Here is a 72,089-nt window from a genome sequence, read left to right as displayed (position 1 = left end):
AGTCGCAGCTTTTTAAAAACATTACTGCACGTAATTTCCCTGTAAGAACACATTAATGTATATAACACTAACCCAGTAGGGGGCAGGTGTTCAGATCAGCACAGATCCTCCCATAACTCTGCAGCTCAATGATGATTTATTAGGATTAATGTTTTGGAGCAACTAAGGGTAAAATTGACCAAAACAAACACAAAGTCTTTGGTTCCCTGAATGATTCCTTTGTCATATTGTTTTTAACATGTTATTTTTTAATATATTATTATTTTGGGCCAATTCTTAATAAAGCAGATATTCAGCCAAAGGTGGCTGACAAAATGTTGGTCCGAATTGATAAGAAGGACAGTTGAGAAAATAGGATCTTTCTGAATTGTATGTAGGTTCAGCCTGCGGCCAAGGAACTTGCAGTAAATGACCCGCTATAACACGACTTCTATAGATGACGGCTACATGTGCCTGAGGAACAGATGAAAGGGGGATGATGGAGATGTTAGAGGTGACAAGAGACAGAAATGAAATGTAGAAGATGAGAAGAGTCTGGTAAATAAGGGCAGTAAATGGGATGAAAGAGTGAAGCATGCCGGCGTCAGGATTAAAACTCAAAAACTAGACAGTCTTGGCTGAGATAGGTTCGGACTCAAAGATTAAGCCAGGAGCTTTAGTGTGGTTTCAGGGACAGAATCACAATAACTTTAGGGCACAATATTCAGCTACTCATCGCAGGGCTGTGCACGTTTTATTGGTTTCTTGCTCCACTCATTTGGAGAAGTTTTCACCCAAACAGGTAAATGTCATCTGAGGACAACTGTTGTCCTCCAAATGTTACAAAGAAGTAGATAGAGGGTCCAGTCACCTTGTATAAAGAAAGCTACTAAGATATTCACCGATTTTCAATATGTTTGTCTTAATCTATGAATTTGTGCAAAGCCATTATCCAGCAGCGCACTAGAGACGGTGTGCAATACCAAACTTATTTAGGCAATCGGGAAGAGGCTCTTACCATTATTTTGTATGCACATTTCTGCCTACAGTAACAAGGGCAACCTGTAACCAGCAAATCATCATAGGTGACATTTATATTACCTGAATTTTTTGTAGGAGAATTGTCTTTTCTGTCAAAAGAGTGCATCGTATACGTATTTGTTGCATTTTCATGTTCGAAGGTGATCTGCAGAGCTGGAGATGGTGTAGATGAAAATAAGTGTTTCCATAGTCACTCCAATGTGATGGGATTGGCTTGGGTCTTCATTTCTCCAACGAGGACCCTTCTAAATTTGGGCCCAAACCTACCTGTTGTTAAGTTAACCTAAGTGTTAAATGGCGTCAAAACAAGGTGGTGCCAGCGCGAGCAGCCGCCTTTCCATTGGCTCTGTCTATTCTTTCCCTATTTATCAATCTGGCTGACTAATCTATCAAAACGACCTAAAGGTGCAGCCGTCTCACCCAGATTTAACGTAGCCTCCTTGGATTTTGAGTCAGTGCTTCATTTGCTACAATACCATGATCTTTCTCTTTGTCAGTCAAACTTCTCCACAATCCCCACATCGTATTGTCAACATGGCAAACTCAAGTCCCACATTGCCAACACATCAGTACGTTCCAGCTGCCATTTATTCTTGCATATCTGATATCTGCTTCTACAAATTATGTTCCCTCCTTCACTTCAAGTCATCTGCAATCTGCCTCCTGCTTCCTTCCGAACCAGCTACTCTTAGTGTGACAACTAAAGATGTGTTAATGTGCTGCAATAAAAAAAAAAATTGTCAAAAACAATTAGAGTCCTCTCAGACAGTCCGTGACAATCCTCAGCATGGTAATTATCTCTCGCTGAGGCCTAAACTGTATAGTATCTAGTCATAATTCCTTTCAGGATATTACTTATTAAAATAAAGAGATGGCACAAATAAATAAATAAATCGAGGCAAAGAGTGGAAGGATACTGTAAAGGTGGTTTTAACACTTGACAAGATTGATGATTAAAATGCTGTAAATTATTGACACTGACTGATGGATGGCTTAACAATGTTTCCGTTGAAGTAACACAGGGAATTGAACCCCTAACTCGGGCTGTGTGTTGCCGTGTTACATCGTTGTCAATCACCACATCACATTGGGGTGAATATTTCAGATTTCTGCCCTCCAGAATCGGTTGCTAATGCAAATGGAAATTTTATTCTCTCTGCAACGCGCCAGCGGTTCATCCGTATACAGTATGGACGAAGAGATGGAGAAGTCGTCGCAGCACTAAAGCCCAGATTTAGTGGTTCATTCATGTCAAGGTTCCATTGAAGTTCCAGTGGATGAATATGCATTTGCACAACATCTCTGCTGAAACTCTGCTGTTAATCAAGGTGACATAAAATCTACACTTTTAGAAAAAGTTCTCGTGTCACTATGGTAATCTGTGGGTTCAGGTTTGAAATTTGCCTTGAAAGATATTTAATTAGTTTTTGCTTATGACGATATGACTGTGGGGAGGACAGTTTTAGGGGTAGTATATGTAGTAAATCCATCCTTCAGGACCTAAAAAATATCATAAATTAAGAAATCATTAGCTTCTGCTTTGATGGGAAGTTGTAGTGTGTCCTTAAAGTAACACGGTTAATAGAATCAATTCATTTTTCTTATTTTGGTGTATTTTTGAAATAGAGATGTTTGCCATATTAAACTCATTTTACCCTAAGATATTTACCCTATTTATCAGCTACAACCTGTGTTAGTCAAAAATCTGGATTTTATATCTGCTTCCTCAAATCGATAATTGTTTGTCACTTTGTTTGCCTGGATGTGTTCAGTAGTCATGGAAGCCAAGACGCCATTTTTCATCCTTTGAACATCAAACCGCACTTTAAGAGCGAGGATTGACGCGTAACCCATAAAAAAAGCAACTATGCGCTGAAACTATAGATCGAAGGCTTGATGAATTGCAGGCGCGTCACGTCATCCCAGAGAAATAATGCATGTTTTGACCAATCGGGGGACATTACCAGTCTAAACAACGCCAAACACAATGAGAATCTGACGGCCTCCACGAAGTAGCTGATTGCATTACGGGCTTGGAATGCAGCTGGCAGCTGTTTCCTGACAATATGATGATGGAAAACTCTTGTCGCTCCACTTCAAAATAGTCAATTAAAGGAAATGAAATTGTGTGATGCCGGTTGTGGCACAGATGCTGTCTGCGAAGACGGCAAACTGGGACTGCAGCAGCAAATTCTATTGCTGTTTAAGATTTGGCTAGTGCCTTTATGTTTATCTGACTTGGCTGGATCTCAGACAGCAGAGCACATTCAACAGTTAATAGTGACCACACTGAGTCCTGCTTCAGTTCTGCTATCCATTACATATATAATGCATATAATGGAGAAAAAAAAAGGGAAAACACATGTCTCTAAAACCACACACACTTACTCAAAAGCTATCTTTTCTATTAATTATTAACGATGCTTGTTCTTTCCTGTCTGCAACTGGCTTTTTTTTTTATCTCTGAGCTTTATGAGTAAATGTAACTTTTTTCCCATTTGGTATATGGTATGTAACATATCAAAAATGCCAACGTTGCTGCATGCTCATGGAGGCACACATGATCTCACACAAATGCACACCGTCCTCCGAGTGTGGCCCTTGACTGCAGCCTTCCTCTACAGCAGGAAGCAAAAAAAAAAGATGTAATTGGCTGCACTGCCTGCTCCAACATTTTCTGTCATTCAAGCGATCTTGCACCATGAAGGATAAGGGGTATAGAGCTGTACTACATGTACAGAGAGAGACAGGCAGAAGGCAAACAGACAAAAAAAAAATCATATCAGGGCAAGTCAATTCCATGTCGCTGGAATAGGAATCTGTGTGACATAACAAAATTTGCTCAGTAAGAATCAGAGCTATATCTAACTTTTAAAGCAATGAATCTGTCCGTCTGTCTTTTGCATAAAGCCAGAACAGTTCATCTTACATTATTCACACTTGACATGCGTATTGTACAAGAAGTGCAGTGTTGATTTTGGTGCAATTTGGACACGTGGAAAGTTTAATAATAGTAGGGGAGATGCTGCGTGCCTTAACTGACAGTCTGCGGATGGAGTTGAACATGGCTTCTTCTACATCCGCTGTGTGCCTTCATCCACAGCCCGACGCTCATTTGCAGAAGTTCACTAAAACGTTACAAACGTTTACAGGCTACAACTAAACGATTTTTCACCGTCAAATGCTCAAATCTATAATCGCGGTGGTTATGTCACATTAAGAAAGCACAGTGGCAAGTATGAAGTTGTTTGTATGAACACTGGGCCGCCAGGAACAAGAGCTCTTGTGGAATTCTGATAAGACTCCAGTGAACTGTTTTGTTTCTTTCTGGACTTTATTCTTTATGATTTCTTTGACTTCCCTTCCTCGTGTGCATCTCTGTTAATGTGAAGTTACTGTCTTGTGATCCCCTTGCATCTGGGTCCTGCTCCAAAAAAAACTAACAAAATTGTCCCACTTTTTCCGACAAAATTGACATCTTTGGAAGTAAAAAAAAAGCTCCAACATAAGTATTTTTTTTATGATGACACAGATACTTAGAAGTTCAGGTAATATATTATAGTTAGAAATAGAATTTGCAAATGTAACAAAAAATATTTCATATCCAATCAGTTTTCCTAATTCAAATTTGTCCATAACCCAAATGTTGGTGCCAAAATCTCTTAAGAGCCTCCTTAGAGATCCAAAAGGGCCAACTTGTTGTTTTGTTTTCATCAGTGTGAATAGTTTCACTTGAATTGGACCAGCATGTAAATTATGACTGAAAGCAATTCCTGCTGTCATTTCCTTTCATTGCTGTGTTCGTCTGAAGTGATTTTAGATTTTGCTCCATTAAACTAATTGCTGACTAAAAACACAGAGTGCTCCTGTCTGCCAAAGGCCCCATGAATCCCAGGGGCCCTCTTCAACAGTGCAGCTGACACCGAGTGGGTCTAGGGCTCCATCTGTCCCAGCTTCTCCCACTGGATGCCTTGTGCCCAGCCGCCCGCCCCCGACCCGGATTGCTGTATGTCTGTATTCCCCCCGACAGCCCGTTACGCTGAGGAAACATGTCGATGGTGTGCTCAGGAACGTGAACACAGATGCACATATATACATACACAGACATATGGACTTCATGTGTTGCACCGTTACCAGGTCACACTGTCAACGCAGTTTCACTCTTCATGTGTTTCAATCTAAAAATACCAACCTGAAGTTACTTAGAACATAAACTGTTGAAACTACAGATTAATAGTTTGATATTAGATAAAGCATGGGTTGAATTTAAATATCAATGGTCTTGTAGAACTTGTAGACTCAGACTTGAAGATTACTTATTGTCAGAGAAGTCCAGTCAGCATGGTTCTCAAAAATAAAAACAACACATATTCTATGTTAGACATTTCTGTTATGAGGTCAGACTTTTTGCCTTTTTCGTTTCTGGAAAGAGTTGGCAGACAAAGATGAGGCTGGACAGGAACAGGTACACTGTTATTGCTACTGGGGCAAAGAAACAAGCAAGAGTGCAAATAATCAAATAATAATCAATTAATCCAGATCAAAACTGGCGAACATGGCTGTTATGGGACTGAACAATCTGGAAAAAGACTGCAGGGACCAGGGCTGAAATACTTTAGGCGGGTGAGTGGTTGGTCAGCGGAACCGACAGGTAACACACGCACGCACGTACACTTAGCCTGTTAGATTTGGGAACAGTGCCACCGGAGTCTCTGATTAAAATTGGCATGACTGCTGACTCCTTGGGAGTCCAATGGACTGTATTTATATATCGCTTTTCTATTCATATAGACCACTCACAGCGCTTTGCAGGAAAGTCACATTCACCCATATTCATACAGCGCTGCTATTTACCACGCATTTTTCTGTCACGTTCATACAAATTCATACACTGTCAGAATAGCCGTCAGAGGTAAGTCAGGGTTAAGTGTCTTGCCCAAGGACACAACAGCATGTGTACTGGCACAAGCTGTGATCGAACGACTCTACGTCCTGAGCCACAGCCGAGCGATATTTCCCATTCTTTTTATGACTAGCTCCAACCTCTTTATGGTTGGTTACTCTTTAACTGAAACACTTTTTTTAAAACAGTGACATCTCCAACAGAGTTGAAACAATGGCGTTTGCCAAACGAGCCAGATGTTCATGTTAAAACAAGGACTTACATAAGAGGCACCCCTCGATGGCAGCTGTGGGAGAGAGACGGAGAGAGAGAAGAGGGGGGGTGTGAAGATATACACAAAATAAAAGTTAGAAACCAGAGAAGCAACAGTGTGGGGGGGACTGCTCTGTGTCAAATGTGGCAAAAATATCAAAAAGGTTAAATAGGAGACTACAAGTGAAAACGATTTCCAAATGAGAAGCAGTCAGGTATGAAAGAAAATGTAAGCGGTGACACGAAAAGCAAACCTCTGCTTACAGTAAGCAACAGGTAGGACTAAACTTTTAACAGATTCTTGGTTCTTTAAATTAATAAAAATACAATAGAAGTAAGTTCAATAGAATCAAACTGTACCATGGCAGAGAAATACCATAAGTTAATGTAGGAATAATTTAAATAATGTGGCTGCTCTTTCCACAATAATATATTGTAAGTGTTTAATGTTGGTCATCTGGACACCATTTATCAATACAAATTCCAAAGCTTGGTTTTATTTCAAGAGTCTTATCGTTGAGAACAGCTTCTGGCACAAAGCCTTCTGTCAAACACTTGTGTTATCCGCGGTGTGATCGGAATTGACCCTGACAGGATTGATAGTGTTCTGCAAACCAACTCTTCATAAATACAGTGAGAAATGAGGGCAGTCTTTACAGGGCATGAAGATCCACCTCCAGAAAGTCATTCCTACACGGTATCGCTCTTTGGCACACTGGAGGTCGACGGAGCAGCTGGGTAACACTGACAGCTGGGAACCTCCTCGGTCTCCAACGGACCCCAGATGTTCCCCCGTCCCCCCCTTTCCCGCCATCTCTTTCACTTGTCGCGTTTCTTGTTCACCGTCTCTGTCTCTGTTCCCAATGTGGGGGAAATTTAAAAAAAAACAAAACTGGCAAAGCCGAGTTCCAGTTGTGAAACGTTGTTTTTTTTTCTCTGCCAATTATTCATCTCCCCTTCTCCCCCTTATCCCAGATGTAGCCAATCTTGTGTGAAGATGTCAGAGTTATGCAAATGTTATTAGCAAGAAGGGCAGTAGGACTATATCATTGTTGTAGTTACCTTTAAATGTTTTTTGACATCTTCATTTTGGATGCATGACAACACAAGATCCATAAATTTGAAGGTTATAAATTATATTATTATATAACCCAAGAGGAGAAGAAAAAAAATCAATCACTGCTGTCTTGTTAAATTATCCTGTAATGAAGAGTTTCCATTGAGATGTGGAAGTGACAACGGAACTGATTGCGGTGTCATTTTTGCTTTGCCCTCACCTTTAACTAATTGCAGACAACTATTCAAACTGCAGATGAGTAATAACGATTAAATTATTGATTACAATCTGGGTAGTGGATCAAAGTTTGTGTAACGATGCAAAACAGATCTGTTCTTACAACCTAACAAGTTACATTTGTGTGTACAGGGAAGATGTGAATCTTTGTAGTAAAAACAAACGAGGTTTGAAGCGTTGTGAAAATTTCCTGAAGGAAAATCATTGCTACATGTAAATCTGTAACATGTAATGTAAGAAGATGATAATTATACTTTACATGATTCATGTTCTGTCCTAAAACTATCTGATTTATACAGCTCTGCATCTAAAATGTCTTCATTTTACAGCAATCTGCATATGGTTTATCTCACAGCTCTATGGTTTTCTCAAGGTCACAGTTGTTGTGAATACAGTTTTTGCATGACACCATAAAGCAGACAACCTTTCCCTGACTGCTACACAGCATGTCCCTGTTGCCCTGGTGTCAGTTAACTCAGAAACATTGAGGGAGACAATTATGCTTTATTTCAGCTTTGGGATCCCCCCCTCCCTCCCAGGATTCACGTCTAATCAAGTGACATTTAAATATCAGATTTTTATTGATCTGACCTTGATGTCCTGACAGAAACTACCTCTTTGGGCCTCTGCACAATAAAAATTTAAAAAAAAGATTAATCACACAGCCCATGGCTGTGACTGTTTGATGAACAACATGTAGGTTACTGACACAGTCTCAGAAGGTCAAAATCTTGTTAAGTCTGAAACATAAGCAACCAAAATCACTAATGAACTGAATATGGCTCAGTTAAGCAGTGGTGGCTGAGAAACAGAGCACGCTCCTTCCCAATTACAGCTGTGCACAATAAACACAGCAGTGGATATATAGTATAGTGCATTCATTAGACTCTTTGACAACACAACAAAAGAAAAAAGAATGAATCCTATGAGTATATGGATGTAAAATAATGTCTATAATTTGGTTTATTGTTGGGGAAAATGTGTATTCCCAGGTATCTGTTCTAAAGAACACCAAAGCCAAACCCTCATCACTGAAGAATAAGATTTGCTTTGGAGGATGGCTGTCGGCTTGCTTTTGTATACTGCTGGATCTCGGTTATCAAAGACAGGTAGCACTGTAATCATTAAATTCTTAATTTTCAAATTTCAAATTTGTATGCAGACCAAGAAGAAGAGGAGGGAGACTCGGGCATTTGTGTCGTACAACAACAAGAATTTCAACTAGGTGATGCCGTGATGAGCCCAGAGAAATATCTTTCTCTTTTGTGTTTTGAATAAATATGTGTGGAGGGGTAAAAAAAAGAAAAGTGGTTGGATTTGAGATAAGGAACCCAAAACCATCTGCAGGATGTCTGGTGTGTAGTTCTAGATCAACTGAGGTGACGGGGAGCCAATCCCAGCTAACATTGGGCGAGAGGCGGGGCTCACCCTGGACAGGTCGCCAGCCTATCGCAGGGCCACATACAGAGAGAAACAACCATTGACTCTCACATTCACACCTACGGTCAATTTAGAGTCTCCAATTTACCTAACCCCATTCTGCATGTCTTTGGACTGTGGGAGGAAGCCGGAGAACCCGGAGAGAACCCACGCATACACGGGGAGAACATACAAACTCCACACAGAAAGGCCCTGGTTGGTTTGAACCGGGATTACACCAACGTGCAGCCCACCACTTATGTCACGGGCCTTAAAAATGAAACATTGAGCTGAAAGACTCCAAAGAGCTGAGGAAAAACTGCAGCGTCTGAAGGTTCTTCGCTACCATAGTATCGTGATCCATTTATTTATTGATCAATTTCAGTATTTACACGTCACTCACGACTCGTGAAGTTTTGAGACTAAATAAACATGTGTGACCTCCTCCGCAGAAGTGGATCTATAAGGAGGAATGGTGCAAGAACACGGAGGAAGAAGACATAGAGGGAGGGAGCAGTGAGTGTGGTATCAGTGTTAATCACGCTAAAGCTGTACCCTCCCTCAATCTGTAGATCCATCTGCCTCCCCTCGCCTGCACCATCCCTCCCTCTGTCTGTCTCTCCATTCTTCTCTGCTCTCAGTTCATCTTTCCTTCTCACTCACTAGTCTCTCTCTCTTTTTCACCCTTTGTTGATCCGTCACTTCCAACCTGCTGCGGAAAAGTGTGGTATTCCTCTGCGCTCTGCCACTTCACATTAACCACACACCAACATCCCAGTCCTCTTTGCATTTGCAGTGGCACACCCCAACACAGCTCATTCATCATGTCCACTTTGCAGCTTTTTTTCCCCCTGACGCAAATCCTTCACACTCACGGTATGTTTTTACTACGCTCATATCACACATCCAGAGTATATACTTATAGATGACCACATGTTCAGGAAATCGCCTCAATATGATTAATGTGGTGCACTCTTAAAGTTCCTCTTCACCTCGCCTGTCCTCGCCTAACCTTTCATCTCTGTCCATCCTTTATCCTTTGCTTCACCAATACCTATGCGGATCGCCCACTGAGACTTTATCCATCCATCGCTTCTTCCCAGCTTTATCCAGCCCGTGACCGCTGGATCTCCACAGCGGGAAGCTGTCAGAGCCAATCAGCTCTTGGAGGGTGGCGGTGATGACGGGATAGGCAGAACAAAATCAAGTTCATTTACCTGGAGCTGGAGAAATTACTGTGTGTTTGTGTACTCGGGGATGGGGCCGAAGATTAAAATTTCAGTTTTGCAGATGCAATGGACACATTACTTGGCAGACCTATGTCATAGTGACTGAATGTACATAATTTAAAGACAGGATTTTTAAAGGTTAATCAGATTTTTTAGATATTTTGAGGCTTGTTATTATGGACACAATTCAGTTTAAGTTGTTACATCTTCTCTCATGGTATTGAGAGAGATGTGTTGTTTGCATGTGTGTGTAGGGTGGGCAATAATGATATTTCTGTTTTATGTGCATGTCTCAGTCTGTGCAAATACTCCTCACTGATATAAAGACTATTAACACCTACATTTAGAGGGGTTAAGGACTGTAGCAGCCACTCCCTTATGAGGCAGTTTCCAATAGCAACCAAACCGCCTTGCTTCACACTCTTGGATGATATCATATTGGTATTATTCATATCACTACACTTTTATTGGACCCACAAGGGCATTTGCAGTGTTCCATTATTTGTTTAATCTCTTTGTTATATTTCAATTGATCGTGTTCCACTGTAATGTGGGAGGCGTTAACCTGAAAGGCTCATACTCAAGGAACTACAGTAGGTGAACAGTTAAAGCTCCTGTCTAAATTATTTACTGCCATGACGATTGTGGCTGTGATCTTTCCGTAACACCACAACGTCGTTGACTCGCACATTTTTCGTATCCTTCGCTTTTTGGACAATTTCATGTCACGTTCACATGCATATAGAAGTGGGAGCGCCATGCAATCAAGATGTTTTTAAAGGGAACAAGCTGCAACTTGTACAGTCATCACGCTGTATTAACACCACAACGCTTTAGACTTGTTCGCAGAGACAAGCAGTATTTATTTTTGCTATATGTTGAGATCTAGCAGACCTCAGTACAAATGAATTTCATCTCTTTAGATATGATCAAGCTGCATATCATGTAACTGGTGTTTGTATGGTGTCACTGGTGAACAGCCAGTGTTGTCTTAATTAATGTATTGTTGTGTGCATATGAGCATAAGCAGCAAGATTACATAATACAAGGACTCCTTCATTCAACCACTCAAAACTTTTTAGTTTGGCTATATGATTGTTTAATTGCTATAACTTCTTTGCCTCCATACTTATATTGGAGCAGATGTTATTTTCACGCAGGAAAAAAGACTGAACAGTAAAACACTCAAACCCATACTTTGTGTTCTGCAGCAATCAAACGTACACTCAATCTTTTCTTTTCTATCTGGCATTTTGGTGGAGGAAGAAAAATACTGAAAAACAAAAGATTGGAGTAATTTTTTTTCTTTCTCCTCCTCTGAAGTAACTACAATGCCCCCCTGCCTTGTTCTATCCCGAGATCGTCCTGAAACCCAATAAATAACACCAGGATATTTTTCAACCCACGCACCCAAGCCACAGAGTACAAAACCAGAAAAAAAAGGGCCCCCGTTTCATCTTTGTTGGAGAAATGACATTTGTTATTCAGTTTTTTTTACTCCTAATTTCACCGTATATTTCGTTTTATGTTCTTCTGGCTTTTTGTGAGGTCTATCAAGCTTCCAGTCTGAAGGCATGGGGCTCCTGTGGTGTCCCTGCACGAACCTCTTCAAACTAATTGAAACCACATCACACCCATGACACAATTAATTAATATGTTGACACATGAAATGCATCTGCAGGGTGAGTTTTAACAACTTTGACTACAGGTTTGTAATAAAAAACACTTATGGTTGTCTACACAAAAATAAAATATATACGCAAAATATATATGTGAGGTCAACAATGACTGACATTATGGTCACATATGGGTCAGTAAATTGGATAACATGGCTTCAAGCTAACAGCAATGTTTGTCGTCAGCATACTATTTTTCCCTCCCATCTAAAGTGTAATGCTTCTATGACATAAACAATTTTACTTCCAATAAATAAAGTACCTTTCCATGTACATGTCTCTCTTGTCAATGGTTGTATGGGAATACATATTCACAGCCAAGAGGAACAGAGGAAGAATGTATATATAGACGTATATATGATTGATTTTTTAATGTTTTCATTAGAGACAATTTTAGGCTGATGGTTTAGAAAATAAACAACACTCCATACAGGCCAAACAAATGTTTTGTAAGATGTGAATACATTTTTTCTTTTTTTGTTGTTGTGATGAATCAATTTGTAATTGTGCAGGCTGCATCGAGTAACACCTTACTTAATCACCTCGGAGAGATAAAGAGAGGGATAATAAAAGAAGCAGTAAGGAACATGGCACAGCAAGCGACTGATGCTAAGTATCCAATGATAAATGTGCGATACCTAGATTAAATGCACATTAAATACATAAAAAAGACACTGTTTCTCTCTAAATATATTCCTAAAGACTCAAAAGAAATAGTGGAATTGCAACAACATTGTATATGCTCCCCAATATCTACTGCTTTGTCCAAAAATATTGTATCTTCCGTAATTAGTCGGCGTGTCACGTGATTCATGCATGTTGTGTCAATCCCTCACTATGACTGTGATGGGAATCCCACAAAGTCCCTGGGACATCAGTTTTTTAAGCTAGTGCACCCTGACAGTAGACAGATTTAGACAGTCTCTCCTTTATTATGAAAGGGAGAACTGTGTGTACAAATGGAATTGTTCAATTATTTGAGCAGCTAAAGGGAAAACTATGAGATACATTCATAGCACAAGCATACCACGCACTCTGTGGGAAGACAAACTAGGTGTTGTGCAGGAGAGCAACAGTGGGGAGGTGTCGAGGAAGAAGAGGCTGAGGAGTGTGAGTCCGTAGGATGATCAGACACAGACAGGCAGACATACTGTAGAAAATGGGCGTGTGGTGGTGTACGTCTGGGTTGTGTGAGAATGTGCAACAAATGGACAAATGTGAAGCGTGTGAAGGTGGAGTGGGTTGACACAGATGGGTGACTAAAGGGAAGCAACAGAAAAGAAGGTGGTGGATGGAGGTGGGTCAGAAGTGGAATGGAAGACTGGGCAGGAATGGATGGCTGGATAGGAAAAGTAAAAAAATAAAAAATAAAAATGTCCAGTTGTCTGAGAATTTAAAAATATATATATATTTTTTTTTTTTACAGGATCCAGATTTTTTTGAAAGGAGCCAATTGCAAATATGACAGTGAGATCAAAACCATTTAAAGGAAGATCTCTGAATGTGACCAAGTTGAGCCCAAAACAATGGCAGAGCCACGCTTTGCAGCTGCACAAATTAAGATTTTATGTCGAAATTTTTCCTGCAGCGTAAATGACAAAGTGGGGCTGAGGCAGACAAGGACACCCATTAAATCCACTAAATGACAAGATGACACCCCATAGATTAGCCAAATGTGCCGGTGCCTTTCAGGGGTCTGGGCGTCCCTGCTAAAAAGAAGTAAAAGTCATCATTTCACCTGATGTACTGTATGCACAGCAGATGCTACGATGAAGTAAAAGAACTGATTTTACACTTTGTCCGATAATATAACTCATTAACACTTCTGGGACGCCTGTGCATATGGTCTGTGCAGATGTGACCACGGGAAACATCTGGCACGTAAACATTATATGCGCAGGGAGGAATAGGATCAGAAGATAACTGGTGTATGTAGGAGTCAACGTAATTTTCTCAAACCCACAGCAGCATGATACTGTATATAAATAAAGGATTTTAGAAATGTTGTCATAATCTGACAATTGACATTGGTGCTTCATAAAGAAGACTCGCTACTGTAACAAGCCACTAAATTGAATATTCTTCATTTCAAACACACAAATAATCCTTTAAATATTCATCAAACGCAAAATATCAATCACTGTGAAATACAATGTCCATCTAGTCAATTACATTCTGCTTCAAACTTCATGATTGAATGACATTTGACATTTGCCGTCTGCAACAACCATGAAAATGAAGGGAATAGCCACTGGACTTTGATGTAAAAGTACTCGCTGCCCTTTTTTCATTCGCTCACAACAGAGACTCAGTGGAACGAGCCTGTCGGCTCTTCTGCCCACCTTGGTGTGGACCGACTATGACAGGTGAGAGCAGTTATATTATTACTCCTTCTCCTCAATACACAGGCATTCACCCTGACCTCTTCCCTGAGACTTCTTGTGGCAAGGTCATCCACCAGGAAAAAAAGAAAGAAAGCTGTGAAAAATTGTTTACCAACTTGAAAAAATAACAACACACAAATGAATTAAGTTTGTTCAACTTGAAGTTAACAGGTCGTGAATTGAATAAGTTAACACATTGATAACTTTGACTTGAAAAGACTAAATTAATTGTCAGTAAAGTAGAACATCTTTCTTTCCCCAGTGTGTTCCTCACATGCCTGTACATTATTGACGGTATGGACATTAACGGAGCATCTTTCTAACAGAATAACGCAGTTATTGTTGTTGTTGTTACAGTACAGGAACAGGAAACTAAACACTGTAGGTTTTTTTCAAACGAGCAGGCGCACAGATGATGTTACACTGGTGTTTCATATTCACAATTTGAACTTGCACAATCTCCTTCCGTACTTCCGTACTCTAACTCATAACGTAATGCTCACCTGGCGGAAAATATTCTGTATTAGTATGTTATAGATTTAAATCTAATCAAAGCAGGCAGATATTCAGTGTGTCAAGAGCTGTTCTCATGTTCGTTGTTAAGTTTATTACTTAAAAAAAGAGATAGGTTATTTTTCCCGTCATCTCCGGAAAAAATCAGCACGATGTATTCTGTCAAAGATACACTCGTACGGGGACAAAAGGACTTTTGCGTTCACCTAATACAGTTTTGCGATGTTGCACGTGAAGCTACGGACGTCTCCCCTGTCCTCGCACTTTGTGCGAATATTAGATTATGTTAAATGTAGATTCTCAGGCAGCGGTGGCTTCGAGAAAGTCCTAAGTGAATATTCACAGTCACAAGGAGGTGAGGAGCTCTTCAGCGCGTGCCTTGTCTACTGTGATATCTGTCAACACGCGGAAGGGGCCACTACAATGTTTCCTCTGGGATCCTTCAGGTGGAGAATGCCAAACTCTCCCTGTCAGGCAGCCATAAATATTTCCTTTGTGGTTACTGTCCATTATGCAAGGGCTGTAACATGTGTTCTGCTGTTGTTTTGTTGTGTTTTGCTGCTTCCGTCTGTCTGGCTAGGGCGATAGTGTGTAGTCCCTGCGCCTGTCTGGTCTGGTTTCACTTCGGTGAGAAGATGAAAAACTGTTTCACATGCAGCGCAATTCCTCCTTGCTCTGCAGGAGCGTGTCAGGGTCTCTCGGAAAGCAGAGCGCCATCCTTAAAAATATACCAAAACATACAAATTTCATTTGATTCAAGACAGTCATTTTAGCTCGAATGCTGAAGGAGAGTTTTGACGGGTGATATTTTAGATAATTTTACACACACACAGACAAACACATGCAGTTTATAGCATGTCACAGCAAAGGTAATTGGTTTTCTGGGGTTTCAGAGTGAATTAATTAGTCATGCATTGGTTTGGGATTCACGCCATATAAAGTGTCGTGATTGTTCTCACTGTGCACAGCACCGTGCGGGCCAGACACTGATATGATGACCTGTGTGAGCAAACAAACATGCTTGGCTGCACAGAGTATTGGGACGCCTGTCTCGGGGTCTGAGTACACATGATAGGACCTGGCATTTGGACCTTGCCAGTGCCCCTTGGCCTGTGCTACCTGCTGTGCTCCGCCGGCCACCTCGTGCTTAGAAAACAAGATGATTCTGTGTTTTGATATCGCAAGACACGGCGTTATTTTGTGTTGCCGAAAAAAGAAACTGACCGTTGTCATCGGGCTTCTCTGCAGGAGGAACTGAGGCATTCTGCGGATGGGGTAAAGAGCGATATAAGCAAACCTGCATTCATGCCCAGACACCTGAATATGTGTAGTGATGAAACAAACTGGATACAAATATGGAAATACAATATTAACTGCTACACTTTCTGCAGATTACTCCTCATCTTAGTTATAAAATGACCCCTTACCAGAACTAAAGGAGGGTTACACTGGTGCGGACATCTAAACGCGATCATCGTCTGCCAAATCCTGATTATTGACCAGTTTACGCCGGTCAGCCACAACTGTCTCCGGAGGAGGTGGCAATCACCATGGTGACATGACAAATTGACGGATACAGGTTTGTTTTGAGAATCTGGAAGACTAAGTCGAAGTCGTGAGACACTGCTCCTCCTAAAGGTTCTGGTCAGATGCGTATGAGTTTACAGCATGAAATGAGAATAAACAAAGTCAGTGCCATCTGTGTTCTCACACAACTTCATCGCTATATATTTAGTTTCAGCAGTAGGAGTTAAACCCTTGGAAAAATAAGAGCCTGGACATTGACGAAGCAGTCGTGCTGTGTGCAAGATTGTTACCAGCGCAAGGTTGAAAATTGTCCAACTCTGGTCTCTTGGTTTCTGCTGCTGTGGCAAGAGCTCCTTTTTAAACTATGACACATTTGAACTATGACAAACTGTGCAAACTCAGCATCTGTCCCGTCTATCTGATACTCTCCTCTTCTTCACCTGTCCGGCAGCCCTCTCTCTTTCTCTTTTGGTGTCTCATCTGTCGGTCACACTCCTCATCTCCTCTGCTCCCTATACTCCTGTTCCATTCTCCTCTCTCCTGTCCTAGTCACGAAAGAGATGCAGTCAGCCAAGTGCCTACCAAAATCTATCAAAATCTATTTTTATATATATATATAATGTATTTTGTGCATCAACACTTGTTTGAAAACGCCAACAAATATCAGATTATACAAAAGCAGACCACTAATGCACGGTTCTCATCGTTGCATATACAGTCGGCTGACAGTCACACACAGCAACAGAAGTGGATACCAGCAAAAAGCAATTCATTGCAGCATCAAATGCACTGTTCCCAGTGGACTTTCATAACATCCATCTTCCATAATACCATTGTCCTCCCTTTCTTTGCTGTGCTCTTCTTGCACTGTCAAGTTCTCTTTATATATTCGTTAACATCGTCGGTCTATCTCTTCTGTCTGAGTTAGTTTATGATGATTTTGATGAAGTATAATCCTATGTAAAGGTGCACCTTGGTATACTTGTTTTCATGAAATGAAAACTTCTTCACCCACCAGAGCTTGCAGACGAGGCAGTGGCGCCCTTAACTCCTGACTCAACGGCTGCTACAGCAGCAGGAGATAACTCTTCCTCCACCTCCTCTAGCTCGGTGCGTCATCATTATTTCTTTTCTGAAAAAGCTTCCACACCCATGTTGAGGCCTTGCCTCTGTGAATCAAACTATACCACCGCATTCCAACAATGTCAAGAAACCATTGCTCGCTCGCTCCCTCTCTCTCCCCCTCTCTCTCTCTCTCCCTCTCTCTCCCTCTCTCTCTCTCTCCCCCTCTCTCTCCCCCTCTCTCTCTCTCTCCCCCTCCCTTTTTCACACAAAATGATCACTTGCCAAGTAATGAGAAGTAGATCAGCTGCCCTTCAAAACCATTCAGGGCTGTGGCTTCAAAGACATGCTCCTAATGATGTCTATGACCAGTTGGTCAATACTGGAGTTGTGCACAGTTTGAATGTGAACAGTAAAGCAATAGTTCTCTTGTATGCTTATGTATGTGAGGACTGGACCCCAAAAAAATAATTTAAAGAACTCAACATTTTTGAGAAGCAGGTGCAGAGAGCTCCGGGTGTTTTGTAAACCAAGGCCGTTTAGGGAAATAGGAATCTGAAGAAACCTTTATTCCACACAAACCTCAAGGACAGCAGACAGAGAGAGATCACACAGCGGGGATGTCCAGGGAGCTGCACTGACTTAGTTACCAAAAATAAATCAATTAAAATAAACGATTACTGAAAAACTGTTTCTTAGAAAGGCGAAAAAGAGGGCAGCAGCAGTAAAAAGAGCAATATCTTGATTACCTTATAACCATGTACAGAGAGACAGTTAGTTGTGTTTATGTGCTCAGACTTTTTTTTTTGTATTTCACAGGTAGAACGGATGCTAACGCTGAGAGGAAGGCTGTTTTTAGCAGGAAGCGGACACTTTCTGATATTGATAGAGGAGGTTTCTCCCGAGTGAGCAGTGGGGAATCGGCAGATTTAGCTGACAATACAATCCATCTGGTAAGCAGAGCCATTCACCCATACACCATTATATACATGATAAGATGATTTATGCCTAAAATCTGTATGGGTGACAGTTTGTCAGAGGGACAGGAAGTTTTATTTCCAACTCCTCCGCATCAGCATTGAGCCGTCCCAGCCGACCGCCACGTATTCATTGTCACATTTTGGTTTTCTATTATCTTTCTTGTTTTTTTGGGGGGCGAGGAGGATTCTTGTTCCTCTTGGATACAGCTGCGAGAGGAAACAACATCTTCCCTTCACTCTTACTTATTGAAGGAAAAAAAGTTATGATCCCTCTGGTGAAGTCTGACGAAAGTGCTCTTTTTTTATATGATCACCTTGAATTCACTTACACACAAGCTCAGGTCGATGGGCTAAGTGATATTCAAACTCTAATACAAAGAATCTCCTCTCTTACAGAAATAGCGGACGTGCTGGCAAGGAAGCTAAAATCCACGTCTCTTAAGGTGTCGGCGAGTGAGGTTTAATGTACAAACGTTGCACTGCCAGCACTCGACTGGCTGGCCAACCATTACACAGGCACAACAAAGAAAAAACATGCAAGAATTAAATCATCCTTCCAAATATGTGTGCTTGGTGACATTCTGAAATTGCACTGATCAAGGCTAATGGAACCAGGATCATTAATTAGCCTCAATATAATTCGTTGTTTCACGTGGGTTCGTCCGTTCTATCGCACTATAGACTGTTTATTTTACAGCGCTTTACTCAGTATGAAAATGTCTATTTTAGGTGTTTTATATGGTCTATTGGTATATTGCATTGATCCCTTTGAGTTGGGGGGATACATTTTGTTCCAACCGGAGATAAAAATGATTCAGCAGAGGTGGGGATACATAGACCAGCAAATCGCACCTTGGTTATACCACATTAAAAGTCATAATAGAAGCCAGGGCATCTTGACCCGGCCAAGGACAATGTCCTCTCCAGATCTCTGCTGACAGATGATAGCACTCATCATGACATAGCAACAGGTCAGGTGAGAAAGACTAGAAAAATAAGCAAAATCAGATTTTTACTTGTTTGCTTAACCTGTTTAATCTAAATTATACTTGAATTATAAGATTACCAAAGTAAACAACAACATCTCTCCTTACAGCGGATCTCAGAAGAGTGATCTGTCCCTTAAAGGATCAGATGTTGCCTGTTTGCATTCATTTTGTAACTTACTGCCCACCTTCACAAGCTTCACTACCAGTCGTTGCATCTATCGTTTCTATCCTAATACTGGGTCGGGTCTGCAGCTCTGCTTGCCTGTGTAAAAGCCCCCTGCACACCACTGAGTTCATATCATTCCCATTTAACACATTTGTTGGAAAGATATTCTTTTTCCATCAGTCAGAGCAGAGCATGTACTCTCTTTTTCACAACGGACGGTGATGTGTATTGATAAAAATATAATCATTATTACTCATCCGATCAACTTCAATCTTGGGCGCTGTATTGCTGAGGACAGTACATGAAGTTTTAAAATCATTATAAGGAGGAAATGTCTGAAATAGAAAATAGGGCCAACAACAGAAAAACTCACATCCCCTTTGGATTTTTAACTGGATGCATGGAATGGAGAGCAGTGAGTGTGTCAGCAGATCTGAAGACTCTGGAGATGGAATTTTTACTGTAACTGTACACATGGTCATCACAATAAACAAAAGAGCATAGCACGCAATCTGGTTTCATTTGGAATCATATCCAGTTTGATGGCATTTATTCATCGCACCACAGGAGCAGAAGATTATAATGTTGGTTGATTTCTTATTTATAGGCCTATGTGCAAAATAAACACTGAATGTAAATGTCTAAATGAATAAATGGTGTCATAAGGGTGTTGAGTTGGTCTGAGCTGAAAAAAAACGCCAGTGGCAAGAGAAAGCCAAGGCAGTTTGTTTGAGAACACTAACAACATACAACACTTGTTTTGGCCACTGAGACTCTTCCCCCAATTGAGATGTATGGTATGAGTCAGCCCATTCAGAAAATACACCCTACAGGGTGTTTCTATTGAACAAACCTTGGTCTTTTATTTTTTCCTCCATTTAACTCCTTTTTTGTTTTGATGGTTGACAGGACTAATACCGAAACAATTAAATCAGCGATCCGCTCAGATAAACAACTTTCCTCCTAATTCCTATTTGTAAAGAATCGGTGAGGCAGCACTCACCGATGGTCTTAGTTCAGAAGACAAGAGCTTTATCACTGTCAAGCTGCTAATAAAAATTGTATATTTGCAGTAGGGTATGTCCTTTGAATTACAATTTTAAATTTAGATTTTCAGCTCAGCGTTGTTGAGAGATGCTGCGAGATGCTCACAGCAGCTGTTACAGCGATAGAGCATGTGGCAGGGCCCTGTCAAAACAGATACCTGCTTACTTACTATGTTGGGACATTTCACATGTCTATGGGCTGGCAAGCTAGGATTATCCAGGTGCAGTGAAAGTAAACTATATTAGGAGGGTGGAGGCGTCGGTGGCTCAATTTGCTGGAATGATGGCAGGAGGTCTGAAGACCTCTATCCTTAGTTTGTGTTTTATCTCCTTGGCTTATAGACAGTGGTCTATGATATCAGGTATGCAGGCTGAGGTCGGAGATATACTTGCTTTTGACTATGCATAAGGACACCAATCATGGCTGCCTTGTGCATCCTGCATTAGTTCAGAGCGTTGGTTGTGCATATCCTCAGAAATAAACAGGGCACCTACTCGCCATTGTCAAGACATTGTTGATTTAAGGGCCTTACATACCATCTATGATCTGAGAAGTAACCATAGGCTAATCTCCCCCTGTGTATGTTTTTTATATTCAGAAAGCAAATCTGGTATTCGGTCTGAGTTCTGTGGTGTGGCCTCGACTGGAATACTCCAATAACGTGTTTAGTAAATGTGTTGTACACAGCAAGAACGTGAACAATTACACTCACTACACATCACGTTCTCTATATCCGAATGTGTGGCTGAACAGCTACCGTAAATTTTCGGCCCAAATATTTCGCTTTGATGACAGCTGGTCTGGACCAACATACAGTGTAGCCTTAATTCCCCCCCAAAAATTACACGCATATGAAGCTCTGCTTTATTAAAGTCACAGATGTTACATTTTGTAACCTTAGAAGGTACTTTTGATGTGCCCCTGAATGAAAATCAGGACAGCAGCTAAAATCCCTGACTTTACTTACTGCACATGGAGCCCCTGCCGTTAAAAAACACCTACACACTCACATTATCTTCTGTGTTAGCACACCCACGAAGTTCCAGCTGCGCTATACCCCCTTTTCCTAAATCTGAGTGAGATTCCCTGTGAATACTTTATGGAGTGTGATTGAACAGAGCTGTGGCACTGCATTAAAATTAATGTCATGTTTGTGTCTGCTGCATATTTTCACCCAAATGATTGTAATGGAAATGATCATTTGCCTGAGCCTGCATATAAAGAGAGATACTGCTCCTTGGCTAAGTGACTGGGGTGCTAATAGGGAGAATGTTTTATGGCCTAAGACACACAGAGGAGAGCAAGCAAGGTGAAATGGCAGAATATACTACACCCTCTCTGTGGAGCAGACACCTGGCTCACTCTCTGCATCTATTCCTCAGATTTTGAGACAAAAAAAATATATAGCTGAATATGTATGAATATTGTTCACTTTGGATCACGTTTTAAAACAACAACCAATATTGCAGGATATATGAAGTAGCAACAGCAAAATATGGAGCAAATTTCAACAAAATTAGAAATGCAAAATTCATGTTTTTAAAGGTCCTATAGTTTGGGCTGACATATGCATGGCTAGCTGCCTGATGGTAAGTTACAACCATATTCTCCAAGTAAGTAAAACAAAAAAAATGTTTGTTCAAATTTGGTGCTGGTTGATTTAATGGGAAGACATGGTAAGAAAATGACCCATAGCTCTCTTTGTATTAAAATCTCAATATTGTATGAAAAAAATTTGATTGGCCACTAAAACCCCACACAACATTCATGCGTATGACATGTTTACTACAGAAATTACAACAAACTTTTCCAGACTTTTTTCCCCCCACAAGATTAGCATGGTGTCGTCTAATTTTAACTAATCATTAATTAATCATTACAATTGATATTTAGCTAATATTTCTCATGCTACATCTTGTTCCTTCTAGCAAAAATAACGCATAAAAAATGATACGTAGTATACCGAATAATAGAACACAATGTGCCGTTCTTTTATGCTTGCAAAAAACATTAGTTTGGATTTGATGTTTTCCGGATGACGGGTAGCAATTTTTGACATAACCAAAACAAAACACAAACAAGGAAAAACTTAAGAAGGTCCATTTCCTATTCTAAATTTCCAAACACTGTTGTTTCACTAACTAGTCAACAAACTTAAGGAAGCAACTCCCACCCGCCCACCGCAGTGCACTGTACAGCACCATGCTAATTGTCCTCCCTTGAATATGCTGCTGAACTTTCTCGCAAAGTGGGGAGGCATGTTCAATGCTGACAACCATATGGCTGTTATTATTGAATGAATACACAGTAGCGCCTCATTAAACACAAACCCAACAGAGTCTTTTGTCACGGCGGCTAACAGGGGCTGCCAGTCTGGTGCACCATGGGTCCAGGCTGGGGTGGGTCTGGGCTGCAGAAGGCCTCCCCCGGCACAATGCTCCATCAGGGAGGCAGGGAGCAGATGGGGGAAGCAGTGGAGTGATGCGGAAGGTCACACAGGGCCCAATTAGGTCAACATGCTTTGCACAGACATGTGGTGGCATGCAAACATTTAAAATTATGATGGCCAAAATGTGAAATGTGTATTATTTCGATATCATGCTACACCATGTATTTCTATTTATTTATTGTTGTTGTTTTTTAATAATGGTCAAGAGGGGGGGAAAAGGCCTGGTTTGGTGTCGACTAGTGGTTTTCCTCACCATCTGATGCTCTTTGTACAAGGCCTTCTTAGCTGAAATGCACTTTCCCTGGTTCTGGCAGCTTCGGTAATTAGAGCCTTGCAAAGCTGGACACTTCAGCTGCAGAGTGTGTGCCAGTGAGGGCACGCCCCACCGCTGATCTCTTCTCCAAAGTCTAGACATGAGTTCTGTGTTTCCATTGCTCTCCTCTCTTTGTTCTCCAGGAGAAAAGAGATATCTATCAGCTCTCCATACCTTAAAGTTGAGTTTGCCGTTTATTGCTCAATTAGTGTAAGATACAGCAGCTCCTGCGTCCTTTCGTGACCCTTGGGTAATATAAACATTTTGATTTCAAAATAAAGTAATCAGTGTGAGAAATAACACTTTCGTTCCCTCTGACTTTTATGCAGTGGGACATGAATTTTGCTACGTAATGTGTTTGTACAGGGCAACCCAGTCACTCACCTAACGTTTGAAAATTGAATATTGATCCGCTAAGAAAGACCTTCGAAGGGCTACTCAAAAGCATTGTAAAACAATTCATGTTCTGGGCTGTGTTAACCGAAGTTCAAAAACATCCCGTGCCCACAAGTGACTTACCAGTAGACACTGTATGAAACCTAATAAAGGTTTATTTGAATATTAACTAGACAGACAGTACATTATACTACTACAGCATACTGTTGTCATTGCTGTAATATACTGTTACGTCTATTTGAACCATGTTTTAATTTAAAGTAAGACATAGAGTTGCAGTTTGACAACCAATGCTTCATGTATTTCATTGTTAGATGTATTATTGTGACCGTTTAGCTTCCTGCCTGTGTTGATTATCCTGTCCTCTTTTGAGAGTTGTTAACCTCATGTGGTGGCAATTATTAAAAGGGTGGCCGCGGGTCCTTAAAAGAGTCTCAACATGTCTTAAATTCAATTTTACAAATAAATAGATCTTAAAAACAAATGAAATTGTCGTGAATTCTGATTGTGTGGGTCTTCATTTTCTTGAAGCACGTCTCCACCAAAGGTCAGCATGAAAATGTCTCTACTCTGCCAAACCAAAGAAGGATTAGTAGCTCAGGTATACGATGTTCTTTGGGTGTGTATTTCCCTTTCTAGGTTAAGTCTTGAATTCAATTTCAAATGTTTTTAGAAAGGTCTCAATAAGTCTTCAGTTGAACTTGTTTGTAGCTGCCCGACGAATAGTTTCTCTCTCACAATCTACACTTTGGTTTGACGGGTTTACTCTTCTTTTGTTTTGTCATAGTACAGATACAACAACCCAGTCACCACTGACTTACAGACTACTGGTTTATTCATGATGTCACTTTTTCTTCAATTAAAAGAAAATATTTTGTCTTAAATTGCTTTAACTGTTGTTTGCTGTCCATCTTCTCCTGGCTCATTGAACATTCTATACTAGGTTTAAAATATACTTTGAATATCAGTTTAAAGCACAGATATTTATACATTAGTACAGTACTGTATGTAGAGTCATTAGGACTTTTAAAGGTCGTGATCCAGAGTCCATTCACTTAGCAGTGGAACATTTTCAGAAAAAAAGGTGTCAGGAAGCTATATTCCCACTACGTTTGAGTCTGCATCCCCCTTTTCAACAAGGAAACTACGGAGGAGGTAGAATTTTTAACCGTGCCTTTCTGAGACAGATGCAGCTAGAAATCTGGCAGGAGTATGACTCAAAGTCTAGTTTAGACTTTCTGCTTCAGTTATTTCCCACTGCTTAGAGAACAGACAAAATTAGACTTTTCCGCTTTTTTGCTGATATCGAAAAAGTAATCAATAACTTTAAATCAGTGCAAGACCTCAAAAATCAGAAGTAGTTAGTTAGAATGCTCGGTCAAAATTAGCTTTGAAATTGCAAGAAAAAAAAAGCAGAAAAGCAGAAAAAAAACTTTGTTAGAAAATCAAAACATAAACCATTCTTCTTCACCATTTAATGAAAATGCAAATGATCTAGTTCACTCAAAGTACTTTATGTAAAACATCTGATCGTCATGACTACCTATGGTGACTCAACCACCAAGGATATTTATATTCCACACCTACATGTCCTATTCAAAATATTGAAAGCTCAACAGGATTAATAATTATGAATGTGTTCAATATTTGAAATGCATCGAGGTACATTACCCATTCAACAGTGCACAGCTGTGAAATGAGGCGTCTAAATATCTTTTTGTTTATTTTTGTGGAGGAATGTAATCTGATTCAATAATACTCAAATACAATAATAATAATAATGACAATAGAGCACTTTTCATAGCATAACATGCAGCTCAAGGTGCCTAACATGAAAAGGGGGATTGAAACAAACAGAACCTTAAAAACAGAACATATCAAGACGGTGAAATATGTTAAAACAATAAAATCAACAAACAAAATGATACGATATAAAATAAGAAAAAACATTAATATAATAGACGAGGTGAATCCAAAATAAAAGGAATAACACTAAGTTAGGAATTTGAGACATAGCTCTTTTTCATACGTCTTTCCACTGGCCTGTTCAGAAGGTTCATTACCAAGTGTTAATAATTGTCATTCTGGAATATTTCCTGTGTTGCAGAGCATTCAATTGTTCTCTGTCTTAGTTACAGTATTAGTGTGATTCTTGCTTTGTTAGCAGCTTTTTACCTATACACACTCCATTCTTTAACATGGAGTAAAGCGCATCGTAGAAAAAGTAGTTTCACACTCTAACACTACTATCACACCAGTATCCATATGTTGCAAATTTGTGTGCAAGCATATATAAATGTTCCTCTTTTCACACTGAGATTTAAATTGATAAATTTCCCATGCTTCACACCAATGTACATGAATAGGCAAAAGGAGAAGTTCCATGAGCAGCTGCCATTTTTCCCAGTCAGTCAGGTTGTTTCTCAACCTCAGTCAGTACTGTTTCTCAACCTCCGTCCATCCAATAACCCATGAAGTTCTGCACTGTACATAGGCATAATGCCCTGTGCATTAATCTGGTATTGAAATGACTATGACAGGGACGACGGTGAGGAAACCCAGCCAGAATATTTGGATGTAGTTCAAGTAATCCATCTACCATCCAGTTTTATAAGTTTAGCTAACCATCTCTCATCTACTCAAAATATTTTACATATTTGCCACTCTCTTGTGAAAGGATATGGACACTTGAATTGAATTTGATGTATTATTTTTTCAGGCGTGAGGTGCTGAGCATTGTGCATGCGACTAATATTTGTGTGCCACATGTCATTCACTATCTGTTCCTATCTAAATCCAATATCACTCAAATTTCAAATTCAAAAGAAGCAATTTTTAAAGAACCATTGTTTTGTAAGTGCTGCGGCTTTATGTATTCATTGATTGCATAATGTTTATTTTATTTTTAAAAATTGAAAATGCAATATTAGAAAGCAAAAACAGGAAATTCATCCAACAAATGTTTAAACATGCTGCGAGATTTGGAATTTGATCACAATCCACTAGTGCTATTAATAATTATATCAAGATTTCTATAAAGGGTCTGTGGCTCTATGTGGGAGGTAAAGTGTGTTCATCTGGGGTGAGGCAGGCCAGAATCGATTAATCAGTTAATGCGACGAATATATTTGAATATATTCGAATATTAATATTAATATTAATAAACAAACAAACTTCGAATATGATTTTTGGGCAAAAGTCAAAGCCCTAGTTCATTGTTTACCTGAGGCTTAGCACACATTAGCATCTCTCCAGGAGGGGGAATCCAACAGGACGGTGTTAAAACAGAAAAACTGCCTCCACATCCCCACTGCATAATTTGTATGAAATTGGCGCCCTGTCAACTCAAAGTATATTGATTTGCCACTAATTTGAATAAAATGTCACAATAGCTATTTTCATTTTACACAATTTCAAATGAATCTAGTTTTTCTTCTAAATCTCCTCTTCTGCAGTCTCTTTTTTTTTGCGTTTTCACACCCATGCTTCTCCAGGTTTGGAATAATGAATAAAATGAGACATCGTTATCTGTCTGGTCTTGTTCATTGGGGTCAACACTGACTTTGGTGACTGCTTCATCAGCACCATATGCAAAGAAGCCAATATCTACTTGCAAGGTGTGCAATATGGTGTGTGATGGCTCTCCTAACCTACTGGATATGTAAACTGTCATACTTACTTACATAGCAATATAGAAATTTTAATGTGGACCATGATCTGCTTTTATCTTAAGTATGTTTTTAGAATAAATACATTTATAGATTTAGTTTTTTGGAATAGTTTCTCCTAAGCAAATGTAAGTATATTGTAATATTCCTGAGGCCAGAACTGGGTTTTTAAGAAGATCACTGCGGGGTGGGTGGGTCGATAAACAAGAAAGGCAGTGCATGTACAGTACAACAGTTAAACATATCACTGCATAAAAAATGTGTCATACTTGCTGCAATTCCAGCAATGTAAATAGAGGCACTCAACCGGGAAAAAGAAATGGAGATGCCTTCCCATAAGGCAATGTAACCAATTATGTGATATTTTCGATCAACTGTGGAAGATCACGCACAGTTGGCTGCCATGTGAAGAATTCCAGATGAGCTCATTCACACTGGAGGCTTAAGCCCGAGTAGTTCAGATGTTTTCTTTCTGAAACCAAATCTAGCAAGTATAGCTGCTTCATACAGAAGAGGTGTATTAAACAAGTTTTTGTAAAATGACTACATGGCTTTCTGTGGACACTGTAAGACACTTTAGGACCTTACAACTGAGATGAATTAAAAATGACTATACATTAAAGAAGAAAGCACAAATGTTTATGCTTGAGGTGCCGTTAGCCGCCACAATCTCTCCAAATAATTTGATGAATCTCTGAATCAAACAGCAATAACTGCTCATAATATCTAACATCTTTTAGAAAAAAAATGCATCCCATATATATGCAGAAATTGAAAACTTGAAACTTTGTTTGTTTCATATTAAAGCGTGAGACCAAAAAGTTGGCAGCTTGTTCAGCCCTGTATGAAAAGAACATTCACAACAAAAGCATATGTTATGTCAAATCGACTGGGAGCAGGTGAACTTGATATATGCTCTTTGCACAAGAGGTCAGTTTTTGCTTCTGGCATTATTCATATCCTGTGATGCAAAACAACCTTCTGCGTTGTACAAGACATGAACATACAGGTTACAAAGCATAAATATTAATGCAAAAGTCTCAACAATGTGTTAAAGCTCACATTTAGTCAATTCTGAAACTGACATCTACATTTACTCGTTGATGGACTGTGGGTGAAACATCCATACATTCATACCTAATGTACTATCTGCCTCAATTTAAAGATTTATATACAGTATCGACCTATAGCTAGATAGATAGATAGATACATAGTGCCTCCTTCTCTGCATGCTGACCTTCAAAGAGTGGTTACAGACTTGCTCGGATTAGGCCAAACAGTGCAAAACCCTGATGGATCCACTAATGATGCAGCTAATAAGGTTAAGAAATGTTTAATAAGCACTTTAATTCATTCAAATATTCAATGCACATTCCTCATTTCATTTGAAATAATGAGAGACAAGGAGACTGGGAGGGAGTGTGAGAGAGATCAGCGAAAGAAAAGAGGAAGAGAGTGAATCAGAGAGGACAAAATGTAATTTGTCAGCCTATTCAGACAGCCAGTCCCTGAAATGAGAATTAACAGAGAACGTAGAAGACTGCTCTTTAATTGGACAAGGCCACTCTTGACATTTCCAAGCCAAACTTCAGCGACTGCGATGGGAGAAAATGTGTCTTAACTACAAATTATTCTCTCAGCCACCCGTGCTGATGAGCAGATTCAAGGTTTTCTTTTTTTCCCCCAGAATATTTGCATTATCTTTCATCTCGCCTCTGCTGTCCTTTAACATATTGCTGACAAGACTCCCGACTCTCACTCAAGCTCAAGGATGAGTAGAAATAAATGCACAGGGAGGATGCTTATTCTTAATTTCACTTCAATTTGAACTCAGGTGGCACCATTTAACTTTATAAAGATTCCTAAAAATGTGAGCTTCAGTGCTTCTGACTACATCGCTGTGCAGCTCAAAAGGAAACCAGATGACACTTTATATTTTTGGAAAGCTTAGTGCAGCAAAATAAACCACTGGCAACCATCGAATCAAGATGATTTTTCCCCGAGCAATGGTGCTTTTTTGGTTTGAGCATCTGTTTGTTTTCCTGGAGGCTTGGATTTTGTGTATGCAACTAATTAAAATATACATATACAAACACCAAGCAGCCGAACATGATGTACAGTAAGCTGCATTTGCATGTAGCACTTTCAGTGACCAGTATTAAAAGCTCAGTGCACCAGATGTTCTGCCTGCAAAACCTGTTTTTACAGCATCTAAACATTCTACAGGACTGTGAATCTGCAACTCAAGTTTTAACCACGGAAGCTGGGGTTTCACTGGAAAGAAGCCAATTTGAGATTGTTCTCTGTCTGGGGTGATTGTATGTAGGTAACATGGATGAAAAAAAGTCGCTGGGCAAGGCAGTGCACCACTTATTAGACTCAAAAGGGGCTATAATTGCTTAAAGTTTAAAATATAGTTTGATGGGCAACTCTTGCACTGCAAAAAAAAAAAAAAAAAAACTCAAGGCAGACTCAGCAGAATGCAGGGCCAAATTTAAGTTCAAAGAAAAATATTAACATTGCTCCACATACAGACCCACACTCTCAAGGATAAGCCCAAACCGACTCACTGAAAACACATGCCTGAAGACAGAGACTGAGCCACAAGCAGGTTAACTTTGAATAAATAAAGCATTGCATGCAGGAGTGCGACTGGATGCTGGAACAACAGCCCGGCCTGTTGCAACCCTCACCACAACACACCAAACAGTAACACGGTCATTTCATGGAGAGGGTGAGAAAAATTATTGTCCCAGCACTGAACTATAATAAGAAATTTTATAATAGAATTCACACTAGATTGAGCCTTGGACTCTCCTTGTTGTGTCCAAAAAAGCTGCCAGGCTCTGTCCAGGGAAACTCTTCTAAGGACATAAGGCAACACCACAAGTCAGAAGAGTCACTTTTTTTCCTCATGAAGTTAGTAAAACAAACACGCACACAATTGATGTAAATTCATAGAAAACATTTCCATACCACCACAGCTATTGGAAGTCAGCAAACAACTGTTTGTCAGATACTGTTGTTTAAACCATTTCTTCACATTTTTTATGTTTTTTTGAAACAGCACAAGATTAACCCTGGCATGTTGAAACATGTGAAATACTCTTGAATAATAACCTATACCTATATGCTTTCTGCATAAAAAGTACAATGACCTGGTTAAAATGATGCCATCTCCTTGATGATATGATGTATGTCAAGGTTTTTTTTGTTGTTTTTTTAAACTACACATATAAAAATGTATTAATCTCCACCGCAACTGACTTTTAACTGTCTCTCACACTCTTTTTTCCCCTCCTTTTTTTGTGGCGTGAAACAGCAGATAAAAGATTTATAAAGCACTTGATTTAGCTCTTATTCATTATCATTCTGTTACGTTTGAGTTTTGAGCTGGAGTCTAATGGTGGAACACAAGAGGCTGACACACAATTAAAAGTTCACGAGCAGAAATTAATACCAAGCTCGGAGATTACAAAGCGATTTTTGCAACGGGTGCTGACTGATGACACAAATTAACCCTCAAACCAGCGGGGGGAGGGGTAGCAGGGTTTCCAGAACCCCAACTGATCTGATCCTTTGAGCGGATGGAAAGTCCAGGGGAAGTGTGGTGGAGGAACTGGCCGAGCGTGGCAGAGGAGCACAGGGCAAACAAGCGATCCTGAGCCAACGAGGGACAATAATTAGATTCAGGACAGGATACCGCAGCTTTTACCAAAAATCTGACTGGTAAGACAGGCAGACTCGGCCGGGGGGTATACGACGCTCTGGCAGTGCGTTGGTGGAAGAGCCGGTCTTAGTCTGCAAATGTTGGTTGATCAATGATGTACTTGACAGTGTGCATGAGCGTTGGCGGGAGATCGAGATGAAAAACTAAAATGGGGACAAACCAGGAACACACAAAAGTATTCACAAATCCTAACATGTTGCTATTACCAAGAATGTGAATAATATGAAAACAGATGAAAAGTACTGCACGTGTTTCAGCACCGCAGAGGCGTGGAGAGCAAGAGCGAGAAAACGGTTTGTTCCAACTATAAAAACAGTGGTACATTTTATTGCTGATACACAGAAAGGAGCCATTTACCTAATTCACCTTCGGTGTGGAATAAATACACCTTCAGGTTCTTGATTGCTACAGAACATTTGTACTGTACATGTTTTTTTCTTCTTCTTCGTTAATTCCATTTTCTGTTCCTGCAAAAGCGAGAAGGAAAACCAAGTCACTTGCGTTCACCTCATGAGGTGGACTGAAGAGGACCGACTGGGACTCTCGTTTCAAACGTGTTAGCATATGTCAGCACATCTGATGCATTACGCTCAGGTAATGACCACATCAAACCTCCACGCAGTAATCAAAACCAAAAATCACAGCCCAACACTGACAGTGTGCTGTGTGTGTGTGTGTGTGTGTGTGTGTGTTTGAATAACACCTCAGGTAGTGAAAAGGATTCAGGACACTGAATCACTTAAGTGCAGGACTGAGCATTTCTGACACAGTTTTTAACAGTGACATTCTTGTCTCTGTTCTTTCTACATTACTGAAGTTTTATGATTCTGGCCTCGATAAAATGAGGCTTGTTAAGAAACAGATCTGTTGCCACGGGGTCACAGGTTTGAGTCACTACCACAGGTTACAGACACTCTTTCCATGAACACTACTTTGTCAAGGTGCCCCTAAGCAAAAAACATGACATCACCTTTTTGGACGCTGGAACCGTGGCCAACAGGAGAAGACAGGGTTGTAACGGCCAGGTCCCAGAGGGGGATGTCTGTAGCTGATTGTGAGGAGCTGCAGTGATGTAAAAGGACACCGGGTCTTTTCTGGTGTAAATAAAGGGGGGGAAGAAAAGATTTTACAGTGATTGTGAACAGTGGACCAGTGTACTGAGTGTGAGAGAATGAGAGAACGGGAGACCATTAGAGAGCAAAATATTTTTCAGACCAGGGCAATGATCATTATGATCACAGTTTGCATTTTTTTATTTATTTGTGAGCTGAAAGAGAATAACAGCATCAACCAATCACTGTACACTACAGTAGTCAAGGCGATAGGACAACTTCAATTGGACTGGCAGAAGGTGCTCTGTGTCCCAGATCCCAGCATGTTCCTTTGCCTCCTCAGATGAGGTGCTCGCATCCCCAGCAGGACTTGTCCCACGGACATCCGAATATATATGTCCGTAAGCGGGGCTGTGGCAGAGCTGCGACTCCCGTAAGAGGCAGGGGAACTCCCCTTCTCTTTCTAACCGCGAAAAAAACCCAAAAAACTCTTCTTTTGTTGTGTTAGGGGAAAAAAAGGTGATCTTCCCAAGATGCTACTGAAGTCATATTTTTTTTCTGAAGGGTGAGTTGGCTCATATCTATTTGAACTTTTTATGTAAAAAGTGTTGCAACTGTCCCAAATTGGCATCACTGCCGACATTAATAGTTTTGTTGTGAAATAGTTGAGTATTTCGAGTATAAGCAAATTCAATGTAATCTCTAAATTAAATATCATACAGTATCAGGCACATAGTTTACTCCACAACACAAGCAGTTCATTAAATTGTCTCTTATTAAAAGTGTCTCTAATATAATATAAAAAGACTGATGATCAATCATCAGGTCAGTATTCACTCGTGATACTTTGTTACTCAATCACGACTCACAAACACTGAGCTACAGATTTCTTACTCCTCCTCTGTTGCAGTCTTAGCTGAGCATTACATAACCGCAGAGCCAAACATGCCATGTGGTGTGGCGATGCCGGCCTCTCAGTCAAAAGTTCTGCTGGTTAATTGAATTAGATCTGCCAACATACAGCCATGCATGATACTCTCTCTTTTTGCAATGATCCCAGCCTCTGGTTTTGTTTCTCCTCTCCTCCCACATGGAGCGGACTCGTCTCTTTTTTCTCCCGCTTCATATTTGCTTTAACTTTCACTTGATTTGCAAGCAAGAAAAAAGAAGAAGAAAAATTACAATTTCCCACGTGAATAAATGCTTATTTTTCCCCAGAACCAGATGATTAAACACAGTGATTTATTATGACCATTTTATTTTATACAGTAAGTTCAACAAGTGTATCGAGTGTTTTTCAGGGGAAAAATAAGTAAATCCTCTTTTGCGCAGGAGGTTTTGTTATTTATGCTTCTAGCAAAACTGTGGTTTCTTTCAAGCAGAAGAAGCTAAATATTTAGAATAAGAACTCTTAGTTGTCAAACGATTTCACTAAGATTACTTCAAGGCATGCTGGTGCTTTGGAAAGCTTCAAGCCTGCAGAATGTGTGCATGCCAAGTGATAGCATAATCCATTTTGCTGAAAGTGAAAATAAAGGAAAACTGTTGGTGTCAATCAAAAAACTAAATCTTGTGTGCAGGGATTCTTGTCAAGTATGTGGGCAGTTCTCAATATTTTCGTGTTGAGAGTCAAACTCCATGAAGAAATCTAGTATGTTTGTGAAATGTACATATTTCATAATTATTTTTTTTTTAAGAGTTCATGACATTGTCAGATAGCAAGCCTGCAATTTTCACTACTTACTGACTAAATGCACAAAGACTGGTAATTTCACTCTATTTATTAAGTGAGCAGTTGCTTGTATTTTAAGAGGCAATCTTTCCTTTTTTAAAGCTTTGATTTAGTTAGTTGCATATCTTTAGTTCCTTACTAACTTCCACTACAATACCGTAAACCAATTTATGAGATATGAAATTAGATCCCCAAGTAGTTTTCTCAGTTTAAATGCAGCCTTTGCAAACATTTTGACATGTCATTATAGGGTACTTCTGTATTAAGGACACTGATATTTGATTTCTTTGCCAAGCTAGTTGGCACTGAGCTGCACCCAATGAGCTGTTCGCAAGAAGTATCCATGAAGGGGAATTTAAAAAACAGATTCTTGTGATTCTCAACTTTCATAAATTGAGGGAACAGCTCATTTTAATCTGATGAAGAAGACATGTACAATGGGATCCATAGTATGAGACCACTTTCCCATACTTGAAAATTAAGGATTCATGTTCCATTGTTGGTTCTTTTATCATACTTTCCCTGGTCATTGATGTTAAGTACATACAGTGCAGATACAATACTTATGCTATTATGTCTACACATGGTAGATTTTAATTAACCATATTTACCCTACTAGTACTGAAAAAACAATGGCTGGAACCTGGAATCATCTCACTTGTATTAACTATGAATACATATGGTCATTGGACATTTTATTAGGGATACCTTTTCACCTGCTTATTCATGCCACTATCCAATCAGCCAATCATGAGTCAGCAGTGCAACACATGAAATCCTGCACATCCAGATTTTCATTGAATTCAAACATCAGAGACATAAGGAATTATTGTGATCTCAGTGATTTGACATGATTGTTCGTGCCAGACAGGCTGGTTTGAGTTTTTCTGAAACTGCTGATCTCCTCCATTGAGTGGCACTTCTGTGGACTGAAACGCTTTGTTGATAAAAGGGGTCAGAGTGTAATGGTCAGACTGGTTGGAGATGGCATGAATGGTTACGGTGACACAGGTAACATGTTGTTAGCAGAGCACTCATCTCAGACTGAACCCGATACTGGACTTTGAGATGGATGGACTATAACAGCAGAAGACCACATCAGATTCCACTCCTGTCAGCCAAGAACAGAATTCTGAGGCTGCAGTGGAAGAATGAAGAAGTGTGATGCTCTGAGAGAAAAGTGATAGTCCACCCAATATTCGTATGGTGTTCCTTGATGAGTGTACATTATTTGTTATAAGAGAAACTGCAATACATATAATTTTTGCCTGTAGGTTAAATATGCACGACAATACCTGTTATCTAAATGCTCAAAAACTGTCTACTCCTACCACTCTTCCTCTTATTTTTTCTTCTCTAACCTTGTTACTAAACCTTTTTTGAATCCACATGATGTATTTATTCCACTTGCTCCACAGGCTTTGTGTTCAGAGTCCAGTGAGCTCAGGGTCAACAGGAGGTAGCAGCTTGCAGCAACTGACAGTGCAGCACCAAACAACCAACCTACCTTCTGTTGCAATGAGTCGCCTGCCTCTTCTGGTCTGTGCTACACAGAGTGCTACCAACTCCCCTAACAGCCGGCTGAGGAGGAGAGGCATACAAACATTGATTCACCATGATTTAGACAAATTCACACATGAAGAGGTGTGGAGGTTCTTTTGGTAAAAACTGGCATGAAATAAAAATAATCACTGATAAAAACTCGTGAGTATGTGTTCATATGTAATGGTGCTGGTGCTGCGTCTGCATAATATACACACATCAACATGGGTAAGTTCAACACACACACGCGCACGCACACACACACACACACACACACACGCACACACACACACACACGCACGCACGCGCACACACGCACGCGCACACGCGCACACACGCTGTCACTTCCGCACAGATGCACCCATTTGTCTGCAGGCTAGTGTAGCACATTCGCGCTCTGTGGTAGAATACTCCTGCTTTCCCTTAATTTGCATGTTGGATACAAGCACCTGTCCATTTGTGTATCATCATATTAGAGTCATTGTACAGCAAGGGAAGATATGAAATGATATTCAGGTCAGATTACTCAGGTTTTAATGTTATGTTCTATTTAGTGCCATGTTAGCAGAAAAAAAAAAAAGAAGCTCACCATTTGCCAGTCTTGCTTTCTTCACGGCATCCAAACCTGTCTGTTTTTGTTTCAGATGAACTCTTTGATACAAACACAATATTTTAAATCACTTTTTGTTGCATTTAACTCCATAAGATAAGATGAGATGACCCTTTATTCGTCCCACAACATTTGGTGGGTAAATCATGTTGTCCTTGTATTAATCTGTACAATACAGAGTATCAAGCCCATTCATTTCATACACATGTGCCTTTACTAAGTACAGTACCATTTTCAAATCCTGGTAAATGTTTGTGAGATGTTTGTTTACCCTCACTTTTCCTTTTTAATGAATTGTTCTCACTATAGGCCTGAGATTTACACAGCAATACAAACAGGTATGATTAGAAAAGATAATGGCTGAATTTGACTTTGGTTTCAGTATCAGGACCCAAGTGTTGTATATGACTGGGGAACCAAACAACCTAAATGGAGCCATCATTAATGTTATTAATCGCAGCAATGTTTTTCCTGCTATGACAAGTCAAAACATCTGCTGCAAAAATTTCCACTGGGTGACATTTATTGATGTACTAGCCATAAACTATGTCATTCATCATATACAACACATGCCACCGATAGAAGCCTCCATGAATTGTTGCATAGGCACATTGGAAAGGCTACAGGAGGCTAAATTACCATCTTCTAGTGGTGTGTTAACACAAGAAGGATGAGTTCTTACATCTGTTTCATCGGCAAAGTGAATAGCTAACCATGTTCTAATTTAGTATGGTGTCATGTTGGTGAACTAATTCCTCTGTTGAGAAGAAATGTACTGTACTATGAGCTGGTTGAGTAAGTAATTGTGTCTGGAGAGTATGTCAGGAAATGCATGTTTTTCCTTTCACATATGGCAGAGGGTGAATGATAAGTATTTTTCTCTGTGTCATTACCCTTAAATCTATGGAATTACATTCATAATTTTGTTGTGTAACTTAATGGTGATTATATAGATTGAACGAGGTTTCATTCAGGTGTTTTTTGTGGATTACTTCGAAAGAAATGAACTGAAACGTAGGGTGTTTTCTAATTTGACCTCAATTAAGACCATGTTCCTAACCAGAAAAATTCTTACAATTAGACTGGCCTGTGTTTATGTTTGTTTGAAAAATGACTTGCAGTCAAACAATGCAGCAAAGACAATAAAGGGAGAAGTGGTGTGATATTGTTCTACCATGACACAAAGCCTTAATGCCTTATCACACGATGATGTGTGAAATTCATTCACACATCATTTCAAATTACGTGGTGATGAAAATATGGCGACATAGTGACCATCATCCTATATCAAAATTATGTGAGGGGCCATATTCAGACTGACTTTAACCCTTTGTGAGCCTCTGCATTTATCTGAATGAGGTCACCTCTCTGTACGGCAAATAGTTTAACCACAGTTCAACGTTACCCACTGAAGCTCTGCAAGGGCAAATTAATACAATACATGCATGTGTGGATTCCATTTATAATATGTGACTCAAGTACTTCCACAGATATGGATCATCAACCCTTTGTCCAAGTATTATAAACCTCAATGCACTGTTTAGGCATCTGAAAAAGCCTTACATCAAGGTACATGACCCCACTTAACACATACTTTAGCAGTTTTTGGTCTGAACACCTGCTAGATCGGTGTCTCTCGTCTTCTCCCTCAAAGGTCAGCACTGTCCTGACAGTAAAGAGTTTGTCAGTGGCGAGAATTTGTGAACACGGAGAGTTAAACAAACTCTACATGCAAATTCCACACAGATTTATTTTACCTATGCAAGGCAATCCGATGATTGTGGCACTTCCATTTGAATTAAGTTATTTCAGTCTGACTCTGTTTTCCCATTTGACTAAGCTCTCTATCTCTCTCCACGTCGAGATACGACACATGTTCCTGGCTCACCAGCTAATTAATGACATATCAGAAGCAGTTAAGTGGTTAGTGATAGAGGTACTGTGCCCAACATAATCGCAATCTCTGGTTTACAGCTTTTCAAGCGGTTATGAGATGAGCATCAACACCAGTGTTTCCAGCACCTGATTGGATCGTTGAGCAGCACCACTGCTCCGCCAAGCTGAGCCAAGTTTGAGTTTTTCAGTATACAGGTCACACGCCAATAATACAAAACAACGTCAGTCAGTTGAAGCCCTGAAGGAAAACCACATTTTCACCACACACACTGTGAAGTGCATGCTTAACTGTCACAGCAAGTTGAACAATGTATACAATTAATTTGTCTACTGTGGATTTAAGCTGTAATTATGTTCATTGTGATTGTGGCAGTGTGTGGTATACTTGGCCATGTATAAAGGCGCTGAGTGGGCACAGCAAGGTGTCGAGTCGGAATGAGCTGCTGTTGCTGCCATTACCAGCTGAGACGGATCAGACTTGACACTGAGTAGGTAACACTATCCAGCCATCTGAAACAATTGTTTTCCTTACTACAATATTTCCAGCCCAGCTTGTTACTTGTTTTTTTCTCCCCATATATTTTGTCTGACATGTATTTTGGACATTTTAGTCCTCTTTCTTGAAACAATTTAGTCACAATGATTTTTGTAGTAGTTCTAGCAGACATTTGGACTATCTTACTCCTGTTATTCCATCGTTATCAATACTGTCTCATGTATCCGTTGAATGCACTTAAATATAACCTGGCCATTTCTTGAGTTGTTCGTTTTTTCATCAGCAGGACTACACCTAAAAGTACTGAACAGATAGGAAAGCACTGCATTCATGTAGCACTCTTCTAGTCTCAACGACCACCCAAAGCGATTTACTCAACAAGTCACCTTCACCCATTCAAACACATTCATACAGCACTTCTATACATGGCGCTATTTCTATCACAAATCATTCATTCACTGTCAGCATAGCCATCAGGGGCTATTTAGGGTTAAGTGTCGTCCGAAGGACACTGCGGACTGGAGGAGTCAGGAATCAAAACATAGGTCTTCTGTTTAGTGGACGACCCTGTCTATCTCCTGAGCCACAGCCGCCCTATGATTAAAGTGCAGATCCAGGAATTTTTATTTCAACAACCACTTTCTTTTTCATTGTGAGATGCTATAGAGAATGATCTGACATTGTTGTCAATTTCTCTGGAAATGATAAATGGATCTTGATGTAAAAAAAAAAAGATAAAAATGATCAGACATACTCTATTTATGGTGTTGAGCTTTATGCAGTTTGCTGTAAATTATCACAGTGCTTCCCTTTTCCCTGTTATTTTTCTATTTCAAGAGCTTTACAGACATGTTTGACCTTGGTGAAGGTATAGTGCCTTTGTAGCTGAAAAGGTAGCTGCCAAACAGCTAGTGTACAGTAATTGGGTGAGGACACCCAATATATATATATATATATTTGACAATGTTGTAATTTTGTTGAACAACAAAGACCTCTACAAAGGAAAAACACACACAACCCAGAAAGACACAAACAATGCACTATGGTTTCAATGTTTCCCCACAGTGTTTTAAACAAAACGTGTAGACTCCACAAACCACACAAAAAACAACTGTCCCCCAGTCAATTTATCAGGCAATATATAAAAGTCGCTATGCGAGGCGGCGAGATATGCAGTGGATCTGTTTTTGGTCACCCAAAAGTCAGTAGGAGTGGTACCTCCTGTTTGGCTCGCAGCTCTGTTGTGTTTGCGCCGGTTTAGCGGCCTTACCTTCAGTTCCCGGAAGACGGGCAGCGGATTGCGGCGATGAACGGTCCGGGTCGGGAGAGTTGGGGTGAGACGCGGGTATAAGCTGTGAACGGCAGTGAACCCAGTGTACACCGGACTAGACAACGCGATTCCATGGATTGACACAAGCTAGCGACACGGGGACGGTCGGACCTCTTGCTCGGCGTGTTACTCTGTGAGTACGCGCCATTTTCCCCTTTTAAAATCAGCCAATCATCAGACAAGGAGGGTCGGCGTCATCAGGGGTGTGTCCTTAAAAGGGCCGTTCGCCACTATATATTCAAATATATTAAATGTAGCATACAGGGGGGGTTTCATTTAGTCAGGGCCTTCAGTACCGAAATGAAAGTTTGTCATGCTGTACATCACTTTGAGCTCAGTGTAACAGAGTATGTATGTGATTCCACCTGCCTTTTATTGCAGTGGTATTATAATGGTGTATTTTGTGTAGGTTTAGAGGCCAGTTAATAATGCTATGGGCAGGTTAGAAATGTGCCAGTTGATGAGAGGTGGGACCGAGGTGAGTTGCGAAGTGCAGCCCTGTGTACAAATATTGTGTATTCATGTCTGTATTCCTTCTTGTATGAGCATATACGCACTGTGGTTAACGGAGATGAGAACAGTTGAGAGGGAGTTGTTCTAATGCTAGGTGCTGGAATGTTCATTTAATTGTACACTACACTTTCTCAGCTAGCTAGTTAGCCTCCATGCTAACATAGCTTGCCATCCTGTTGCAGTGTGCTGTACATGAGCTACGTGGCGAGCCAACTGTGCGATTGACCAGGTGCGACCGAGAAATTAGATCATGGTTCTACACAACACAACCCGGAGTCGAGGGGTTCGAACCAGCCAGCTACAGTAAAGTGTAGTTAAGCATGGTTACATCAGCTCTTCTGTACAGGTCAAACTGTGCGCCGCAACTCTCATCCAGGCTCCTGATCTCTGCTTCGGGAAATGTCTGCTTGAACAGTTGTGCATCCAGCAATGCAATAAACAGTAGTCGCTTGTGATCTTCAAATAGATTCCTGATTTGCATGATGATGGTGTAGATTAGCGCTGTGTGTAGCTCTCTGTAGTGCGCAGGTCTCTCAGCCAGGTCTGGTCTGCCTCTGGCTGCACTTGGCTTTCCCACGGCCAGTCATAGTTACCCTAGAGTCTTTCCAGTAGTGGTTTGAATTTACCTGAATCCTTGTTTGCTAGCCGTTCATTAGTGCGAAGTATGTCACTTGGTGGTATCATTTGCCCTTTGATGCTCCTGTTTGTCACTGCAGTGGCCCTCCATTCGCAGTGGTTGATCCCAGCAGGTCCCCTGTTGATGTATGCGACCAGAATGACAGGCTTGCTGTGGCGAACGCCCGCCTGTCCTCTCCTTTCAGCTTACTGATTCATTTGTGGGGGCTCAGATCCCCTGTGGTCACTGGCTCTTCTGGCCAACGTTTGCAGTGACTCTGAAAGACAGCGACTTGGCACATTCACTTTCATTGAAACATCAGCTGCACTCACAGCTGGAACATGCGGCCAGTGTCTCTCAGCATCCCATTCATCTCTGTGGGTCTTTGTTGTTTGAAGGTAAAGCATCAAAGTTGCACACTACTGTGAATGAGGTGCTGAAGCACATGGTTGTTTTGTGGAAATATAATAAGGAAATTACTCTCACAATAGGTTGGAGCCTATACATCACTTAAGGAGCACAAAATCTCCTCACTCTACGAATTACATTCTTTCTGGGAATAATGGTTCCACAGTGTGCACTCTCACTTGGCAATGCTTCTTTGTTTCAGCCAACATTGGAGTCATTGCATGAACATTGTCGAGGAGCATCCAATTATACTGGGCTAATGAGAAACACTTATAATAATGGACTTCTTATAAGGCCTTAGCAAACATAGAGTTCACAATGAATTAATGAGTTCATGTGGAATTAATGAATATTTCCTAATCTATCATATCATAGTTTATCAGTTCTTTATATCTTAAAAATAGATCAGTACCTCATTGGAATTGATAGAGTAGTTTTACTAATGCATAATTTTGAAGAAAAATAAATAAAAACATTGTTGTGGGATGAAAAATTGTTTCTTTAAACCTTTTGTATTTAGAGTTAATTTCCTTGCAAGTCATGTGTATCCATAAATACAGGGTGTGTTTTCAAAGTGACCGTTTTATCTTTGCTTTGATATTTGCAATGCAATTCTGAATGCAGCATATGTGTCGTGAAACTTGTTCCTTGTGAATTTCTTTCAGTGTGGTTGTGTTTCCTCTCTTTGCAATAATTTTAAACTGTCTCTTAATGTCATGAACTGACTGCCCCAAAGGGCTCTTTCTAATGTTATGCATTCTACCACTCATGCCATGACATTTACCAGACAACACCCTAGAGTTTCACTTTGTAATTTGGCCAACAGACAGAATTCATTCACAACAGGTGATTAAATGAAAAGACATTCACATAAAAGCTGAACAACAACTTTTTTTAGCAAATGCTTTGCTCAACTTCAACATTTACAGTCCTCATGAGGTTTGATCCAGGCATGCTTTAACAAAAAAACTCATGGCAGCTGTAAACGTGGTGATAACAATGTGGCATTTCAGAATCTGTTTCGCAAGTAATGTAACAGAAACCCAATAAGCTTACAGTATTTTATGAGTGGAATATTCCAGTATCATGTTTAACTTATGAGAGAGATCTTGGAACAGACTACTTGGAACAGAGCGGAATTCACAAGCTTGACGTAAATGATTGTTCGCACTGCTATTGTGCTCTGACAATAGATATAAGACATTAAAGAGCTTTGCAGAAGCAATATCAAAATATACAACTAGCCATGTTGGGATACTTTGTAAATGTTGTTATTCTATCAACTTTTAAACGCTGTGTCAAGGCATGTTTGTGTTGTTTCTCTAAAATGTGTGACATTAGCATTGCATTGTCAGATTTAGTGGACCATCTGGTTTAGAAATATCGACAGTTGACTCTCAGCTTCTTTTAAAATGCATAGTTTTTGGAATGAGGCACTTGGTAAAATTTAGTTATTCACCGGGTTATTTTGGCCCACTGCTTCCCTTGCAGGGCCACATGAGGCTGTATTGTGGGCAGAACAATGTGATGACAGGGCTGTCCTTTGGGAACATCTAATTAGTTCCACTAGGGGAGCAAAGCAGCACTGCTCCTTGCCCTGATATTTGGCTTGTGCACTCAGCGGAAAGATAGCCACAGGGCCCACTTTAATTGCAAAAATGCCACCAGAAAGTGTGTCTGCAACTTCACCTGTCCCCGATCATAAGACCACAAGGGAGTGCATATCTTTCTGCGTGTCAGTCAACACACATATCATCAGAGTGCATTCATGTGTGCAAATGTGGAACCTCAGACTGTATAAATATGCACCTCTGAGTGTATGGATGTGCCTGTGCTAGGTGTCCAGTCTCACTAATCAGTATTTGATTATTTATTTGATTATTGATTCCCACACCCCACTACAACACAGGTCGGAGATGATTAGAATCAAATTGGATTCAGCTTGTTCATGGGGCACTTTAGGTAATCGTTTTTTTAAACATGTTCGCTGGAAGAGAATTTCAAATTAGACAAAAATAGGTATTTCAATCACCAGTTGTGTCAGGTGAATAAAATAAAAATACAGTTTCAGGCACAGCAGTTACTTTATACCAGTATATGCCTGTAGCCAAACTTTAAAGACATCAGATGATATGGAACTTATAAGGGAGAAATTGTGTCATTGCATCACTTAATTTGCAAGAGAGATGAAGTCACCGTGCACAAGATGGAGCATAGGAAAAATAATTCACTCAAGACTGTGACCAAACAAACATCTTAGAAAAGTTTACAGTCATATTTGTAGCCTCCCAAACTGGGCCTTCGTAAAAACGTCAACAAGATCAGGCAGAGAAAAGCACACACAAACGTCTTCACCGGCGGTCTTGTGTAATGGGTAATGCACCCACTCCATTTGAGCGGGTTACTGAGTCCAGGCGATATCACAATTCACCTCTCACTCATATAAATCTGATGACATTCATTAGACCATTGACTTTAAACCTGCAGTGCAGAACTTTTGTCTCCCCTTTCTGTCAGTGAGAGTAATAACACAAACAATGCTATCCAACAAGAAAAGCCACACCATTGATATTCAATTTTTTTGTCGTCACAGCTGATTGCTTTCTTTTTAAAGTAATCCTTGCTCTGAACAATGAGTTTGTTCTTTGGCTGGACTGGCCATGGTTCACCATTACATCGACAACTGACTGACTGACTGATTGACTGACTGATGAGGTTACACCACTGGTCAGCCAGCCGAGTGTTTCACTTCAGGGAAGGTTTCCAGCTGATCCACAACAGTCCAAAATGAGTCGACCGCACCTCATTTTAAGAACAACACACCCATAGGCACTCAGGTGGCTGCAAGAGCATCGCTTTTGAAATAACGAGGGCACTGAATGGAAACTAGTAAAGACACTTTACTAGACAAGTCAAGCGCCACGGTATGAGAGGTAAGGTATAACTGCACCTGTGTTTTGATGGGAGCTAGCGCTGAGCATGCATGGTAACATAAGGAAAAAAACTTCATGTTAGTTTTTCAAATGCAAGATTAGTGGTGTGTGTGTGTGTGTGTGTGTGTGTGTGTGTGTGTGTGTGTGTGTGTGTGTGTGTGTGTGTGTGTGTGTGTGTGTGTGTGTGTGTGTGTGTGTGTGTGTGTGTGTGTGTGTGTGTGTGTGTGTGTGTGTGTGCGCGCGCGCGCGCAGTTGAACATTTCTGTTCAGTGGATGAATAAAACATGGGCTCCCATGATTTCGAAAATCATGGGAGCAGTGAATTATTGAGGAGACAGTAACAGGGCAGACGTAGGGCCCAGGTGTGGAGCTTCAGAAAAGTGTGTGTGTGAGAGAGATAGAGAGAGAGAGAGAGACAGAGACATACATACAGGTTCAGGGATTAGTTAGTATTAGGTTGACCTGGTCAACACCAGCTTCGGGCAAACAGCAGAAAACCTCCTCTCACGTGACTCTATCTCAGTATATAAACATACATACTTTTACGCTAATGCTATATATACATGCTAGCAGTATGGAATCCCAGTGAGGAAAGGAAACAAATATGATCAGATACTAAAAATGTGTTGATGAACCAGAAAGGTCTTGTAAAACAAAGAGTTTTAAATATTGTACAGGAGAGAAGAGGAAAGACAAACGGAAATAAATCAAACAAAGACAGACATTTGCAACACAAATGAAGGAAATTTAAAAGTACAGTAATAGGACCATAAATAAGGGATAGGGGAGACAAGTGGATTGGGAGTAGACAGAGAAAAGAATAACCAAGGGCAATAATTCTTAAGCATATTGAAATTAAACATACTTTTCTTGAAAGCAAAGTTGTTCACTCAGCAGATCAGCACAAGCGGACTCCTGTGCTTGACAAACGTTCAAACAAAGGCAATTCAGTCAGACAATGAAAATGCCATTTTGATTATGTTTAAGCAATCACAGCTCTTACTTAAGGTTAGGGAAAGATTGCTGTGTGGTTTATTACAAGACTTATGTGACTTCAAAACCATAATGTGGTCTTGCCCCAAGCATATCAGCAGACAACAGGTGTGCAACATGCATGTGTCATCATTCAACGGACTACCCTGAATGTTGAGTAGTGAATGCAGTATACTAAATGGCAACCATGAGCATACTGAAATAGCTAATAGCCAAATGGACATCGCAGATAGGGTTAACAACAACTTGTCACTGGTGAGTCAGTAACATGCTGGTAGGCAGATACAGTAACCAAGCCAAGACACTCAAGAGAGATGCCAGATTGGCAAGAAAAATGTCAAAAATAATCCTGAGGGGTGAGGTAAACTACTCTCTATACATAAAGAGGAACCAAAACAAATGAGGAGGTGTTGGGTAGACATGTACAGTAGCTCATCATAATAATGATCCACAGAGAAACTGGCTAAGGGCATCGAGTAGACATGGTGTCTGTAAAATATGAAGAGAAAGAGTCTGAGGGCAAAGAAAGAGGCCACAGAATGCCAATACAAGGGCTGTGTGATTGGCAGTTTTTGTACATTATTGCAGATTAAGGCAGTTCCACCAAAAAAGTCAAAATTCTTAAATGAAAGCTTTTTTAAACATATGTGAAACAGTTTAAAGGCTATGACAGCTGAGGAATACTTGTACTAAAAGCCTGGTAGAGGTTAAAAGGACGTTAGGAAGTTGTAATATCACAGTCTAGAGTTCCTTTAAAAACAAATTTAAATAGCATTACAGAATGACACCTACAACATCTTCTATCAATAACGTTGACTATCAAAATATCAAAGTGTCGCTTTGAGATACTTTTTTTTCCAACTTAGTCCCTGCAGTTCCCTGTTTCGATTATGTTTCACTGCATTCAGCTTCGACATTATGGGAGTCAGGCCACACTGGCATTGAAACACAATTTGTTATTCATTCATCTTCAGAAGGTTTTGGCAGAGTTACATGCTGCTCTCTGCATGATGTTTCTACTACACAAACAGATCTTACTTGTTTGCTGATGCTGGACCACAGGCAAAACAGAGAGTGCATGTGCGGGTGCCATGTTAAACCCATAAAATAATGCCATTGCCGTATGAAGAATTGATTATAAGGAGAAGAGTGAGACTGCAATTAATGAGTTATGTTGTCAGGGATACCTCTCTGTACTATTTGGGTTAACTACAAAGCCCAGAGTCAGTGAGAAGAAAGGCTGCTACCCCACAGCATGAAAACGCCTCAGAATATTTATTGGGGCCCACAGGGGATGATCTGGCAGCTGGCAAAGTCAAACAGCTTACCTAAAGGAGTCAGGTCAGTACAAGTTCAGCCAAACTGACAATGCCCCTCCTTTCTCAAAAAGTAGGTTAGCGTTTCAAGGGGGAATATCTTGGGAACGTCTGGCATTTGTTGTTAGGGAAGGATTTACATTTTATTATAGGTTTTTACACACCTAATTGTTTTTGTAATAGGTACTAATGCTCTTATGCAGACTCAAAGTGAGTGCAGTAGTGGAAGTCTTCCATCTTTGATTACTCCAACTGCCAAATATTAACTTTGTAATGGTTAAATACCCAGCACTGAGATGTAGAGATTGTCACTGGTAATAAGAATGATAGGAAGAAAAAAAAAAAGGATTTTTAAAAATTGTTTTTGTATGTTTATTTTTTGTCTCGGTTGCCGCCATCAAGTGGCAACCAACCGTGACCTCAACTATTGGTTTGTGAACTGCCATTTTGTAGCCTTGAGTGTAGCATTTTAACCAGCGCCATCTTGGTTTTTTCAACCAGTCGTAAATCATGGTCTCATTTGGAGTAAAATAGATGATAAAGCACGGTATGCATTGGGGTGTGGATACAGCATGATTGACACCTAGTACCATCCAATAGTTGCATGGTTTTAGATGTAAGTGGTTGTGCAGTGGATGAGCTCTCAGTCAGACCTCAAGGCAAGCATTATGCATGTTGTTACATTTTTATACCAAACTGAATTATCTGGATACGATTCTAGTACTCAAAAACAGAAAAGCACCCGAGATAACCGGCATTATCACTTACAGAAGCCAGTTAAATCTAGTGATTACACTGCTGATATTTATCTAAATGCTTTCATGTTCATCGTGTCAACTCATGTTCATTCTTAAAGCTCAGTATCACATTGTGTCTCAAGCACAGTTCTAGACCAAAGTGGGACCCTCACTACCGAGAGAGATGGAAATGCAATCTGTGCTGTTGGCAGCTATAATCCAACAACAGGATTATAATAAATCCTATGCTAGCAAATCGTATACGAAGAAATTAAAGAAAATAAGTCCAAGAAATGGCTCCATTGACTCAAATGGAATAGGCCTAAGTTCAGTGAAGAAGTAAGATATCTTTTTTTCAACACTGTCCCAAGTCCAAGGTGTCTTGTTGTAACGGCTGAGTCTGGGTAAAAGGAAGATAAGCAAAGAAGTATTGTAGGGAACTGTGTGTTGGGATAGGTTACATCAGTGTTGGAAGCTTGGTGTAGCAGGGGGAAAGGTAACTTGTAAGACTGAGGTGATCATGCGCCTCCAAACATCCCCGGAGAGATGAGCAGCACAGACCTACAGTAGTTGTAGAGACGACCCGACTCTAGCCTTAGAAAACACGAGCCCTAATTTTCCACCAACACAGCATTGGTACTATCAAATGAGGTCAGTTATAATTTTGCTTTGCCCATTGAGCTGCTGTGGAAAAATAGTGAGTGACCCGTCACACAAAGTAGCTGTCACCTACAGCGAAAAAATTAAAAGAACTGCTTTTAATTGGCTTCATCTATGTAATTGCAGACACAGAAGCTCCTGTTTTATGCTTCCTCACCACTTTGTATTATCATTGTTCATTTTCTGAACATAATGTTATGCTTAAACAAACCCTTTCCTTATAAATATAAAATAAAATATGAGTAATTTAAAGTCTTTTCCTCGTCGAATCGTCTTACTTTTAAACCACAAATATCTAATTTACTCAAGCTGGGATCATCAATCATCTAATCAATTCTAAACTGTGATGCTTATCTCCAGTGTTTTTCTGTGGCCCTAATCCAGATGCCGGGTGCGCTAGATGCTGGATAATTGTTTGAAACAACAGAGGTCAGTCTGTGTTAACTCATGATAAAGTAAATCATTTTGACTCTGATTATTTTCTTTTTTTTAAGGCTATCTTTGTTTTTTCCACAGGGGATTAAAAAAAATCAGTCTCCGGTTTCCTTTCGTCAGACTAGTGCTGTCCAGAGAGCACTCCATTCCCACTTTAACACAATTAATCCCACATCCTCCATTTTTTTCTTTGGACACTTTCAATTATTGTCTCTCTGTATTACCCCCCAATGATCCTTAAAGCAGTAACTACCCCCTTGTCATTATTGCCTTCAATTGATCATGTAATTAAAATTTTAGTAATAGTCAGTCATATAATACCAGTTTCTGGGTTTTTTTAAGGCACAAGGGATCAACACTTATCTCAAAGCATTCAACACCCTAACATCCCAGTAAATCCTCAACACAGAACACCACCACAGGGCAAGACTAGGGTTGAATGATGTCATTTCTATAAGCTGTGGAGAACACTACATTAGGACCTCGGAGCAACAAGTCTTCTAAGTTTGATGACAATACCCTTAGTCTGTATCCTCCAGAGCGAGACAAGTGCTTTGTAATCTGATTTCAAGACAACATCATCTGCCAGTGCCTTCCAAAGCCCTTACAAATAAATATTTAAAGAAATGAATATGATTTATGATATAAGGGCGCTATGGTAACAGATTGTCTAAGTTTAGGCACCTAAATGAATCAAGTTAAGGGACAAATCATTGTTTGAATCATAATTAGTACTTTTTATAAGATTGGGCGAGCTTTGTCATTACATGCTACAATAAATGTGGTTAAGATGAGGGATTAGATCATTATAGTCATGTTTAAAAAACAAAACAACGGCAACATAAAAATGTTGACCTGTGCTTGCAAAAAAGAAACAAATCTTCCTATGATAACTTTGAGTACCAATTTGGACAATATGTGCCCACATCAAAATGGATGTTATGGTACTGAAAACAATCACAGTTAAATGATCAGTATAAATATAGCAGCTAGTATATTTAATGCAAATTCCTCATGTAGGCTCATAAATTCCTGCCCTCTTCAATAGTACCGTTTGCCAGCTCAGCTCCTTTCAAAGGCACAAATCATCAATAATACTTATTCCCTTTTGATGCGATCCACTAAAATAATTCTACTTTGATCAGTGAAACACTCTACAATTGTATTTATGCTGTTGTTTGAAGTTGTGAGCTTACAGCCTGTTTTTGTTTCTGTTGGGCCAAAAAGTAAAAGTCTGTCAAGTTACAAAAGAAATGCCCCACTTTGAGTCTGAGGATTTATAAAGTTGACGATCTGCAGATGGTGAAAATTTAAGGGAAAAAACATCCTAAACTATGTAAGTTTGGGGAAAACCAAGAGCTTCCTAAACAGATCCAGTGCTCATTTCCATAAATTCTCTAAGTCTCTAAAATGCTACTGGAGAAATAAAGTCCATTCCATGTTTTGATGATGGTGGTGGATAGTTCAACACGTCAGTCCAAAATTTTCCACTGAGATCTGTTGACTGTGACCGGCAAAATATATGGTCTGCATCATTTCCACACTAATGCAACCATGTAGTGACCCCCTCACGCCATGTATGGAAAAATCTAAATCTTTCTAGTTACAGTGTTCAGGTTTTTCTTTTCAACTTTTCAGTTTCCTACATCACGTTCCAAGTAGGACTGGACAACAAATAAATAGTATTGTATAGATTTACCAACATTAATGTGGTTAATTTGTAAATATACTCAATCTTCGATTAAAACAAATACATTTTCTGAATCTCGTATGATAAAACTAAAAATATCCATAACAACATATGGTATTTCCATATGGCCACAGTTCAGACGAACACTGATATATTGAAATAATTGTAACATGCATATGTATAAAAATGTAATATTATCTAATATCGCTTTACCCAGATATCATAAAAACAAGAAAGATTCTGGTTAAGCCAAGGTCTGTCTTCATCCAGCACGGATTCTCCAGCACCCACTGCATTCTTGTGTACCACCTGGCAGGTAGGATCAAATATCTGGAGTTTGTGGCAGCATGCCAAGGCCAAGCATATCAATGGATTCAAAGTTTGATGTGTTAATGTGTTCCACCAGAAACTTCAAGGGCACTGCAGGGCAAGCCCAGAGAATGACGTACAGAAAAAAAGAGAACGAGCGGCAGAGGTTGGCCGAGATTGACAACACCAGGGAGTCAGTGGGAAAGAAAGAGAGAAGGGTTGAAGGAGATAGAAAGGGAGTGGCAGATTAAAATGAGAAGTGAGAAAGACAAGGAGAGTGTGAAGTGACTGGAAGAAATACAAATACTGTACATAAAAAAATGAGAAACATTGAAAGAAAGGACGATGGGAGAGTGGAAGGGATGAAGGATGCACGTTGAGTGAAGATATCCAGTAGCCTGCAGCTGCGATCCTCAACAGTCATAGATTATATGTAGTTCATTTTATTTTTTAGGTGTTTTTTTTAGATATATATGAATGGCCATGTGCTTGACTGAGATTTTAATTTTCGCATCATTTGCAAGTGAATGTAAGGGTTTTATTATGTACTTAATTTGTAGCAGAAGCATTCAGAAAAAAATGGCTTGTCTACCCTGCTCATTGTCCTCTGTGTAGAGTTAATGGAAAAATGCATTGTGTCTGATTTTCGATAGATACAGAGAAAAAACAGGGGAGATATGAATAAAAACTGAGACTCCTCTTAATCTTCAGCCTGCAGTCCCCATCAGCTTCCCATAAGCCCTAGCACTTGCCAGACCTTCGACTTGGCACCCTCTGCCGTGTTGATTAATTCTAATTTTAAGACAATGATGCGCCTGCCACCAAATCAATGTGTCAGTGTTAATTGGAGTTTCTTGGTTTTCGTGTTAATTTGCCCCCTCCGGCTCTAATTGGGTGCTGACAAGCAACTGCGTCTCTCTGTGGCACACAAACCAGGGTGATGTCGGCTTATTGTTGGTTGGAAACTGCTCACGGAGAGCCCTAGGATGACAATGATGGCAAAGAGTTCTTATAAATAAATGAATATCCATCCATTGTTGAATGAAAAATACATAATAATCTAGTCACTTTAGCTTCAGTTCCCTTATGCATCATTTATGGACTGTTCATTAATTATTAGCTGAAGGGATAGGTTAATCTCTGGAAAGGAACCTGTATGTTTTACTGTAATCTTGTTTTTAATGTCTTAACTGACAAACGGACTGACTTAACTGCTAATAGCGGTAAACTAAACAAAAGGAAATTAACATTTTACAATTTTAATGTGGAGCCAGCTGATGTGCCTGACAATCCTACAATACAAGATCATTGAGCTGTAATGTCAAATTGAGCAACAACAACCTCCCTCAGTTCCATAAACTCTACTTTGGGACAACTTATTGCTGTGACCAGCAATAGGAAAAAAGGTGGCGGATTTTTGCTCCAGTGTGCTTCATCAACACTACAAACATGGCCAAATACCCAGCTGCCCACAATACTTCGGATTCAATTTGTTTGTTATCAACATGCACTGTTTCCCCTGTGTATGAGTAGGACAGGGTAGCAAAATGGATGTTATCGCTCCACAGGAGTAGAAAGAACCTTGACTGAAGCTGTAGGTTGAGCTTCAAAGGTTGGCCTTCTCACTTTGTCCATCTGGCTTGGACACATTCGTTGTATGTAAGGTGGGTCCAAATTACTATGATTTTACTGGTGTTTTTGCATCTTCATATGTAAGGAAGCCTCCATTTAGCTTCCAAGCTTCCAGGCTTCTATTTAATAAGAAATAATTGCCATGCTTTTCACCCTCCATGCCATCTTTCTTTGTGAACACATGAAATTAGATGGTTTTTTTTTTAACTCAGCAGCTATGTTTGTGTTTTGGTTAAGGTTAAGGTAAGGTCAGTATATCACTATAACCCATTGGACTGTCACTGCCCCCTAAAACTAAATCAGCAGCACTGGCTTCCCACACAGTCCTTCCAGAACAATTGTTCCAGCAGTTGCAGTCATTCACAAAAATCATGCTTGTTTAAACTGCCTCCCAAACCTGTCTTTGGCCTCTAAAAAATGTATTACTCTCTGTAGGGAAAATGTCTCTCCTTATTGCATATCCCATCTTCCCTCGGAACACCTGAATTCTTGTTCTGAAAGTTTGGTGCAAGAGTGGGATGGGTAGTTGGTATTTTGTGTGTCTGTGTGTCCTTTTCTTTCCTTAGACCAAGCTCTGCACTGGGAAGAGAGCTGTGAGTGTGAGTTTTGGTTTTGTCAAACAGTGAGGTGCAGTAACATAAGACCTGGGTCAGTAGGGTTTCCCGCCAAATTCTGCATAGCAGCAAGGATAGATAGGGTGTGGGAGTTATCTCGGCTGACTTTATGTGTTGTGACAGTCAATCGGGATGGTGTCAGGAATTGGGAATTACTGCATTCTCACCTCCAGAGCAGAGGATTGGGAACACAGTTAAACACTGGGTCTTAGGTTGTGTCAATACGTCTAAGACACATGGACGTCTTTATTTTTATTTTAAGCTTAAAGAGCCCTATTACAGTTTAAAGAAAAACTTTTATGAAATTCAAGTCCCCTGCAGGTTAATGTATGTTGACCTGGTACGATAATGTTTTCCAGAGTTCATGGACCGGTGATGGCAGACGGTCAGTTTGGGTGTTGGGAGAGTTAGAAATTCTTGCTAGAAGATTGAAGACATTTGGCCTCAGTAGATGCTCTGACTGATAAATTTTAAACAAAAGTAAGACAAATTGAAAATGAGTGAGTTTCAGATACCGTCCAATGGGTACATTTTTGCAGGTGTAGGTGGGCGCACAGTGGATAAGCTCTCAGTTTTACCCAACCCTCGCTTTTAACTGTACATCTAGTTCCAATAAAACCAAGATGGCGCTGGTCAAAATGCTAAACTTCAGACTGATGATGTCACGTCGGATGCCACTTGAATATAAAAAAAATAATTTCAGTGGTCTGAGTGCGTACTTACATTTTCAGTAACTTTATGATAATGCCAGAGAATTTCTTTTAGAAATTAACAAATGATTTGGATGGAAGAGGAGGTAAAGAAGGGTCTGTTACCAGCATAACCTGAAAATAAATGACATTACCTTCATGAAGTTTGAAATGTAAATTAAAAACAAAAGAGACACATTAGCACCTTGTACTATCATTCAAGAGGGGTTTCTATTTATATAAAGTTACTGTAGCTAGTAGTTTTTTTTCCAGCATCCAATGCCAATAACACTGCTCATATCAAGACAAACAGGTGCAGGTTAAGTAGCTTCCATGCAACCTTTAGGAGTGGTGATAACAGAATTATGAGACTAATCAAGAGGATCATATTTCACTCCCATGTGAACAGTGTGAAACAAATAAAAATCCTATCTGCCTGACCTTTGTAAGAGCAGGCAGTGAAAGAATGTAGAAAAATTTAATTCTCAAATCCGGAGTGGACGATTACAGAGGCAATAAAGCAGATTGTTCATCAGATACAGGCGGACATATTCAAATTTGACATTTGAATGAGGATGCTTTCAATTTGCAGAAGAGTGTCTCGCTCTTTTGGTGTGGTCATAATGCATGGAATACTAAACGATCAGCCTGGAGAGTACAGTTGAACGAGACCAACATGTCAGCTAATTTCCTGGGTCCCAAAGAGCACCAATGAATGGTTCGATGTGAAGCCGCAGTTTTTACTGCTTGTTCAAAACAATGTTCTCATTACGATGGGACACAAAGGCCAAAACAAAATCTCACCATGTTTTGACATAAGTACCTGGCAAATTGTCCTCCTTTCATAGACTTTGCATGCAATACATTGCGTCCACTTGGCCTAAGAACCATTGATTTTCCACTCCTGCTTGAATTGAAGTGTGTATTTTAAGTTTGCAGCACCATAATTTCTATAAATTTATGTTGTGTGACATCCTTTACAGATGACTGAAGTTCTGAAAACCACATTGAGTCACATTCTACTGCCCTGATCAATGTAAGTCCAACAAGATCGTTTTGGTGTTCACCAGCTCTTCATCAACTTTTTTTACTTTTAAGCTCCATCAATCCAGTCTCTTTGCTTTTATTCTCTCCTGCTTCTGGCATTTTCTCACTGTATACCTCTTTTTGTTTCTCTGTCTCTAAGGGTTATACTTGCATAGTCTACATACATCGATGCCGATGTCATACCCACGTTTAATAAATCCACGTTAGACAGTGTGGCTTGCAACGGATGTATACATTTGCTGAAATCTCACAGTCTGTAGGAGCCTTTAGTCTCTGAGCTAGGACCCAGACATTCCCTGGCGGCAGCACATCTGCCCTTGGAAGAAATAGAAATGCACCATGGGTAGTCCTCTAAATACTGAAAACACTAGATCCTTGACTGATGCAAAGTGCAGCAGGAGCATTCATGATGTATGGCAATGCTGTAACAACATCATAAGTAATTACCATCTGTGTGGAAATTATACCCCTGCCATTATAACAATATAATTATAGGAAGGTTAGTGTAGGCTTTTGTTACCTTACGTTTGCATGACAAAAAGTAAGTTAATGAGTGTTTTTGTGTCTCCTGTCGGATTCCTGTTGCTGACCTTAGGTGAAAATGCTGGCACCCACAAAGAGAGAGCCTAATTGTAATCACTGTTGGCTCATACATTATGACACACAAGTAATGGTGTTGACAGGCGAAATATAATTTCCACTTCCACATGAAAAATGACTATCTAGTACAATGCTTAATTTAACAAGAGCCACTCTAAGCAGCATTGAAGCAAACTTATAGTGTCCTAGTGGTTAGAGATACTGTCTCGTTACAAATGTGTTCATTACCTGCAATTGTAGCTGTTGATAAGACTTCAAGCAAGATCAAATACACATTGTAAAATATTTAGTTGTGAAGCCAGATCCACCTTTACAAACCATGCAGCATTCCATTAAATAATCATCAAAAATAAACACTGATTGCGTATTCAAATGAGATGTGATTATTGAAATTATCGAGAGAAAGAGTGAGGTAATGAGATATTTGTGGGGACAAAAAGGCAAAAATGAACACAAACTTTGTGGTAAATTGCTTGATCATGAAAATGTAAATTTCATAAATAACATTAATTAAAGTAAATTGTCCAGAGGGTCGCAAAATGTGTATTCTGAAATTTGACTAATCTTGGCCCTAGCCTGACTCATCTTCAACATATGTCAATGAGCTTCCTGCTCTAAACACACCTTTTCAGTTGCTTGATGGATGTAAGTTTTATTCATAAGCTGTAACACCATATGAAAAACTGTATTCATTTTATTCGATCCATTAATCTCTTACCTTGATTTACGATACATGTCACAATAAATTTGAAAATATTTCAAAAAATCCACACAGCACAAAATCCCCATCTTATCTCAGAAACAATGTAAAGCACAGTGCATAATATTTTTAATAGCCACCGAAGGAAAGCTTGTTTTATTGCATTCATCAAAAGTTAGAGGAGCTCATCTCTAAATATAAATCTGATACTGGACACAGCAGAGACGTCGGGGACAGCTCCTGATTTCAGCTCTGACATGTCTGAACACTGAGCACAGCTTAAGGCCAAACAGCAGCCATAAAAAGCTTTCCTCCCTTACCTGATGTACAGCATCAGTACTTTTGCTGCAGCCAGGGAAGCTTAAAAGAATGCCAACAGATTTCTATAAGCTTAGAGTGGACCTCTGCTGTACAGTAGATGAGATGCACACACACATACACACACACACACACACACACACACACCATTGGGTTTTGTGTATATATATTGTTATGAAGTGCAGTGGAGCAAAGACACCTTATCTGGCCCTGAGGTGTGAGTTAAGGCCTGGAAGCTCCAGAGGGGGAAATGACTTGAAACACCTGGACACAATGTCAATACTGGGAAAAGAAAAAAACATGGTCCAAGGGTAATATACTGTTATCCATGGTATGCTGTATAGGTCTGAAGCAGGGTATGAGGATGCATGCTCCAGTTGGTACACTTCAAGGTTTTTTCCTATAACCTTTAACAGAGGAACTGAACTCAACGAATGTTTAATAATCACAATGACTGTGTGATATTATGGAAATATTGTTCATGATATGAATCTATATTTAATGAGTTTTACACAGCCTACTCATTTGTAATGCCAGGTAATAAAAAGTAAAAGTTTGATAACAATCTGAAGTTCAGGACTAGCAGAATGGTGCCACGGCAGTGATTAAATTGAAGGTTGTTTTGAGAAATATAGAAAAATGAAAGTAATGGTCCTTTAACAAGCATGCATGTGAACTTACAATTTAATTACATTTTGTAATTTTGATAGGGCTTCTGTCCAGATGCATTGGACACACTGCTTCAAGAAAATCCACTTATCTTGTGATACAGACTAAATAAATCCAAGTGTAGGTTTCAGTTTATTACACTTAATTAACTTAAAAAAAAAAAAATCTAAAAAAAACTTGACATCATCCTCTTGCTTCAGGAAGACACCCTTTAACACCGTTCTTCTGCATTTTCCCAAAGAATTTGTCAAGAATACACATTCTGGCAACCTTTACTTAATGCTGCTAATCTGGTGCCCAGCTTTAGATGGGCATGTCTATTATAAACCCTGCTGGCTATTGATTTTAACTGAAGTGAAGGACTGTGGGTGTTTACCCATCTGATTGGACAGCGGATAGTGACCTCCTTTCACTTCCTCTGCCATGCAGATAAAACTGGCAGAGTGAAGGGAAGGAGAGCAGAGAAGAGTGGAGGGAGAGGGGTAAGTGAGCCTGTCAAGTACAGATGAAGAGGAAGAGGGTGGGTGGAGGGCAAAGGTAGTCGATAGTCAGACAAATGCTACTTCAAACAGCCCTGTTCTGCAGACCCGATCAATACATAGATATGTCAAGTTAAGTTGTAAAGCCATTGCTTAAGAGGCAGCGACAGAAGCGAGGGGAATTGAGAGGTTTCCGGGCCTGATATATGAATGAGAATATAAAAATATAAGAAAAGAACAAGAAGAATAGCCCTTTAGCAATAGGCAGTAAATATCAAAATGTCCCAGACTTATGCATTCTCACAAGATCACTTCTTTAAAGCTGTGTAATTGCATGTGCCAATACTTTCAAAAGGCTCTGAGATCCCAATTTTACTTTTACCCGTAAAAAAAAAGCCAGCGTAATATGTACCCTCATTCCTTAAGAGTTATTGGATGTGGAGAGTTCTGCAGTGGCTGAACCATTCAGAGTGGATGGACTGGCTGCTTTCATGTCACTTCACAGTGACTGCACAGTACGCTAAGAATTTCCAAGGATGGCGTGCACAAAAAAATACTTTAGCTCAGTGGTAACATAAAACAGATTTCACAATGACCTTGTAGAAGTGCACAGAGTAAATTTAATATGTTTTATAGTGGCAGTGTATAAAGTTGCTAAAGCAAAACCATAGCTGCAGGAAAGTATTTTGACAAAGGGGTGTGCCGGTTTTGAGTGACCGGACAAAAAAAAAAAATGCTAATATGACGAGTGAAAACTCTACCTCTCTACATTGTGTTTTTCTGATTGCACTGGCCATGACTCTAACTTGCAACCTCGGACATCGGAGAGGACGAGCTAGCAAAGAAGCTAAAAGCCATAGGAGCTAGCATCTGTCACTAGTACGTCTCTTAAAGTTCCAGGGAGTGAGGTTAACGCACTGCACAGCATTCAACTCGCTGCCTATCATTTTCCTAATACATATCCCAAGGTAGAATTCAGAGTTGAACTCCCTCACAGTTTCATTTAAGTTTATTACAGATAAGCATCAATGTACAGAGATTTGACACTTGATTGAGTCAGACAATCCATCACACTGAACTACAAGACTGATTTTACTGAAGTCACGATGATGTTTTTATCATGTGATAAAGTATCTCATATACATATTTGATCGGCACAGCCTTAAACTGTTGCCATAGAGCTGCTCGGTATCCAAAACCTGGTTGTCTGTGTGCAACTGAATGTACAAAATGTAAAGCAGTGTATTGTTGTAATGACTCACTGTTTGAGTAATATAAACATTCGAAATTTTTAAATGCAATACATTTGCTTAATCAAACCAAACTTCAAAAGATTCCACTTGGTTCCACAGTGGGCACTGAGGAAAAATTGAGATTTAATGTTTTCATGACATATCTACTGAAATGATCCACATTTGTGCCCCCTCAGAAGAAACCCTGCAACAACCATATAGTCCCTGAGTACCAACCATCAGTCTCATCTCAAACACACACTTGTGCATCCCCATCTGACCCGTAAGCATCTCAACCATCCCCATGGCGCTCACTCAGCTGGAGTCCTGACTGCTCCCACACAGAGTGCTTCACTCTGTCCTGATGGGAGAACCCAGCCACCTATCTGGTGTAGTGCACACAATTTGAGATGACAGGTTGAGTTGCTTACCTACCCTCAGTGCCTGCTTATACAAGGAAACAGGACCAACAAACATCTGAGATGGTCCTATGCCTCACATGTTGGGATTGATGGGCTTTGAGCCAGAGTCACTGGAGAACTTATGCTGCTGATTAAGAAAAATAAAACGTTATGTGCATGAATACGGTAAATAAAAGAATTAACATGATGAACCTCAGTTGTCCTTTCTTGAATATATTAGTTTATTACTACACAGATCTGTCGACAGAGCAGATTCCTGATCTGACATGCATGCAGCCAGCCAAACCAAAAAACTTTTAAGTACAACATAAGAATTTCAGTATCAAACCAAATAGGAGGGAGCAAATAACAAGCCTAGGTCACTAGGAGTCATGTCAGGATTGTTATTATCTTCTTTTAAATGGAGACTGCCTCAAGGCACATCTTATCCCAATGCCAGGGACATGATGGCAACTCCTGACACAAAAATAATACATCCTAATCTAAAGCATTCCAGCAGAGGCCATCTGTGTGATATAACTTTGGTCAGGCATAATATAGATCATACACAATTTTCAAGCTATTAAAAGGTTGTATCTGTCATTCAATTTTGCGACAGCCTTTTTCTAACAGAGTGAAATTTCTCTTGCAAACCAGACCCTGAAACCCAGTTTTTTGTCCATTGCAATATTTCAATAATAAATACGATGTTAAAACATGCATATTAACACAACTCATGTGATTACAGGATATTACTTATATGAGCAGGTACACAGAAACAAATGCTACTTGGTAGTAGCAAATAGGGGAAAGAAATATTGAAATACTCTATTGCACGTTTACTGTAAATCCTACTTCCATGTTGTCATCTTTGTGTATTGAATGGTGATGTTAAAACACAATCCCTGCTTTCATATTAAGTTGAGTACCACAGGGATGTTCATGAAAGTCAATATTAAATTGAGCCTTTTGCAACTAGACAAAATTATTAAATCAAATTCCTTACAACAGGGGCAACCAGGGACAAATTAATTCTGCTATACTGCCCCATAGGCTTGACCAAGCCTGTGAGACCTTTAGCTCCCTGCAACCACATACCCGCCACCACAGTAATACCACTAATGGAAGAGGTTACCAGAAGAGCTTATAATGAGACACCACCATGACTCTTAACTTACCAGAGTCAACAAATATCATCATTAACACCAAACTGGCAAATCAATCATTATGCAGTTTTATGTTATTATATCCCCTTTAATATCTTCTAGGCAAACATATCCATTTTATTTCTGTACAATTAAAGGCCTGAAGCAGCAATACCTCTGCTGGTGATCTTCAACCCTTGCTTCCCTGAAATCACATCTTCTATACTGCACAGCCATTGACCGGGGAAACTGACACTGGAGCACTTAATGGCTTGCAATGCACCTCGTTGCTCTTGGCTTGTGCAGGCTCTCGACCGCAGGCCAAACAGTAAAGCAAACACATAGAAGAAGCATTTGTCTGCAGCCCCCCCTGGATTGTGTGACAGGCAGCAGCAGTGGGGAGATTCCATCAACTTGGCAGGCCGCTTCTTGCAGGAGAAGAGTTAATTGCTGTGGGACTGGAGCAGCCTTCAACATCCATCAACAAACCTCCTTTGAGCTCTGTGGGGTTGGAGGTTGGGTGAAGAACTGAGAGGGAGGGGTTACCAGCGAAGGCTTTAGAGGGCATGGAGATGTGGGAAACATCTGATTTCCTTTGACATCTCGGGCAAATAACCTTCAACACAAACCACTGCTGCTGAACTGCTGCTGTCCACTGTTGGCGAGTTTGAATTTCAGCCCGAGTCACATAGTTCAAACAGTCATTGCAGACAATTGTTGTGGATCCATTTTGTCAACCAATGTTTAGTCAGCAAGTCAATACTAATGTAATTTAATCCAAACCATTCATGAAAACTTTTAAAACAACATTTTACGTTTTGCATTTAAATATATATATTATATATATAGATATATAGATATTCAGGCCGAAAGCTGTTGACAGCCGCAGCTTTAGTCTTCGTATAATTCAAGCAGTCACATTATGAATGATGTATGTGCTGTCTGAGGGATTTTAAGAGACTGAAAATACCCCATTGAAGTTCAATAATTCGTGACAGATAATTTGGAGCAGAGTCCAAAACATTTACACTTAACAAAGGAGAGATGGAAAAGATTTGGAGGTGAGATGGTCCTGATCAGTCAGACACTGGCCTTTAGAGTCAACAGAGATTCTTCTGGTATCACCAAATTTACTCATCTCTCAGCCATATGCAGGATTTACTATTTAAAGTATAACTTGTCTTGTTGAGGAAAACAAATAGCTTGCAGAGGTGTGTGTGTGTGTGTGTGTGTGTGTGTGTGTGTGTGTGTGTGTGTGTGTGTGTGTGTGTTAGTGAGAGAGTGCCAATGCCGGAAAATTTTAGTCTATTAGTCTATTATTGGATTGCCTCGCAAGCAGCCAATTTCATCATTTACCTCCTTACCTACAATTTAGTCCCACTTGTGTTAAACAGCAACACACAAAGGGGAAGATTCCCACAGTGCTTCCATGAAATTGAGCTGTCTATTCTGCTGCATAGTTCATGGAGCAGAGAAATAACTAGCAGAAATAGATGAATAACAGAGATCAAAATGACATATCTTCAGAATCAGAAATACTTTCAGAATCACAATAACAAATACTAAATTGATCCCCAGGGGAAATTGGTTACAGATCATTCGGCTTTTTTGCTGTGTTGGGGACACGTTGGGTGCTGTAACATTTCTTCTAAGAATAGAGCAGGAAAGAACAGTAGCTAATCACTTTTTGTTACCTTATAATGAGATGTGACACCTCAGTGGTGATTTCATTAGAAATCTACTCAGATGGCGGACGAGCGAAAGCCGGTAGGCAGTGTTAAAGGTGTCTCTGGTCTTAATTGAATCACCTCAGATGAGCGAGGGAGAAGCCTGATAGTGTGGGCTCATCTGATTTTGACATTAATTAACTGATTTCTCGTCTTTTATCCAATTATCTCAATAATGGAACATATTTTTACTTTAGTTATGAACTTTTGTTACAAGTCCACATGGTGAATGCTAATTCCTTTACAACAGGTGCTGAAAGCCCCTTGGTATCTTTACTCATACCCCTCCTGTCCCCCCCCCCCCCCCCTTCCCCCGCCGAGGAGTGAAGATGACAGTGTCTTGTAGCATCCATATCTTGGACCATCGCTGCTCTGCTGATGTAGACACTAAATAAACTGGTAGCTTTTAGCAGATGTAATCAGAAAGATGTAGCTGACCTGATGGAGGAAGATAGCCAGAGGCAGCTGGCTGGCTGGAGCACATTGCCGGCTTGTTTTAATTTCAAGGAGGAATATAGAAGTAGTTCCTGTACCACTGTATCTCTGCCCTCACTACTTTAAAAAAAAAAAAAAAATTTCAAAGCTTCTGGGGAGAACCCCTGTTTCTTATGGAAGAATAGTATATGCATGATCTTGCTTTCTTTGCTGAGCCGTTTTTCGAGTGGCTAAAGGCCGAATGATACTCAAGGTCAGGTCAGATCATCGTAGTATACACGTTTTCTTTTAACCTGCTATATATTTAGAGACAGTAGACAAGCACATTTAGGAAACAGTTTGACTTTTTTTTTTTTAGAATGTAATGATTGACCTTTCAGCCCTCTAGAATAAAACTATGTGCCCCCCTAAAGCCCAAACACATTCCTCATTAATAACTCAACACTAGCCTCCACTTAACATTCCTGTATCTTTCAAACAGCTTGTGTAAGTAATACTACTGTCACACAAAAGTAAAAATAAAAAATCACTTAAATACAACAACTTCTTGCTATATCCCCAGGTTCAAAGGATAAAATTCCTTCGCTACTCTCTCTCCGTTGTAAACCACTTAATATTCAATGCAAACCTGGCATTTGGTGTGATTGAGAGGCTGTCCACCACCGCTAATTGTGGTCTGTAAACATTTGAGCAGACACTGACTGTGCAGATTGGTAAACGTTAAAGGTAGCTAGCTGTTTCATATAACCCCCCCACGACCACCACAGCCACCAATCTGCCTACCTCCTCTCGCACTCTTTTTCCACAGGCCTCGCTCTTTAATGTATTTAATTGTCTGAGTGAAAATGTTAATTGCATTTCATTATGTATAATTTATGTAGTTTCAGTCAAGGGATTCTTTAATATCCCACTAATTTGAATGGCATCACCGGGACCAGCTGCTGATTGTGTGGGCACGCTTAAAGTTGATCTGTCAATTAAAGCGGAGGTATGATAGACAGGTTGTTTTTTTTATTTTTTACACCATGCTCCCTTTTTAAACCCCACTCAAGAGGTATGTACCAACGCACAATGTTGGCTAAGGAAAACCTCAAGTAGCTTGTTTTACTCTTTGCAGTTTGCTGTCACTCTTATCCACAGCAAGTGTCCTGAGCTATTGACCTCATATTAAATCAGCTTCTCAGCCTTGGGGATGCAATCTAATTTCTGCAGGTCGTGAGTTGGTTGAGGGAAAAATAATTCAACAATTAAATAAATAAATTACTTCTTTTGTTCTTGTAAATGGTTTGGTTTCATGTGTGAGTTTGGTAGCTTTCTTTTTTTTAGTGCTTAATTTGTAATTCAGTATAGGTACAGGAACACAGAATGTGCTGTTCCTGTCTAGCTCCACTCCATTTCAGTACCATGGACAGTGCTGCATCTACACACACGCATGGAAACACACACACACACGCACACACACACACACACACACACATTAAGTGTAACAAATTCATTTTAACATTTTACAGCACAAATGTCGACTTGTTCAGCTGTGTGGCTTAAAGTATCACATTAACTTTTATGTAAACTATGTTGGCTACCTATGTACATTTGTATCATATCCCATTTTATCTTGCCGTTTCTATTTTCTGTTCAGCACTTTGTATTGCAATTTTGCACGAAAGGCGCAATATAAATAAAGTTTGATTCGATTGGAGGCCAAAAATATTTAGACACCAAAAAGCATTAAGCCACTAGACAGCACAAAGTGCATCTACTGGAAAATGGAAAACACTGTAATAAATAATGCCCTTTATATTTGGTCCTGATTGGACCAATTTAGCATTTTATTCATGCTAGTTCCAGTCACTTGATTTCTACACCCACCCATGCTCTCACTTAGAAAACAGTCAGTCGATCACATGTGAGGCTCATTAATATCAGTGACACAGACACAAAACACCCTGTTTATGCTTAAACTCCAGAAAGAAGCATGAGTGATGAGATGTAAAACTATACTGAGATGTTGTTTTGGTTCTTTAAAACCATTGACCTACATTATGTTGTTACGATATTGAAACTTCAAATAAAACAGGACCTTTAACGTATTGATTGAGGTAGGTTTTAACAGTGTACACTGGGGTCCAACTAAGCACAGTCTTCCTTTCTAAATCCTCTAGAGCCTGTATCTATCTCACTGTCTGTTTTTCCTTTAGGCCGCAGGGCTGAGTTACTGCTTCACTGCATCTCTGATCAAAAAGCTGTGTAAAATTGTAACATTTAAATGCATAGTTTTTGGCCCGTGTCAGACACTTTTAAATCAATAGTCTTTATATGTACTTTATAGAATGCCTTTATTGTCATTGCACATAGCAACGGAATTCAATTGCGCTTCCCCTGGTGGTAACACATATGACAGGACAACATAGTAAAATTACCTGTACTCATAATTGTTACAAAATGAACAAGTCCCTGTAATGTTCCAAGCGGTATATCAATAAGCAGATTTAGCCCTTAGATTCCACTGAGTACAAGCCTCATCTTCGCAAATACATCTGTTGATCAATTATTGCTGTGTGCATGTGTGTTTACTGTTTGTAGCCTGGGAATTTGAAACAATGTCTTCAGCACTTAATGGATTTTATCCACCCAAGAAAAGGGGCCAATTACATGAGTCAATCACCTGCAAATGGGGATTTAATCACCAGTTCTTGGTTATTAAAAATAATTGCACACATTTTCTCACATTTAGCTTATTTGTCTCTCAACAGCTTGCCAGCGTGACTGTGAACCTGCAATGCATTTTCAATTAATCTATTATTGGAATAGATTTAAATATTCCAACATATGGCCTATACAGAGCATCCCTGTGAAAACAGTAGATGCTGTAAACTTGTCCTTGTTCCATTTTATAAGTGGCTTTTCTGTTAAATACAGTAGCCTCCATGTGCACTGTGACTCCTCCTATATGAGAGTCAAGCAAGCAGCTAGTGAGTGAAACCATTAAAAGTCAGCTGCAGCTGACAGCAAGAATAAGGAAAAATGAGCAAAGCATATTGGACTGTAGTTTGTAAGGGAGTTGGGGGGGGGGGGGGGGGGGGGGGGGTGGTAGGCTTTGCTCTTCTTCCTCTTCAAAGGGGCCGGGATACTCTAAAAATATCTCCCCAGCAGCTAATCAGAGAGAGACAGGCAGTAGCAGCAGAGATGTTTGTTGTTGTTAGGCTCTTTTGGCTTCAACAAGCAGTACCATGATGCACTGGGGAAAAGGGCCTGGACATGTTTGAATGCTTTGATCAATTTGGTTCCAGTCCCTCTGAAATACAACCTGGCTGGAGCACCAAAGACTTCTCTTTCCACTGATCTGATAGAGCAAAGGCAATGGGATATGGATGGTCGGTATGCAACTGAAGAACAGGATCTGCAAACAGTTTCACAGGAGGAAGTTTGAGTGGCATTAATTGGCGAGCAGGATGTAATCCTATGACAATACGTTCACACAGCCATCAGCCTGGCTGATGAGCTGCTGAAATCTCACTTATTGCTGGAGGAGCTTAAGGATCAACCATTAATAACTCGTTCATTGCCACTGATACTACAATCATCCATAATTATCACTCTACCAATCAGTTATGCTTCCCGTGCCGTCTCTCTGGTGTGTCATCACCCTTTGAAGTCTACATTTCAAACTATCTAACATCCACGTTTGACAAGGCTTCCTTGTTCCATGGCTCACGTATCTCTAGCTAAGTAGTTTGCTTTTCAGGTTTGAACAAGCATGCAACACAACAGGCTGGTAAAGTAGGACTCTAGGTAATATAACTCATCTAAAGAACTGACCCTGTGGCGACTGTATTATTACAGCTATATTTTCACTTTTATGTAGCTTGTATGTATATATTTTAGCAATTTCCACTGTAATATCTGCAGGAACCAATCCAAATTTAGTTATCTGTTGATTTCGTCATCTGTGATATTTTGTGTCTCTTGTGATAAAAGATAAAAGACACAGATTTGTGTTAAAAAAAACTGAAACATTGGCACTTCACCACGGACAGAAAGTAATAGAACACAGTTTGGTGCCCCTAGCTTGAACAAAATCGTGAACTAGCTAGTCTGGGGAACATAAGCATGCAGTGTGCAAAGCACAATTTCTTAATCCGGGCGTTCAATATCCAGTTGATGCCTCTCAGTTGCAATCATGATGCACAGTTGTGGGCACATCTTGAAAAATGTGAATTAAAGGGGAAAAAAGAACCGAGAATGGCTAAAAGATCAATACTAGAGGTCAAGGCCATAAAAAAAAGACACATTCAGTGCTGACCTGGTGCTGTTGCTATCTTCTCTTATAGCCATTAGTATAATTTTCTTTTCCATGAACCTTCTCTTCCTTTCTGTCGGGTTGAATGACGCTTCTAAATTGCCTCAAATTGTTTTTCTGACCCAAGCATCCTTCGGCCAGAAACAAAGGTGAGGATGTGTGTTGAAAGACACAGAGAGAGCACTTATTGCCCCGCATCTTGAGCTGGGCGCACACTTCATGACTCCATTAGGGTGAATGGGCTTACTGACTCTTGGAGAAAAAACCTAAATGTAGTACCGACTTGTCCTTATGCTTTCAGCTTGCTTGGCCTCGGGCAGACAGCAACTGCAAGTGGATGAAAACAAGAGAAAAACCACTCCAGAGCAGAACAAGCCCTTGGGTTGACAGTGCTTGGACACTGTGAAGACACAACAGAAAATACAGCATAGTGGTTCACTTTATTTATAGTTCTGCTGCTTGATGAATCGTTTAAGCATTGTGATGCTTCACACACCCCAGAAAAATACACTTTATTAATTGAAAATGTTGTCATTTAGGATAAAACTAAATCTTCAAATTACCTAAATTGAAAGACCATTTTGACTAATAGATGTGCATGGGTTGTGCTTAATTACCAGTTGCAGTGAAAACACAGTTGATTCTTAAACCAACATTAATTACACTTGGATGATTCTCATTGGTAAATGAGTCAGTAACCACAACTGATTCCAGCATAGCCCCACCCAACCCCAACCTGATCTGAGGTCTAATCAGCCAGAATAGCTGAAAAAAATTGCAACTAGTGCAAATTTATCTTGTTCATTTATGTAATAAATATTACATGAAACCTGAAAAATCAACTGAATTCATTCCTCCAACATTTTCTTTCTGTGACATTCTTTTAAAACTTTTTATACTTTTAGCGAGTCCTAACAAAAAACTGCCCTATACTATACATTTATCACCACGACAGTGAGCTCGCATCTGTTCTGCCATAACAGGTAATTGGAAGATGAATAAGCAAGATGAGAGTGGGAAATGGCTCGGCCTACCACCTGCAGATTGCCACAAAACCCAGTCCCTCAAGGTATGTTTTTAAATGTCTGTCTGAAGTTATCAACAGGTGTTGTTTTAATGAGGGGTTCGTTGCTGTCACACTTTGGGGACGGAGATCTTGCAGACGTTTGAGATGAATAGGGACTTAAACATCAATGTCAAGACTCCTTGCTGAGAGAGGACTGAACTGAAAATGAAAGTCAACCATTGTGATACTCTTTATAATGGTTTGAAAAAAAGTTTGATATCATTATGAAACTGTAGCACAGGAAATATAGTATATATATATATATATATATATATATATCGCCCCTCAGATGCTTTTTATTTCGATATAAAAAACCCTCTTCAAGCATCTGCTGATTCATAAGCCAAGAATCTATTAGTTAAGGTTAAGTTCAACCCAATCTAAAAATATCAGTGGTGCTATTGTAATGAGCCTAAGTCAGATCCAGTCTTCTCAACCAGAGGCAAATTACATTCAGCTCTTTGGTCAGTGCAGACAGAAGCAAACAGTCTGCCGTGGGTAATTGTAATCATCTCAATTAATTGCCAACATACAAGACGCCCCTCATTGGTGGGATGAGTGATTATGCCGTAAGTGGGTCTGCCCTGTGGTGCACCACGCATCCAATCTTTCCCCATCTAATTATATGGGGAGTTATTCTGTCCCTAATGACTTTGCGTGTTGCCTATTCCTTAAGAAGCTAAAGATAAAGGCGAGGACAAAATGATGTAAAGCGCATTATCGTTGGCAATGGACTCCTGGCGGCATTACTTTAAATAGAGCTTGATTCCCTCTTTGTTGCCAGGCTCTTTTGTGAGATATGAGAACAGCGCTAATGAGTGCCCACACTCTTGATTTGGAATATGCCCAGTTTAATTTCTGTACAGGAGGGAAAAGGCAGCTTAAGAAATGGGGGGGGGGCTTTTTTTCTACTTGATTAAAATGAGAGGAATTTGTGTATGAATGCTGACAAACTGAGTTTGTTAACCATGCTCTGAGGTGGAGGTTTGTGCTTAACTGAATATTTCATTGAGCAGAGAAGGAATACAAAGCCACATTAAACATATAAAGGTGATGAATAGGTGGAGTTAAAGTTGTCCTTATGATTTGAACATAGAAATGTCTCTAAGGAAAGAGTGATCACAGAATTTTTCTATCTGTAATGTTGTAAGCTTCTCCAAAACATTTTCCTTTAAACTGAACGCTAGTAATTCCAGCTGCTGCCTAGTTTTGTTGAGTCACAGTAATATGCTTGGCTTCTCTTCTCTGCCTGTTGGTCTGGTATTTAACTGGATTTTGTTTTTGACAAACACATCGTTTTGAAAAACGCCACAAGCTTCCAACATTTTCCTGGGATGTTATCACGTCTTGGTTTTGGATTCAGTGCAACTCAAACAATCACAATTACCCTCATTGTGTGCTAAAACCAAATCTTTATAATTGGACTAGCTATCTGCTAAATCTCTTTTAGCAGAAAGCCAATGGCATGGAGCCTCATTAGGAGGTTTCTGTCCATGGTGTTGCTGAAGTCCCATGTACATTGAAAATCATAGAATTTAAGGGGGTCCTCACACAATTGTCATTGCATTGTTGACTAAAGCAATCAGTCGTTCTCGGAGGCCCTCTCTCAGCTCTGCCTGCTTAGCCTACCCTGTTGTGATGCCACTGCCTGCCTTGGTCTCCTCATGCAAACTTCATACAGCCTCCCTACTGTGCGAATGTATCGGCTTGCGCTTCCTGGACTTTGATCGTGATAGAGATGTCTCTGTGCTTTCCCCCAGAAGCAGTTCAAAGCTCTCCCAAAAAATGTCAAAGTTTTCTTTCCTGCAAGGTGTGAATGACACACATACAAAAAAAAACATGTCTGGGACCCCTTCACCAGACCAAAGAACCAATGAAGCTTTGTTGGAACATCCTAATGATGAAAAAGCAAGTCAAGTCACTTTTGATGTAATACTCGATATAAACAACCTACCCTGAGTTGGTGAACCCAACTACAGAGATCCATCTATAATTATAAAGTTCACACTGAAAAGGAGGGTTTTTTTATGCTACTTGAATTTTTTTTTTCCTTCAAAAGACAACCCATGTTTCTATGTTGCCTACACAGAATTGAAACTTTTATCAGGTCAAATGATCAAGTGTTGTGGAAGATGTAGACTACAGCGACGTCTTGTTGTGATACATGACAAAAGAAGATCTGAAGATACACGAGGTGACACCTTCCTTTATGTTGTCAACTTCACAAGCTTTAGTACTATGGTGCTTTCAACAAATCTTGGCGCACACACATAAAGTGACCAATTTAACATCCTCATCTTCAACATCGGTCTCTAGGAGAGAAATAGTATTTTGACACCACTGCAGACTGCAGCTAATAGCCTCCCAGCATAAATGAAGCTAAGGTCTCAGTGGACTTATCATGAAAGCAGTTGTTTTATCTATAATATTTTCCTTGTAAGGACAGGAGGCTCTCCATGCCTGAAATACATGAACGCAATTAGCCTGCTGGTGGGGGAAAATAGAGCATGCTTGTTGGTTTGAATGTTGGTGTGAATTAGAGATAAGAGCAGTACGTTCTCTCCAAGTAAGGCATCCAACCATTTGTGCAAAAATAGTGTGACTTACTTTAAAAAAAAGAAATTAAAAAATTATCTAGAACCCATTGATCTTAATCAAGCTGAACAAATTTTAAATATTTACCAGCAGAAATTCAGTGCAAGAATGGGACATTCATGCTGAATAAAGTTTTTCTCTCCTTACATGGCCTTTCTACTGATTACCTCAGTGTCCCCTAGATCCAATTTGATGCCTCCTGAATTGTTAATCAGCCATTGGAATATTAAGAGCTGCTATACTGCTGCTCGGCCTGGGGCAACAATGTGAAACAATAAATACAAAAGAAGCTAAGCCCTAATGATTCATTTAGGATGATATTGATTTGGTGTGCAGTAAATTACAATTAAAGGCCTTGGCTAAGCATTTCCATGGGAATCTTTCTCCCATCTAATAACCTTGTAGACTGAAACTGAAAGACTAGAAGGTCAAGACAGATGCATTTTGTATAGTAAATTTGATGTGGCACATGAGCCTCAGTTTTTAAACAGTGTTTTTGTATTGCATTCATTTCCTTTCCTCCCTCACATCATAGAGGAAAGAAGGGAAGTGAATGACAGAAATACTAATGTACAGATTTGGAAGTTTTATGCTGATATCATTAAAGTATGCATAGCTTACAGAAAAGGTGCCCCTAACAAGAACATTATTCAGACAGCAGTTACTGGAATTCATAATGCAACAAATATAGAGATGAACATAACTGTCCCTGGGGGGGTTGGAGCTGCATTTAGTCTCCAGCAGCAGTCCCTTTAGCACGACTGGGCATTCCTTTAACAAAATGATCTGTGCTTACAATTCTGGGGACCGAGAGGGATTGTGTGTGTGTATGTGTGTGTGTATCTGTGTGTGTCTGTGTGTGTGTGTGTGTGTGTGTGTGTGTGTGTGTGTGTGCGTGTGTGCGTGTGTGCGTGTGTGCATTTATTAGTAATTGGGAATTTGCAATATCAATTTGGCTAAATCTAAATGTCAAAAAATAAACACACACTGGTGCATATTGACATTCAGGACAATACATTAGTCAACCTTTATTCACATAGATATCAATTTTCAAATGAGGAAATTTATCAAAATAATGTTAGTCATAGCTGTTGTTGCTGATGATTGTGGAGCTATTTGGAACAGTTATACATCAACTGGCCATTGATGGTAGGCATGGTATTATAATAAACGTATTCATAGGATATTCTTCTGATTCTTTAAAACCCTCAAACAGGAGACCCAGAGGCCTACCTATCTATTTTGTTTTTAAATCTATTTGAGTGTGAAAACACAATACCATTTTCCTGTTAAGCAATGGAAATATCAATAACAACAATCAAGGACTTTCGGAGAAACTTAATTTTGGCTTGTAAATCCATTGGGTAAAGAATGGCACTAAAGCTGCCAGATTTACTAGTTTGCCCCTCACTGTCACCAGCCATTCTAAAAATCTGTGCACTCACGGGACTCGTGGGGCACTTGGATAAAAGATTTCATCAAATGGCATATGTTAATGACATATGCTAGGTGCCTTAAATTATCACCAAAAACTTGATGGTCACAGTGGTAGCACTTTCTGTAAATGACCGAACTGAAGGCAAATATGTCTTTAAAATCAATGCATGTGGAGTCAGAATTTCATACATGAGTGACTTAAATATATCTCTTTAAGATGCAGTTACTTCTCATAACACATGTATGCTTTATTTTATTTTAGTCACACCGTAAGATATCATGTTTGATTAATTTGCACACCTAACAGCTGAGCGAACCTTAACATTTCCGTTGACAGATTCCCTTTATAAAATCCTATAACTCATAAATGATTTGACCAAATCCACTGCGAAACAAATTACACATGAATCTTATGTTGCAAACATCGACCCGACAAGGACACCAAGCAAAAAAGAGCTTATGGAACCACAAACAAGCTGTTGTAGCTGAGGAACACATTATATACTGTATGCCATAAGGGCTAAATTAGACACATGTGCAACAGGTCAGGTGGAGCGCTGTGCACTGGCCGATACCTTATCTTGCTCTGTCAGCAGGTCTCCACTGTCCCTGGGATTAATTGTGTCTGTCCACTTGAGACGGGGATGTCACGCTAGTCTGTGCTCAATAGCCACCACCACCATGTCCAACTGGAAGAGAGGGAGAGAGAAACAGTTCT

General features: G+C 39.9%; 2 long non-coding RNA genes across 4 annotated transcripts; one reads left to right on the top strand and one right to left on the bottom strand.

Annotated features, from left to right (window-relative positions):
- Positions 1 to 30,675: 30,675 nt before the first annotated feature.
- Positions 30,676 to 39,741, bottom strand: LOC118318011. 2 transcript variants are annotated; one of them, XR_004795598.2, is made up of 4 exons: positions 39,616 to 39,741; positions 31,988 to 32,111; positions 31,375 to 31,484; positions 30,676 to 31,160 (listed from the first exon to the last, which is right to left on the bottom strand). It is a non-coding gene; the product is annotated as an uncharacterized LOC118318011 (long non-coding RNA). The 2 variants fall into 2 exon arrangements; XR_007032033.1 differs by lacking the exon at positions 30,676 to 31,160 and having other exon boundaries at positions 31,186 to 31,484.
- Positions 39,674 to 58,854, top strand: LOC118318012. 2 transcript variants are annotated; one of them, XR_004795601.2, is made up of 4 exons: positions 39,674 to 39,808; positions 54,204 to 54,256; positions 56,984 to 57,036; positions 58,463 to 58,854. It is a non-coding gene; the product is annotated as an uncharacterized LOC118318012 (long non-coding RNA). The 2 variants fall into 2 exon arrangements; XR_004795600.2 differs by lacking the exon at positions 56,984 to 57,036.
- Positions 58,855 to 72,089: the final 13,235 nt, after the last annotated feature.

The sequence above is a fragment of the Scophthalmus maximus genome, chromosome 13, assembly GCF_022379125.1.
Source record: "Scophthalmus maximus strain ysfricsl-2021 chromosome 13, ASM2237912v1, whole genome shotgun sequence".
NCBI lineage: Eukaryota > Metazoa > Chordata > Actinopteri > Pleuronectiformes > Scophthalmidae > Scophthalmus > Scophthalmus maximus.
The sequence above is the reverse complement of the archived record's forward strand: the minus strand, read 5'-3'. Positions and strand labels throughout refer to the sequence as shown.